Below are 72089 nucleotides of genomic sequence, written 5' to 3'. Positions count from 1 at the left end.
AAAACATTGTCTCAGGTGGTTTTGGGTACATGTCGTCAGGCCCCACTCCTTCCCTCCCTCTGTGAAAGCAACGGCAGACAATCATTTTGCACCTTTTTTCCTGGGTTACCCGTGCAGACTCCATACCACAGCAAGAATGGAGCCCGCTCAGCTCACCATCACCGTACATCTCCTGGGTGCTGCTGGCAAATGCAGTACTGCATTGCTACACAGCAGCAGCTCCTTGCCTTTGCGGCAGATAGTGCAGTAGGACTGATAGCCATCATACATCTCCTGGATGCTCCTGGCAGACCTCGGTTTCTGCCTCAGGCTGCTCTCCCAGCCGGCAGCACCACACAGTCGCACCTACCCCAGCCTACCCCTTGCTCCCATGGCTCATGAAGCCTGGACAGTAGTAAGGAGCAGTTCAACTATAGGCTGAGCAAGTGCAGAATGGTGGTAGAATGTGCCTTTGGACGTTTAAAAGCTCGCTGGTGCTGTTTGCTGACTAGGTCAGACCTCAGCGCAACCAACATTCCCATTGTTATTGCTGCTTGCTGTGTGCCCCATAATATCTGTGAGAGTAAGGGGGAGATGTTTATGGCAGGGTGGGAGGTTGAGGCAAATCGCCTGGCATCCGATTTTGATCAGCCAGACACCAGGAAGATTGGAAGAGCACAGCAAGGTGCGCTGCGCATCAGAGAGGCTTTGAAAACCAGTTTCATGACTGGCCAGGCTTCGGTGTGACAGCTGTGTGTTTTTCTGCTTTATGCAAACCTGCCCCCTTTGTTGATTTTAGTTCCCTGTAAGCCAACCACCCTCCCCACTTTGAAATAAAGTAACTATTGTTTTGAAACCATGCATTCTTTCTTTATTAATGAAAAAAATGAGATAACGGACAAGGTAGCCCAGGTTGGGTGGGGGAGGAGGGAAGGACAAGGCCACATTGCTTATTGTAGCCACACTAAAAATCAAACTGTTTGAATGACAGCCTTCTGTTGCTTGGGCCATCCTCTGGAGTGGAGTGGCTGGGTGCCTGGAGCCTCCCTGCCGTGTTCTTAGGATTCTGGGTGAGGAGGCTATGGAAAATGGGGAGGAGGGTAGGCGGTTATACAGTGGATGCAGCGGGGGTTTGTGCTTTTGTTGGCTTTTCTGCAGCTCCAACAGATGCTTCATCGTGTCCATTTGCTCCCCCAACAGATGCTTCATCATGTCTGTTTGCTCCCCGATTAGCCTCAGCATTGCGTCCTGCCTCCACTCTTCATGCTCACTTAATTCTTTCCTGGCCTCTGCCACTGAATGCCTACATGCATTAAGCTGTGCCCTATCAATGCGGGAGAACTGCATGAGCTCGGAAAACATGTCATCGCGAGTGTGTTTTTTTCGCCTTCTAATCTGCGGTAATCTTAAAGACGGAGATGACAGGAGGAGCGTAGAAACATTCTACGCTCTATGATTCTGGGCGGACTGCACGGTCACCTGTGTTGCTGAGTGCTGCTGAGTTCATCATGCTGACCAAACAGGAAATTAAATTCAAAAGTTCCCGGGGCTTTTCCTGTGTAACTGGCTAGTGCATCAGAGTTCAAAGTGCTGTCCAGAGCAGTCATAATGGAGCACTCTGGGATAGCTCCTGGAGGCCAATACCATCGATTTGCGTCCGCACTACCCCAAATTCAACCCAGCAAGGTCGATTTTAGCGCTACTCCCCTCGTCAGGGAGGAGTACAGAAATCGATTTTAAGAGCCCTTTAGGTTGACGGAACAGGGTTGGTTGTGTGTACACAGTCATTTTTAAATCGACCTAAAGCAGCTAAATTCGACCTAACCCCATAGTGTGGACGAGGCCAAAGAGTTCACCCGCTACTCTTTGTGTGTGGGTAACTTTTCCCTGATACTGAGGATTTGGCCACAGCACTGACAAATCCTACACACACGCACACACACACTCAGAGGCAGCCCTGGTTATATATGGTTTATCACAGAATAAAGAAGAAATCAAATTTGAGGAGCACCCCTTTGTGAAAGCACTGGCAGCACTTTATTGTACAGGAAAGTTTGCATCTTCTTGTGCCAGCCAGAAAGAATCTGTCCCATTGTGGTCTTGATCCCAAGGTCAGTAGGATTATGCACATGCTTAAAGTTAAGCATGTACTGAAATGCTCAGCACCATGCAGGAGTCCTAACTAATTGATCCTGTCAGTATTAAAGATAGGGTGATAGTAGCAAGAACAGGGTCATTTTCATTTTCAAACCTCAAATGTAAACTTCTCAATCATCCTATATATAAAGATAGTTACAGGTTATTAAAGAAAGAAAAGACACACAGAGAGACAACATTCTGGCTCCCCATCCATAGGGGCACAAGGGAAGGGAAAGGCTGAGTTATCCTCGGGCTTGTACTTTCTGATGAGCGCAATGACCCTATTCTCTTCATAGCCTTTGCCTTGTGCTTTGCCAGCTTGTGAAGTCAGCCCTGAAAACATTTGTGTGGGAGCAGATTAAAAAAAAAGTCAAATAACAGGCTTCCCACTCTGACAGCCCCTTTGCAGAACTCTTCCTTCTGAATGCAATGAGAAGGACACACATGGAGTTGTCATGTGGTGTAATTTCCACCCACTTCATGGCTGATTAATGGGAGTCACCATGTCTCTGTGCTCTCTGATACCAGGGTATCTGGGCAACAGGTGGCTTGTATTACATTCTTTTGAATTTTTAACATCATGTGTCCCAATTGCAGCTTAAACATCACAAAGTAATCTTTATGCTAGATACTAGAAGTGCATTTTATTTGCATAGCTCTGCTAGGATTAGAGAAGGCATTAGAATAATTAAGGTCAGAGGGGTCTGCCATTTACTAAATCCCTAAATTCATCTCTAGCTCCAATATTATGCAGTAATATTATGGGTGAAAGGGGTAACTGCTATCCAATATGGGTTTCTATCTATTCATAACACATAGATACACTGTATGCAGTGTAGTTGTAACCATGTCAGTCCCAGGATATTATAGAGACAAGGTGGGGGAAGTAATATCTAGAAAGGTCCCATAAATGATCCCTTACAATATGTGCGAACCACTTGTGCTAAACAATCTGTTCCACCTTGAAATTTGCTGTGATGCTGGGAGTAACTTTCCCAGACCTGAAGAAGAGCACTGTGTGGCTTGAAAGCTTGTCTCTCTCACGAGTAGAGGCCAGTCCAATTAAAGATATTACCTCCCCACATGGAAACACCGTTATTTGGACAATTCGAAATTGAATAGGGAGGATGCTTTGTATGCACAGTCATGCCAAATCAGCAACAGTGTGATGGGGGTATCCCCATGGATAAGTCTGTAGAAACAGCACATTGTGTGCCACAGAATTTAGTCATGCATAACTGTTCACTCGAATATGCTCACATTTTCAAATAATAAAAACACTGATGTTTTAAAAATTTGAGAGTTGGACAAAATGCAGTCCTTTTTGAGGGGGAGGGGGGGAAGCATACATCAGTTAGAATTGAAACCAAAGAAATTTTTAATTCCACAGCTTTTAATGTAAAAATGGCCATTTCACTGATTTTTTTTTTAAATAGAAAATGATTTCTTTTGGTCATAAGTGGCCCTATATGTGTGTTTTATATATGACATATACATTCTTTTGAGTGTGCCAGTACATCTATATCCCAAAACCTTTGCCTAAAACACAATCTGAATCCAAAACAAACCATGCATTATATCATATTTTCACATCTCTGTGTTTTCTGGCTCAAAATGGAAAGGAAAGTTATGATATTTTGCATACGCAAGAGTTTCTACTTCTTCAAATAAGCAGCCAAATCTTAAATATGCATTCCAATAAAATAACTTTATTTTGGTTTATAAGATAAAATATTGAATGGCTATGCTGTTTAAATGGTAATAAATGTACAAGCAACATGTTGGAAAGGATTCCATTTTCCAATATTATATGTCCCTCTGGACTACAGTTTTAATGCAGCTATTATTTGTAATTAAATTTACATGCATTTAAGACCAGTGAAGGTCTTAAGCCTATATAGGTGTGATGGGCATTCCTGAGGTGCAGTCTGGAACTGCAGTACAGCTGAGCCCTCTGTCTCACAAGCCTCGGCTCCCTCTCTCATTGTGATGCTGTGACAAGCTGCAGACCTCTCCCAGTCCTGCACTCACACAAACATTCACAGGCAAGGGACACACCCAGCTGAGTTACATGAATGTTTTTGCCAGCCACTCATGAATCAACAATAGAGAGGCTCCAGCCATAGCTCCCCAGCCTAGGACTCCAGAACTGTACTATCTTGCCCTGGTCGAAAGCCTGACCAGTATAAGTTTATTATCCAGTCCACCTCTCCCTCAATGAGGAAAGGACATACACAGGTTTTTGTTAACTGTGCTAAGATTTTTTCATGCACTTCACTCAAACTACACTGTTTTTAGGAAAAATATAAAACAGATTTATTATTTGCAGCAAGATAGATTTGACGTGATTATAAGTAATAAGTGTACAGATCAAAGTAGATTACCTAAGAAATAAAGCAAAATCACAAACCAAGATCTATAAACGAAACAGGATTTGAATCAAGCAGTATCTCACCAATCTTCCCTACACAGGCTGGGATTCCTCCTTTCTCACCTGGGACCACCTCCCCACTTGAAGTCTTTGTCCTCTAGACGTGTTTTCAGGTGTGGGGGGAATGAGGCCAAGTGATGATGTCACTTCCCCCTTTTATGGTTTCTTCTAGCTTTCTGGAAAGATCCTTTGCTGTGAGGTGAGTCAAACAGCCTCCATTGTGTACGTGCTGTCTCTGAGAGGTTTCCATTGTATAGTTCCTGGGGTAATCCTTGTGAGTGTGTGTATTCCCCTTAATGAGCCATCATCATTGTCTGGCTTCTTCACTGTTGTACCTGAAAGGCTGCTTGTGGGTGTTCCCAACCTCACAACATGTTTTAGTAACATATACATAGCAAACTTCATAAGTTCACATACAACGATAGCACATAAACATTAATATCCCATTGATTGTAACAGAGTAAGAGTTTTAAGATGATACCTCACAAGGCATACTTTGTACAAAACACATCATAATTATATCACCAGGGTAAATATGGGGGTGGTAGGCTGTTGCCCCGGCCCAGCCCCTATTCACCAGCCCATGAAGCAGGGCCAGCGCAACCAGGGGAGCAATCTGCTCCAATCCACTGTCTAATGTAATGAGTAGTGAGCAGGCCTGAGAGTCATTGCACTTCCTGATACCCAGTCTGTGCTGATGCTCCAATTCTCTGGCTTCTACACAACCTGAGACCAGGGAAACAGTACAATCTAAACAAGGAAACCATTGCACTGACATTTCCAGTTGGACATAGTGGATGGTTATCTAACTTGTTCTTACAACGGTTTCTTTCATGTTCACAAAAACTGTCAGAAATTGTTTCTGACGGACCCATTTTGGCATGCCCACACACAATAGGAATTATTCTGGGGAAGTTCTATGGCCTGTGTTATACAGGAAGTCAGACTAGATGATCACAATGGTCCCTTCTGGCCTTGGAATCTATGAATCTCTGAAACGGTGCACCTTATAACCAGAGTTGTACCAGTGCATTCTGGGATTCCTAATACAACTATGCCAAGGTGCCCAACACACTTATTGGGATCAGGGGTTTTGGAGTAATTTTCAAACACAATGCATTGCATCATGGGATGGGTTTAAGAGAAATGACTCAACAGTTGCAGCCACATATCTGTGGTTCCCTGTCCACACTGAAGCATAACTATGCTTCATAGTCAGTTCAGCCCCTGTTCCAAACATTGCCATCTTGTAGCATCACGAACTGTTAAAGGCTCAGCTGTTTTGTGTTGGCACAAAGTGATGTACAGTCATTGAAAGATCACAGTATTCCAAACGATAGTTTGTAGCAACACTTTCTCCATCTAGTGTAGACAAAGCCAAAAAGAGGTCTTTGTGGAAAAGTTTGTTTAAGAAAAAAAAGAAGAACTGAAGTATAAAGATATAGAAGAAAGGGAAAATGTCAGAAATTAAATCTGTTCACAAATACAAGTGGAAAGTAAAGAGACATAAGTTGCAAAGCTGAGAATTTCTAGATTCTTTTCTTAATTAAAGAGAGATCCATGTGACTTTGGATTCCCAGCTTCACTAAAGATTAGCTTGAAAATCTGTTTTAGGTAAACAGCATCTGCTCCTACCATGGCCTAACGAAGTCCTGACTAGTTGGTAAATAGATTATCACTCTCTGATTTCTACACTAATAACTGATTCATTACTCAGGCTTCCTGGTGCATTGTAATTGTCAGTAATAACTGCTGATGTTCTTGCATGTCATTCTTTAGGTGTAAGTAATATTTATTTGTGGGCTGGGCTGGAAACACTGGATAACTATTTTGAATGCCCTATGGTCACTTTCCACCAATCTCAGTTTGTAAAGGCACTTCATTTCAATGACTAAAACCATATTTTACAGAATGGTGTTTCTCTTTCTTCAAAATTAATATTAAATCCTGGTGTAAAACTTTAGAGAACTCCACCTCAGGGGGAGGGATAGCCCAGTGGTTTGAGCATTGGTCTGCTAAACCCAGGGTTGTGAGTTCAATCCTTGAGGGGGCCATTTAGGGATCAGGGCAAAAAAAATTGGGGATTGCTCCTGCTTTAAGCAGGGGGTTGGACTAGATGACCTCCTGAGGGCCCTTCCAACCCTGATATTCTATGAACTCCTTACCAGTGGCAGATTAATGATTTTGCCGCCCTTAGGTCCTGAAATAATTGCTGCCCCCCCCATATGAACTTGTTTTCATTTTTTTACAAATTCATTTGAACTAAAATGAATCTAAATATCATTAAAATAATTGAACATTTACAAGTTTTATTATAAATAAAATTACAAGTACAGCGGACCCTCGCTTGAACGTGCGTCTGTATAGAGCGATTTCGCTTATAGCGCAGCACTGCACATGGATCCAAAACCCCGCGTTCAAGCGGAGGTCCCATGTATATCAAATACTTTTATTTCTTTTATTGTATCGACATAATATAAAAAATAAATATGTGAGTAGTAAGTAATTACATTTGTTTACGGGTACACCTTTGAGCGGCAAATTTATTAATTAATTCTGTATAATCCAGAGAAGTTGTTAGATCCTTTTCAATTGTCAGGAGAGAAAGGGAGTTTACTTTTTCTTCACTGAGATTAGCCCTCAAATAGTCTTTCACCCTTTTAAATGCTGAAAATGATCGTTCCACTGAACGGTTTGTAGCAGGTGTGCAAACGAACATTCGGAAGGCAATATCAATATTTGGATATACTGAATGAATGTTTAGATTTTGAAGAAGGCGGCAATATCTTAAAATTGAGTTCTTTTCATTTTCAGGAATTTCGACACCTTCCAAATATGATTGAAAATGTAGACACCCATTAACGAAAGATTCCTTTAAATCTCCTTGGTAGCATAGCTGTAATTTTTTAGCGTGAACTGTTATTTCAGTGTGTCGATGTGGACACAAGAACAAATGGATATAAACTGGCCACCAGGAAGTTTAGACTTGAAATTAGATGAAGGTTTCTAACCATCAGAGGAGTGAAGTTTTGGAATAGCCTTCCAAGGGAAGCAGTGGGGGCAAAAGATCTATCTGGCTTTAAAATTAAACTTGATAAGATTATGGAGGAGATGGTATGATGGGATAACATGGTTTTGGTAATTAAATATTCATGGTAAATAGGCCCAATGGCCTGTGATGGGATATTAGATGGGGTGGGATCTGAGTTACCCAGGAAAGAATTTTCTGTAGTATCTGGCTGGTGAATCTTGCCCATATGCTCAGGGTTTAGTTGATCACCATATTTGGGGTCAGGAAGGAATTTTCCTCCAGGGCAGATTGGAAGAGGCCCTGGAGGTTTTTCGCCTTCCTCTGTAGCATGGGGCACGGGTCACTTGCTGGAGGATTCTCTGCTCCTTAAAGTCTTTAAAGCACAATTTGAGGACTTCAATAGCTCAGACATAGGTGAGAGGTTTTTCGCAGGAGTGGATGGGTGAAATTCTGTGGCCTGCATTGTGCAGGAGGTCAGACTAGATGATCATAATGGTCCCTTCTGACCTTAGTATCTATGAATCTATATCTGTTGTTGAAGTATTGGTAATGTTAGAGAGAAACTGAAATCTGCCATAAATTTCTCGATACGCATTACTTCTGTGTTTTAATTCGGAGCATACAAGGTCTAGTATTGTTAAAAAGGTATCTACTTTAAATTTATCTCTACCACACATTTCCACTTCAACTTCGCGTATCTCATCAGATTGAAGTTTACGCTTTCTTTTTCGCCTTGTGTCAAATTCGTAGTCTTCAATTTCAGATTTTTCTTTGGCTGTCTCTTCGTACATATCAAACAAGTCCCGTATACAGTTAATGTATCCTATTAGTGAGTTGTAGAGTTCTACAACTGTCTGTATATCAATATAAACATTTTGCAGTTTTTGGCTAGTTATATTAAATCGTTCCAAGAGTGAGCTCTGTCAGGGTTCCTTCCCCACGCTGAACTCTAGGGTACAGATGTGGGGACCTGCATGAAAGACCCCCTAAGCTTATTTCTACCAGTTTAGGTTAAAACTTCCTCAAGGCACAAAGTCTTTGCCCTTGGATTAGGCAAATGCTGCCACCACCAAGTGATTTAACAAACAATCAAGGAAAGGACCACTTGGAGTTCCTATTTCCCCAAAATATTTCCCCAAGACCTTACACCCCCTTTCCTGGAGACTCTTGAGAATAAACAAGATGAGCACAAACCAGCCTTGGATTTTTAAGACCCAAAAAACCCAATCAGATTCTTAAAAAACAGAACTTCATTAAAAGAACAAAAAAAGATAACAGAACAACTCTGTAAGATCAGAATGGAAGATAATCTTATAGGCAGTCAGATTCAAAACAGAGAGAATCCCTCTAGGCAAAACCTTAAGTTACAAAAAGACACAAAAACAGGAATACACTTCCTCCAGCACAGCGAATTTCACAAGCCAAAACAAAGAAAACCTAACGCATTTTCTAGATAGATTACTTACTAACTTTACAGAGTTGGAGGGCTTGCACCCTTGATCTGTTCCCAGCAAAGGTATCAAACAGAGAGACAAAAGTCTTTTCCCCACCTCCAGATTTGAAAATATCTTGTCCCCTCATTGGTCATTTTGGGTCAGGTGCCAGCCAGGTTACCTGAGCTTCTTAACCCTTTAGAGGTAAAAGGACTTTGCCTCTGGCTAGGAGGGATTTTATAGCACTGATTACAGAAAGGTGGTTACCCTTCCCTTTATATTTATGACAAGCTCCAAAATACAGCCATAAAAGCTGCCTCAAGTCGATGGAGTTTTCGCTGCAGGCCTGCAGCTTCATTTCGTGTAACAGGTTTCTCAGTAGCATCTTCTTTTATTGTATTTAAGGGTTTAATTATAGCATTCCAGTTTTCACTCAAATTATGACAAGCTTCCACTTGAGATGACCATTGAGTCTTAGAAAGTCTTTTTATTACTTTACTGCCTGGCTTCAAATTAGATAGTAAAATCTCCCACTCGTGAGTAGAGGCAGAAAAAAATAAATAAAGATATTGGGCAGTTGAGAAAAATGAATGTGCTTCTTAACAACTTTCTGCTGCACATACTCCAACCAGATTTAAAGAATGGGCAGAGCAAGGCACATACAAAGCATAAGGATTTATATTTGTTATTCTTGCTTGCAATCCGCTATATACACCAGACATGTTAGTGGCATTGTAGTACGACTGGCCACGGCACTTTGTGATATCTAATCCATAACAATTCAAAGTTGAAAGTACAGCATCAGCTAACTGTTCTGATTTATGGCCAGTATTTGGTAAAAAACAAAGAAACCTCTCTACTGATATGCCATCATCGTTTACATATCTCAGTATAAAAGCCAATTGATCAACATGAGATATATCGGGAGTTGAGTCAACGCTTATTAAGAAATATTTGGCTTCTTTTACTTCTTTAATAATATTTGAGATCACATTTGAAGCCATCAATTTTATAAATTCATTACATATTATAGGATGAAAGATAAAATATGTTACCTCGACCTTCATTTCCGTAACGTGCAATGTGATTTGCTAGAAATGGATCGAATTCTGTGACAAGCTCAAGGGCCATCATGTAATTGCCATTATAAGGCGATCCAAATTTTTCCACCTTACCTCTAAATGCAAGTCCTCTGCTTGAAAGTTTCTTTACCAACGCTACAATCTTCTTCAACATATTTCTCCAATAAATAATATCTTCTTCCATTTGAAATATTAAATTCGTATCAATTCTTCTGGATATCTCGCCTCTCTTCACCATTGTCAGTACACATGTTTTATGTTCAGTTGAATTTTCATGTTCACGTTGTCGAGCTGATATGTTTTTCCAGTCATGGTATCCATGCCAGACTAGAGATCCCTCCGAATAATTGACATGGGGCACAAAACACGGCTCCTTTGCTCTCCGAATATACAAGATATTGCCGTGGCTTTACTTCACCATTTAAAAGATGTCATTCAAACACATTTTTTGTTAGAACACGCATTTTATCAGTATATTGTCTTTTTGAGTTAGTAAAATCACTATCAATATTTTCTTTAATACCATACATTGATAAATACTCAATTGTAGCATCATTCAATATCCATTGGGCTGGGTCGTCACTTATGGTAGATATTTCAGTGTCAGATTGAATTTCTGATTGACATGATTCGCAAATCTCTGCAGTATTGTCAAAGAAATCCAGATCAACATGATTCCCGGTAGTCTCTGATATGCTAGTAATTGGAGCATTTTCTTCAACACTAACCGCAGCTGGAATTTCTTCATTAGTTTCAATATGTACTTTAATCACATCAATATTTTCAACATCAACACCAATATTTTCACTTTTTACTTCACTACTACTTTCAAGTATTTTTCTGTCTCATTGTTGGCACTAACTGATACAACAAAGGGATCAATTTTGCGCTTTTTTGCTATCATTTCATTTTCCCTTTCTTTCTTTTGTATAGCAGTTTTTAAACTGAGAATGGCTTAATTTCTTCCTTCCAGTCATATCGTTAATGCTTAGGATTGTCACAAGCATGTTCTTTACTAAATGGCGTCGCGCCGGCGTGGGTGATTTCAATACGTGCTATGATTGGTAGAATCGCAGCGCGCGTCACTGATGCTGCGATTACAAAAATGCTGCTGTCAAGGTTCCTCCCCCACTCTGAACTCTAGGGTACAGATGTGGGGACCTGCATGAAAAAACCTCCTAAGCTTATCTTTACCAGCTTAGGTCAAAACTTCCCCAAGGTACAAAATATTACACCTGTTATCCTTGGACTGGCTGCTACCACCACCAAACTAATACTGGTTACTGGGGAAGAGCTGTTTGGACGCGTCCTTCCCCCCAAAATACTTCCCAAAACCTTGCACCCCCACTTCCTGGACAAGGTTTGGTAAAAAGCCTCACCAATTTGCCTAGGTGACTACAGACCCAGACCCTTGGATCTTAAGAACAATGAACAATCCTCCCAACACTTGCACCCCCCCACTTTCCTGGGAAATGTTGGATAAAAAGCCTCACCAATTTGCATAGGTGACCACAGACCCAAACCCTTGGATCTGAGAACAATGAAAAAGCATTCAGTGTTTTACAAGAAGACTTTTAATAAAAAATAGAAGTAAATAGAAATAAAGAAATCCCCCCTGTAAAATCAGGATGGTAGATATCTTACAGGGTAATTAGATTCAAAAACATAGAGAACCCCTCTAGGCAAAACCTTAAGTTACAAAAAAGATACACAGACAGAAATAGTTATTCTATTCAGCACAATTCTTTTCTCAGCCATTTAAAGAAAGCATAATCTAACACATACCTAGCTAGATTACTTACTAAAGTTCTAAGACTCCATTCCTGTTCTGTCCCTGGCAAGAGCAGCATCCAGACAGACACAGACCCTTTGTTTCTCTCCCTCCTCCCAGCTTTTGAAAGTATCTTGTCTCCTCATTGGTCATTTTGGTCAGGTGCCAGCGAGGTTACCTTTAGCTTCTTAACCCTTTACAGGTGAGAGGAGCTTTCCCCTGGCCAGGAGGGATTTCAAAGGGGTTTACCCTTCCCTTTATATTTATGACAGCTGCTATTACAAATTTGCCGCCCCTGAAAATTTGCTGCCCTAGGCCTAGGCCCTGTTGGCCTAGGCGATCATACGCCGCTGCTCCTTACCAGTGATATTCAGGGAGGAGAAGGTTGTTCTTTGTCTGTGATATACTTATGCTTGGAAGGATTTGATTTTCCTCCATAAATGTCAGTAAACACAGATTTCACCATACTCACACAAACTGATGAAAAAAATATGAACATTTAAATAAATACAAATAGAAAAAATGCTAAAACCACAATTTTGCATAACTGAAAATGTAAACTGATCAAACAAAAGCTTAAAAATAATCATTATTATGTGTTGAAATTATTTTAAAAAATCAAATTTTTGTGCTTCTTTGGTTTGTGCACTTGGTCTGGGAAGGGTCTTTACGGAAATATTATTAATTCCAGTGCCTGTTCTGATACTCTGAGGAGACGTTCTCGGGGAAATTGCAGATATGGGATCCTTTGAATAAAAAGCAACCACAAGCTGGAGATGCATTTTTTATTCTGCTTTCCCCTCTTTTAATTTCTTTATGCATTTATAATGAATCTCTGGTGAACAGATGGCAGCTAGTTCCTCACAATGATACTTTACTAGTTGTGGCAAGATGATGATGATGATGATGATGATGATAAAGAAGCAGTTATCCATTAATCCTGTGGCAGCTGATGGTTACAAGCACCAGGGCAGGTCACCCCTGTTTATAAGGTTATTCAAAACTGGAGATTTTTTTTCTTTTCCACTAATTCTTTGGGGAAATTTTCTGAAATGTTAATTTCCTACTCTCATGCCTTGGAAATGTTATCAAGATGCTAATACCTTGGGAAAAACATGCATGTAGAATCATATTTTTTTGCATGTTCTTGCAGTGAAGACGCTTTTGGACAAGAAGGGACCCATTTTAACTCCTTTAAAAAAAAAAGGGACCAGTTTTGAATTGGCAATGATCAAATTTCCATCACTTAGAATTGCATTGCAAATAATCACCAAACTCCATGTTTACTCTTTTCAAGCCTCTACATTTTTCATCCGCAAAGTAAAAAATTTCTCTAATGAATAAAAAGCTTTTCAGTGTAAAACAGACATGAAAAAGTATTACTGACGTAACAAATTGGACATTCACACTCTTCTGGATGCCCAAATTATAGGCCTGCATTTTAGGACAACTCCTGCAAACACTGTATATTAGCCCAACTGTGTTATGTTCAAAAGATACACACCGAGAAGTTGGTTAAAAAACATAAATCCTCTTGCTGGAAGTTTGCAATGTGACTCTACTTTATTTCTTAGAAGTCAGAATGAATACACACAAAAAACCCCAGACAGAAAGAGGAAACAGGCTGCTTCCTAAAACGGAGCGGCACAGTTCACCCTACCTTGCGTTAAGCTGGCTGTGTCCAGATTGACTGCTGAATGCTCTTCTCCTTCCCCCCGCAAAACACACACACATGCACGGACCACCTCTAGCACAGTCCTCAATCCACCACAAAATGCCCTAGGGATTCCCATAGGGACTGAGCTGAAAGAAATCCCAGCACCCAATCCACAGCGCTAGCAGTAAGGATGCCATGGTGAGGCTACATTACTGACCCTTCAGGATTACAGTAGCTCCTGCAGCTGCTGTGCCAACTACTCTGCTAAAGAGAATGTCCAGCGGAGCTGCAAAATTGAGAGTCCCTCCACCCTGGCACTCACCTCTGTGCACTCTGGACTGCAGGGCACTGTGGCAGCAAAGCTGCCCAGGACACAGTCCCATGGGGTTCCATATTTGTGCTCTCTTTTTTTCCCCAGATAAAACGTGCTCCAATTCTGACTAAAACTGCATTTTGTATAACTGCCAAAACTGAAAACCAAACCTCAGGACTCAGTGAAAAAGGCTTCTTTCCTTCTCAGATAAGGTTCTGCAAGTCGAATTAGACTCCCAGTGACTCCTGTGCAATCCCACAGCCTTCAGTGGATGTATACTGGTGTGACTCTCTTAGACTTCATTAACACTTCTGTTGACAACGCACGTGTGGAAATGGAACCCAGCTCACGCTGCATTGATCATAAATACAATTTTAAAATGTCCTGGTTTTCCTAAGGTCTCCACTTAAAGCAATTCATTTGGAAAGCTAATAAGAGAAAAATGAAAATAGAGGAATCAATCCCTGATCGTTGTTACTATTTTGTCTCCTTTTTAAATCAGAAACACACTAAGCAATTGTAAGTACTTTGTTCCAACTACTCTCATGTTATCCCTTTCCCTCCGATCAGTGAACAACCTGTCTCACTAATGAATATAGACAGCAGTTGTAGATTAGAAGCTGTTTATTTACATATTTTGTGCTTGCATTTTGAAACGCATTACCAGATTATGTTACTCTGAAAGCCTCTTGGAAGATGTTCAGAACAATTGTAAACCAGAGCAGTCACATCCTGAGCTTCCTTATGAAAACTGCAATCCTGAAGTCGTTATTCAGTCCTTACTCTGGCAAAACTCCCATCACAGTCAATTTAGAGGAAAAAATATAAGGTTCATAGTTTGAGGCATTCAGCACTGCTAACCGTTCAACACACAATCATCTCTTCTCACAGAAGCAACCATTGTATGAACAACGGAATGTGAAATATCACATTTAAACAATGCCTGGCAGAATCAAGTCAGCAGAAATTCACACAAATGCAGGAACATTTCGGGTGGGGTTCTCAAAATGGCCTATTCCTAATGTTCCCATTCAGGTCAAAGTTCAAATTTCCCCATTAGTCAAGGCTAAGCTCTTTTGAACATCTCACTCTCAGAATGGAACTAAGAATGGTTCAAACAGAAGCTTACCAGTTCTCCAAGGCCTGTTCAGACACACTCATAGCAATTCTTTCAGTCAGGACCAATACCAAACATCTGCTAAAAAGTGGCCTGAGCTAAGAAACATTTGTCCATGGACAGACAGAAAATATTAACATCCCTGGATCCAAGCCACAATGGACAGCAGTGAAGAAAGGAAGGAACCAAAATCCAACAAGATGTTATGGATGAAAGTGTGTCTGCTGTAGTATTATGTTCCTTAGTTACCTTTTCATTAGAAGACTTATTTAGTGGAAAAACTGTTTCAAAAAAGCGTTTTCTGGAATAGATCCAAAAATGCACATTCACAGCAGACTCTAGCAGCTCCGGCCACTGAAGACAAATGTAGAGAATTTTTCAGTTGTGATTTTCTATTAACTGTTTGTCAATCAATTTTAGTCTGCATGACTTTAATTAGGCTCTGGATAATTCATGTAATTATTTTCCAAAAGCTATAATCTGACAAGTTGTCAAACCTGTTTTTAAATAAAAGACTTGTCTGTATATTTCTGCTCCCTGCAGGGTCACCACTGATGGAGGTTATGGTTTCCCATCTCATATAACAACAGAGATGTGCCAGAGCTGCAACTCAGCCATACAAAGATTGAAGAGAAAAACAGTCAGAAAGTGATTGAAATGTGTATGCTTATGGAAACAAGATTCAACCATCCCAACCTCAGCTGGAAGGTCCATCTTATTTGATCTGTTTATTAATAAACTTCTAGCTCCAATGAAGCCATTTCCTGTTAGTTTGTATCAAAGAGATGTATTGATCCACTGTCTTCCTGTGTTTGGAAGATGTGAATTCCGGTTGTCATTCATCAGTATCTAAAACTCTAACGTCAGTAATGTTCAATTTATGGCTACATGAGATAAATGTAAACAGGGGAAAATATGTTCACAGAAATAACCACAAGGAACTGTGTCCAGTGACTTTGTGATGCAGGAACAAGTCAAAACTGTAAAAACAATGATAAAACCTCTACAAAACCTAAATTTTAATGTCTGGAAGAAGAGGGGAGAAATATTGAGAATATTTTCCTTTCCTTTCCTTCACTTCAAAACGTCCGAACAGCTCGTCTCCCATGTCCTAATGCAGGACAATGAACTTAGTAAAATTTAATCCATTTGTTCTTCTAAACAGAACTATTTTTAACAAAATAGTTTTCATGGGTCTTTAATTGTAATGGGTTAACCATTCCATTGCTATTATCTTGTTCTTCTTGATAATTAAATATCCTGGATTCCCTTCATACTAATTGATCCTACAAAAATGTATGTATTTTGTAAACATTAAATGTGTGTATATACATATTTCTTCCCAGATATGTGTTGGTTTTCCCAGCTATGGAAAAAATAGTACAAAGACTTGACTACACTGTGAAAATGTGTGGCTTTGCAAACTTACCCAGAAAAATTAACACTTTTGAGATTTCACTCCCAAAAAAAATAATCAAAATTGAAGTATTATGAAATAGGTGAAATGGCATTGCAGAAAGTTGTTCAAAACGTTTTCTGATATTCTAGCAAAGTAAAATATCCATGAAGATTATGCAGACTTTGTATGAATACAGTTTATTGAATTGTAGCTTTAACTGCAGAATTTGAAATTCTTCATTTGCAGTTCATGCTGTGTTTCTTAGTTTAGTTAGTTCTAACTAGATCCTTGTCATGACTCATCGGGGGGTTGCATGACTCATCGGGGACTGCTTCAATGCCCATTGAAGTCTATGGGACACTTTGTCAGACAGGGCCAGGAAGTTCAGCATCTTGCAGGAATGGATCAATTAAATATATAATTCGCAGTTCACTCCTTGTTGATTAATTAGGAACATAGGAATGAAATGCTATACTGGATCAGATCCAAGGTGCAGCTAACATAGTATTCTGTCTCCAAAAGTGGTCAGTATTACATGGTTCAGAGGAAGGTGTAAGAAACCCATAATATATTACATATTTTAAGTTGGTACCAAGTTACTTGAATCATCCATTGAGATAAGAGAAAGAATACCATGTGACATATCTGACAAACAGGTTTTGTGAGTATACATAAATTATGTGCAGGCCAAGAATAATTCACCTAAGGAATTCATGACAAATTTGGAATAACTAGTAAATTCAAGGCTTTTGCAACATGTTCACAAGGCAATCCACAAACAGGGGGGAAAAGGCAAAAGTAGCCAGTGTGTTTGATTCATTCCGAATCATTCATTCACTGTTAATGTTTATGCGCTTAACAAACCTTTCAACTTTATTTCTTTAAACAAGTCACAGGCTCAAAGACTTGAATTTTCCTTCACTCAGCTTTCTAGGCAGTTAATTATGTTCTTCCTGACTGACTGTGACCAAATAAGTTTTTAAAAAAAGTACTTAGATGTGCTTCCAACAATTGCACAAAATATGCTTAAGTGGAAAAATAGGTCAAATTTGCCCTTCAGTTCAGTTATGTTTGTCAAACATATAAAGGGTGAAATCATGGCCTCGTTCAAGTCAATGGGAGTTTTGCCATTGACTTCAGTGGGGCCAGAATTTCACCCAAGATACTTATTGCTGAGAAGCTCAGACTACATACAGAAGACTGAATGCAGCCGTTAAATATTTGCACTACCAACTGCCATAATGAGCTCTGTCTTCTTTGTTTTGTTGAATGATATATTATGTACCCTGTGTCGTTTTGAATGCATTTGGTGTGTACTTATTTTGTTTAGACATTTAAAACAGATCAATAAAAAAATCTTGTAAGCAGAAGCAATATTAAAACTGTCCTTTACAAACCTAGGGATATCCAGACAATTTATTATTAAAGCGCAGGAAGGAGTTCGTGTGGGTGTGTGTTTGGAATACCATCCTGGGGGTTCACATAATATGCAGTGTACGTGTTTTTAAAAAGTGGAATGAAATGGAATTTGAATCTGCACAAGACCTGAAGGCATTTTCCACACTGGTTCAGCATGATCATTTCACCACTCCTCATACGAGTGCAGCCTTTTCTCAGGAGTGATAAAGTTCCATGCTGTGCAAACAAAACCAAGTAAGTTTGTCTCATGTCGCAGTTTGAAATTATCCAGCGTGCTCTGTGTTGGAAATACTTGGCTTGTTTAGCCTAACAAAAGGAAGGCTGAGGGGAGATATGATTGCACTCTATAAATACATGAAACACCAGGGAGGGAGTGGAGTTATTTAAGTTAAAAGCCAATGTTGGCACAAGAACAAATATATATAAACTGGTCATGAACATGTTTAGGCTTGAATTTAGACAAAGGTTTCTAACTATCAGAGGACTGAAGTTCTGGAACAGCCTTCCAAGAACGATAGAGGTGGCAAAAAACCTAACTTGTTTCAAGATGGAGCTTGATAAATGTATGGAGAAGATGGTAGGATGAGGTGGCCTAGAATGGCACATCCTCATCTGTTATCAGCAAATATCTCCAATGGCTGGAGATGGGATACTACAAGGGGAGGTTTCTGAGTTACCGCAGAGAATTGTTTCCCAGGTGCCTGGCTGGTGAATCTTGCCCAGATGCTCAAGGTCAAACTGATTGCCATATTTGGGGTCAGGAAGGAATCTTTCCCAGGTCATATTGGCAGAGACCCTGGGATTTTTTTGCTTCCTTATTTGGGGCACGAGTCACTAGCTGATCTTAACTAGAGTAAATGGTGGATTATCTGTAACTTGAAGTTACAAGATCAAGATTTAAATCAAGATTTGAGAATTTCTGTAACCTAGCCAGAGATTGTGGGCCTATTGCAGGAGCGAGTGGGTAAAGTTTTATGGCTTGTGATGGGCAAAAGATCAAACTAGATGATCATGATGATCCCTTCTGGCCTTAAAATCTGAGTCTGTACTTTAGTTTAATATTTCAATCCTTTTATTGCTGGGAATCCTCAGTAATGTTCCCGTTTTTCCTTGGTTCACATACTTTAAACATAGAATCCACTGCGTCCATGCACCAATACCATGCAAGAGGTGGAAAAAGAAGGTTGCCAGGCTCACACAGACCTGAGGGGCAACGTTCTAGCTCACTTATATTTTGCAACCCATATCACCTAATGTCAGGACAAGTCACATAGCACAATTTCCTATGTATACAGAAAATATAATCCACATTTCTGAATCTATAAGTAAACATTAACCTCTGACTTTCAATGAAAAACTATTTCCAAGATGAGCACATAAATAAATCTGATTTACCTAATTCTCTTATTTATACAATAAGTTTACATCCTATTCTGCAATCAAGAATAAAACTACATCTGCACTTATGAACAACCATTACAAATAATAAAGAAGTTTCAGGTAAAAGGTAAGTCTGATACTCAGTAGAACTTTCTCAGCACAATAACATGGGTACATTTTAAATTCCTAGATATTCTAACTACCACTGGAATTCATCCTTCACATTTATAATATAATGACCAGATTACAAAATTTCTCTCTTGTAGAAAACTATGGTTCTAGTTTTAAAACTACATCTTCCCATATAGACATTTCTAGCAGCTAATTAACTAGCAATTCCTTGACAGCTTGTGTAGTGAAGCGAGACTCACCGGTGCGGCGCCTCCTGCTGGTTGCCCTGGGAATTAGCTCGCTTCCAGCTCAGAGCACCCTCTGCTGGCCGGCGGCCACCTGCTAAATAATGTTGTTATGATTAGTTTGCCAGGTTTTGCAACTGAAATGTATGAAGTTCAATTTGGAGACAGTTTCTTTCCATTGCTGTTGCCTGATTTGATCTAGAAGGTGAAAAAAGGTCTTTACCTATGTCAAAACCATCCTATTTATTCTTGGCAGATTTAAATTCCTGATATAGTTTTGTTGCATCAGATGACCATAGATCATCACTGAGAGCCAACCCCCATAGGGTTGTAACACTAGCCCTAATAAGGCGCCACTGGATAATGACTCCTTTAGGCTGTATTTGTCTCTTGCTTTTTATGACAAGAACTTGAGCTCTGATTTTGAATTTTGTCTACTTTAGTTTTGCTTTGACTACTGATACAAGGGAGGAGGGGTGCAATGTGAAGGCAATAGACTTGTTCCCAGGACTGTAGCATCCCTGGGAGCTGAGCAGGTTGTAGCAGGAGCAGAGCAAAGGTTGTAGCTGTTCCAAGCCAGGAAAACCACTGATAACTCCAGAAAGCTACTGACCAGTTTCTCTGCTGTGTTTTACCTATAAGATCATGAAGAGATTAACTCTGATGCAGATCAATGAGGTAGTCTAGCCTCAGCTATGTCATGTTCAGGCTGGATTCAGGAGAGGACAATGCACCCAAGATCAGGTACTTTGTCTGACTCAATACACAGAAAACACATTTGAGTCAGGAAAGAAAGTTGGTGCAGTCCTGATTGACCTGATTGATTCCTGGGACACTGTGTGGCATGTCAGACTGACTGCCAAGCTGCTGCAAGTTATTTCTTGTAGGCTGTTGGTGCAGTTTGTCCAAAAAATGATTACTAATCAAAGCTTAATCCTGCAAGTTGGGGAGAAAATCATTTGCCTTAAATGTCTCAATGGGCTTCCACAAGGGTCAATTTTGTCTCCTTTGTTGGTCAATACACACACCTCTGACCTTCCTGAAATGCAGGCCAAGAAGCATGTGCACACTCATGACATCTGTATTGCTGACACTGGAAACGCTCTCTATAGGACTGAAGGGAATCTCAGCCAAGGCGTGGATATTCTGACTCCTGACTTCCAGCAATAGAGACTAATTCTTACCAAAACCAAGATGGTGGCATGTACTTACCATCTAAATAATCATCTTACCAATCAATTCATCTCAGTCTTTGTACCAGGATGGTTACTGCCTTTCCAACCAGTTGTTACATAGTTGGAAGTGAAATCTACCATAGCCTGAGATACTGGCCTCTCCTGCAACATCTGAAAACAAAGATCTCATCCTGTACCATTTTGATAAGAAAACAAATGGGAACATCAGGGAGAGTAGACCCTTTGGTCCTTTGTACGTCCATGTTGGGCCTGGTGTTTGGTCCAGCTGACTACTGCTCTGCAGTCTGGGGGCACACCCACCACATTCCATTTGTTGACACCAAGCTGAATTTGACCACTGGTATTATTTGAATAATGCACCGAATTCCAGTTTGCATGTGCGAGCCTGGAGTCTGCCTGGACAGCTGTGACACTGAAACCAACTTATTACAACTCCAGTTGACTGACACCCCTGTCAAGGTTACTTCCCCACTCTGAACTCTAGGGTACAGATGTGGGGACCTGCATGAAAACCTCCTAAGCTTACTTTTACCAGCTTAGGTTAAAACTTCCCCAAGGTACAAACTATTTTAGCCTTTGACCTTGGACTTTCGCTGCCACCACCAAACATCTAACCGGTTACTGGGAAAGAGTTGTTTGGAAACGCCTTTTCCCCAAAAATCCTCCCAACCCTTGCATCCCACTTCCTGGGGAAGGTTTGGTAAAAATCCTCACCAATTTGCATAGATGACCACAGACCCAAACCCTTGGATCTTAAGAATAATGAAAAAGCATTCAGTTTCTGAAAAGAAGAATTTTAATAGAAGTAAAAAGAATCACCTCTGTAAAATCAGGATGGTAAATACCTTACAGGGTAATTAGATTCAAAACATAGAGAATCCCTCTAGGCAAAACCTTAAGTTACAAAAAGACACAAAGACAGGAATATCCATTCCTTTCAGCACAGCTTATTTCCTCAGCCATTTAAAGAAATCATAATCTAACGCATATCTAGCTAGATTACTTACTAAGTTCTAAGACTCCATTCCTGTTCTGTCCCCGGCAAAAGCAACACACAGACAGACCCAGACCCTTTGTTTCCCCCACCCCCGAGCTTTGAAAGTATCTTGTCTCCTCATTGATCATTGTAGTCAGGTGCCAGCGAGGTTATCCTAGCTTCTTAACCCTTTACAGGTGAAAGAGTTTTTCCTCTGGCCAGGAGGGATTTTAAAGGTGTTTACCCTTCCCTTTATATTTATGACAGCCCCATTTTGAGACAGGAAACAACATGCAGTACCAACTCGAAGGTCTGCTCATATTTAGGGGGAGGAATCCCATTCCTGAGGTCCAAGGCGTAACACCAGAGCAGATCTCTCAACACCCCTTTCTGAAGGCAGCTCTCACAAACCTGGAAAAGAGTACAACTGGCCCTTTACCATGCACAGATAATCAGCACTGCCAGGGAGCTGAAAACTACATTCTTATAGAGTGATAGCATCGGTAGGAAAGAGAATCTATATAAATTCAGGAGTCCATTGCTGTACCTGCCTCCCTGTCCACTTGATCGTAGATCCTGGACCAGGCCCAACGGGCTACTCTCTAGCTCATCCAGAGTTGCCAGAGCAATGCACTGGATTGGGCTGGTTTCCTCTTGATGCTATGACTGGAGGCAGTGTTGCAGACAGTAACTCATGTGGTGGAACAGTGCCCAACTCAGTATCTGGCAGGCAATCTACAACACCTGGTCTCCCTTGATGCAGAAGCTGTCCTCTGGTTATGGAACCTGGATCAAGCTCTCATATCTGCCTCTACGAAGTAGTTACAGGTAAATGTCTGAGTGTTATAAAATGTGTCTACAATTATTTGTGCCCACAAAATTGTACATAATTATATCTAGGCACATAATATGAGTTTAAGCTCAGAGGCTGAGTTGAAGCCCTTTTAAATATGAATGAAAGTATCTAGGCCACAAACCTGGCTTCTGTGTTAATGGAAAAAAATAGAAAAACAGTTGCAGAGAATGGAAAGAACACAAGAGAAGGAAAAGATGGAGACACTTCTATGAAGCTGTAGGAAGATCTTCAAAAACATTCACTTGTTCACAAATTTATGTCATGTCACACATTTTGTGTATTACATTGAGATGATAAACAATGCCATTCACAGTCCCACAAAAACAGCTTCAGCAATTACATGGCTATTAAAATATTAGTCATGTACCTTTATGACAATTAGGGAATCAATCCTTTCCAAGAAATGTTTCTTTCTGGCTTAACATAAATTTTTAAAAGGAGACATATAAGCTATATCTAACTACAAGTATAAGATATTAGGGACCTCCCATTTTCCAGCTCTGACTTCTCAGTCTTGGGTTCTGTCAGGGTTCCTTCCCCACTCTGAACTCTAGGGTACAGATGTGGGGACCTGCATGAAAGACCCCCTAAGCTGATTCTTACCAGTTTAGGTTAAAAACTTCCCCAAGGTACAAACTTTGCCTTGTCCTTGAACAGTATGCTGCCACCACCAAGCATTTTAAACAAAGAACAGGGAAAGAGACCACTTGGAGACGTCTTCCCCCCAAAATATCCCCCCAAGCCTTACACACCCCCTTTCCTAGGAAGGCTTGAAAAGAAAATCCTAACCAATTGGTTACAAAATCATCAAAGACCCAAACCCCTGGATCTTGGAACAATGGAAAAATCAGTCAGGTTCTTAAAAGAAGGATTTTATTTAAAAAAAAGAAAGGTAAAAATCATCTGTGTAAAATCAGGATGGAAAATACTTTACAGGATATTCAGATTCAAAACACAGAGGATCCCCCTCTGGGGAAAACCTTAAAGTTACAGAAAACAGGAATAAACCTTCCTCTTAACACAGGGAAAATTCACATAAAACAAAAGATAAACTAATCCGCCTTGCTTGGCTTACCTATACTGGTTGCAATATTGGAGACTTGCATTAGGATGGGTTGGAGAAGATGGATTTCTGTCTGACCTCTCTCAGTCCCAAGAGAGAACAACCACATAAATAAAGAGCACGAAAAAAAGCCTTCCTTCCCCCCAAGATTTGAAAGTATCTTGTCCCCTTATTGGTCCTTTGGGTCAGGTGCCAGCCAGGTTAGCTGAGCTTCTTATCCCTTTACAGGTAACAGGATGTTGCCTCTGGCAAGGAGGGATTTTATAGCACTGTATACAGAAAGGTGGTTACCCTTCCCTTTATATTTATGACAGGTTCCCATATCAGAGCCACTAGCCTTTTTGTTTAAGCCTAAACAGGATTCCCTTGCAGAAATGTTCTTGTGCCCAGCAACAGTCTAGATGAAAAGTGTTTCTCCACTTCCAAGGTAGCCCCCAAGGCTACCTTTTTTCTCTGTCCTCTCTCTTTACTTGTGTTTGTTAAATAGAGGAAATAGATTTGATTTTAAAAAAACCCACAGTCTTCCTTCACATTTGTAACATTCTAGAGAAGGTTTCTATGCTTCTGTGGTATTAAACTATGGCAAACAATATTGCTAACACATAAATGCTCAATGTGAGCAGTAGCATGTCTGTCATATCTTTAAACAGAGGAACACATCAGATCTTTGTGTCGTGATGTAATAAAACAGAGAGAGTTTCTTTCTTGAAGCAACGTTTTAAAGGGGTATTTTCCTAGGGACCATATAATCATTTGGACTCATTACTAGTTCTGCCATTTTAAGAGGGGAGAAGTTCTCATCACCAGCAGCGGAGAAGTTCTCATCACCAGCAGCAGAGAAGTAGAATTGTATTAAACGTAGCTAGTCATGTGGAAGTTCTGACATGTATATAGGAAAACAGGCATCATGGGGAGGACCCTCTATCAGTATGTTGCATCTCAGGCAGGATATAATGCCAGCAACTCCTCTCTGGGAGCACTCAGTACCTGCTTAGGCAGTTGCAAGCAGAGGTATCAGCTTTCTCAAACTTGCTCTCACATGCCCACTGTTGCAGGCAGATAATAAGGACAACTTTCTGTTTCCTTTTCTGTAGATACTTTTCTAGTTCCACTGCCGTGTTGGATACTCTTTGTAAACCCTGCACAGAGAAATCCAAAAGCATGCAATTCTTTTAGCAGCCTACTATAGTCCAAGATCCAACACAAGCTTTCAACAAACAGCTCTGATAGACAGGAAATTGAAAGGAGGATTGAGACAACATACAGAGGAAGAAGTAAACCAGCTGAAAAAATGATAAATGAAGATACCCACTGTTGTTCCATTTGATATGTGAATGAGATAGAGCTCCACGTACAACATATAAAAGTGCATATGGACAACATGAAGATAGTAGAAGGTGACTATAGAATAACAACTTGATCACAGTGTTGTATTTCTATATGCACAACATCATTCTTTGAAGCACTAGTGGTGTCACCATAAGGTTTTTTCCATAATTGTCTCCAAAGGTTCTTGGTCAGATTCCACTGTACTTTTCCTTGCATAATGAAGACACAGAGAAACACAATTGCATACATCACTTTTTCAGTCTGTGCACAGTTTATTTCCATAGGAGGGAGAGCTTTGAATGCATACACCACTGGCTTACATTCTTGCAGTAATAGCCCCACAGTCTTGCTTAACCTGAAGCATTGCCTCTTTATTTATATTGCAATATTCCTATGTGCCTAAATTAGCAATTTGTTAATTAGTTCTGAAGGTATACTCTTACTCTGAATTTCTTAGGAGATTCCTTAGTGGTGCGAAAACATCTGCAATGTGTGATGTCAACTTGGCAAGATAACATCACCATTAGAAGATATTGTTTCTAGCTCAGTGCTTGTTGCTTCTTCTGTAGAATTGGGCTTAAGAACCTCAGCTGAGAAAACGTAAAGAAAATACTTTATTCTGGTAGCTCAAACAATGCATTTGTTTCAATGTAATTTGACCCAAACATTATGCTGCCCTGAATCATTCACGTCAGTCAATGTCAGTCAATACCATGTCAGTCAGTACCAACCACTTGTTCTATGGCTTCACTTGTTCCTTATATGCTGTTTTAAAGTGTATATCCTGCAAACACTCAGGTTCGCTCTGGGGAATGACATATTCCTTACACAGCCTATGCTTTTCCTTTCAGCTGATATATAAACCCAAACATCATATATTTCATTTCTTTTCTTGAAAACCCAGATTTTTCAGACAACATTTTTCATCCTCATTCTTGGATTTCAGGGGATCCTTGAAAGTTAATTCTGGACACTGCTTGAATATCTTCCACTCCCCAGGAAGATTCCTGCTTTTCCAAATCATTTTGGGTAGCTTGTTAGCTCAGTGGTTTGAGCATTGGCCTGCTAAACCCAGGGTTGTGAGTTCAATCCTTGAGGGGGACATTTAGGGATCTGGGGCAAAAATTGGGGATTGGTCCTGCTTTGAGCAGGGGGTTGGACTAGATGACCTCCTGAGGTCCCTTCCAACCCTGATATTCTATGAAAGAACTCCAGCAAATCCTATAATGTTGACCTGTTGTCCTTCCCTTTTGGTTGTTTCTTCCGGAAGCAGGACATTGCAACCCTCCTGTAGGTTAGCGTACAATGGAAAAGGCCGAAACTGTTGAACCGAGTAAAGTTTTTATTCATGTCAAACTACGGAGTGATATGATCTCCAAAGAATCTGTGTCTTTGACGCCACCATATCTTGGTTCCTTATTTATCACAATAAAACAATAGACAGACAATACCACCATTGATGGTGTCTCGATTATTTTACTGCTGAAATCACAAACCTTACCCAAATTAGGCCCCAAAAATTGGTTTGCAATTTATATTGTCATTAGATTTACAAAACCAAGATGACATGCTCTGAGTTTAGTCTTTAATGTTGCAAAGGACAGTCCTGTGTTCTTAGACTATAAGGTAGTCTGTTTGTAGATATGTGGTCTTCTGGTACTGCATGCTGGTTCGATCAGCGGATCCTGACTCCATCTCTGACAAACAACTGGAACCAGGACGGCTCCTAATATGGTCATAAAATAGAGTAAAGCCAGTTTTGACTAAAATTGAACCCTGCAGACTTCTAGAGCGGTCTGTACATGCAGCTTCTCACTCTGTGTGCCATCTGTACGAGATTGATCACTCACTAATTGCTGTAATCAAGTTAGCGGTGGTGTGGGAGTAACTTCCAGGCACAGGACCATGTGGAGATCGCCTGTAGGCACCTAAGAACGATTCTCATAGAAGTCCAGACAGCACAGTCTTTCTCAGCAATATGCACTATATCTAACTTTGCTTCATTTCTCTGAATTCCAACCCCGGGACCATTGAACAAGCAGAACTAGCAAGAGCATCTGCAATGTGATCCGTTGACTCTCAGTAATCAACCAGCATACAATAGGAATGCCTTACTCATAATAAGCAAAATGAAATAACCAATATCTCTCTCCTCTTTCTCTCACCCCACTGGAAGGAATTTTTGGTAGATTTGTCTGTAGTATGTTTGGTGTTTTCAAAATATAATTGCAAATAAAATGAATTTTGCATATCATCCTGCACGTGCAGTGTTAGCGGAATGTTCATTCCTATCCCTTGTGGCAATGAGCTCTCCAGTGCTTGCTCAGCTGTTGAAAAAGTCCTGTCTCCCACACTCATAAATCTTAGTTTTTGTGATTTGGAGCTCCATTGTTGCTGAGAAAGGCAACTGTCCTGGGAGCTGCTGATCAAAAAGGGAGAAGTGGTCTCCCATGTAATTTGGGCCACTATCTAAAAAAAGATTTCAATATGAAAACAGAATCCTTGAATTTGAATGTGTACCAAGTGAGGAGCCTCTACAGAGAGCAAAGCACTCAGGAGATGTGCTCATAGCAACATGCGTTTGCACATTAGGTGAAGTGCTGTGTTCTCTGCCAATAGGAGCTCTCTCAAAATGGGTGGCATCATTACTAATTAAAATGAATTGCAATAATCAAGCGTGAATCACTGTGGCCGACAGTATTGAGTGCAGTCTTCTGGCTAGCTGCAGATGAAAGAGGTCAGAACCACTGTAATTTGAGTAACAGTAAGAAATCTAGCTATGGACCAAGGCTGTGGACAAAATGAACAATGTGAGAGCAGAGGGCCTTGATAGAAAAGGAAGTTATGGAAAAGTTACATTTTTTTAAACATTTCCCTCTTCCCACCAGCATCACCCCCATCTTCCCTATATTCATTTTTACCCACCTGCTTTTCATCCAGATGCTAATTGTAGCCAGGCATTGAAAAATCTCAGACCTGGTTTACACTACAGAATAACGTCAATGTAAGGCAGCTTACATTGACCTAACTCTGTAAGTGTTTACACTAGAATGGTGCTCCCACAGATGTAAGTCGCCCACTACATAACTCAATAACTCCACTTCTGCTAGAAGTGTAGTGCTTAGGTTGATGTAGTTAGGACAATGCAGTGTCTCTGCAGACACTGCGTTACTTTGATTGCCTGATGGCTGTCAGCTCTGCACAGGCTCATAGATGGAGCCCCACCATCAGAACTGGCAGTCTGGAGCCCCATCACTGGGACCGACAGCCTGGATCCCTGCTGCTGGGACTGATGGCCAGGAGCCCCGCCACTGGGACTGACAGCCTGGAGTACTGCCAGGCTGACAGCTGGAGCTCCATTGCCACCTTCTGGTGAGGGATTTGGTGGGAAGGAGAGCCTGAGCTTGGGCTCTCCTTTCCCCCCACCCCAGGCAAGGGAAGTAGGGGTGTGGCGGGGTGCTGCAGCCAGGTTTTATGCAGGGCCGCTGGCCCCATGCCCAAGGCGCTACTCCCCAGCTCGGGTCCTGGGGGCCAGCCCCAAGTCCCGCTCCCCAGCCTCTGGCTCCATGCCTGGGGCTCAGGTCCTGGCTACCAGCCCCACTCCCCGGCCGCTGGCCCCATGCCTGGGGCCCCATGCCCGGCCCCCCGCCCCACTCTCAGGCCTCCAATCCCGGGGCCCTGTGCCTGGCCCCCTGCAGGGCTACACTCACAGGGCCCATGCCTGGCCCCATGGCCGGGACTCTGCTCCTGGCCCCACAAGTGGGGTCCCAGCTGCCAGCCCCTGCCCGGGGTTCCACTCCTGGCCCCACACCCGCCCCCAGCTGTGGCCATAGCCTCCCTCCTCCTGGAGACACAAGCCTGCTCCCAGCCTCAGCTCAGGGAGTGGGGGGGCATGGACAGGGGTAAGGGGCTGGCTTTCAGCACCCCTGCTACTAAAAATATTCCAACACCACAGCTCCCCGTATTCTTGTCAGTTTCATGGCTACTATTATTTCACATTTGGTCTCCAGCTCAGGCTGTCAGCCATGGAGCTGGGGCACTCCAGTTGTGAGCCTTACATGGGCCCTACAGCTTGAGCCCTCAGTCTCCTGCCTGAGAGGAAATGTGAAATAATAGCAGCTGTGAAACAGACAAAAATGTCAATTTCATTGTTGTTGGTCTCCCTGCTGTGAAATTGAGCCCAGCGCCTGGCTCACAGCTGGGGCTCTCAGCCCTAGGGCGGGGTTCCCTGCATGGCTGTCAGTGCCCCACGTTCCTGCTGTCAGTGCCCCACAATTCTCCGCTTCAGTCGGTGCAAGGCAAACGCTCCTGGTGAGGACAGGGCAGAAGGAGGGTAATGTGGACACCAACAGCTGATTTAACTACTGTGGTGGCTGTAGGTTGACCTAACTTAAGTCTACCTAATTTTATAGGGTAGACAAGAGATGATATTTGACAAAAGGAGACCTAGAGTTTGTTGTTCATGTAATGCTAGCACCTAAGTCTATATTATCTAATAATGTCTCCAAACAGCTTCATCTCAATGTTGGATAAGATGGAGGGCAGAGGACTGAATTTTGTGGAACTCCAGGAGTAAAGGCTGTTGAGCTGCACATGCCCATTGTGATACTCTGGGTTCTCTCCGAGAAGAAGGAATGGAGACACTTCTGGCCATTTGATCTTGCAACCTCTAAAAGACAGGAGAGCAGTATTTGAAGATAAAAGAGGAGGAGGAGTTTTATGTTTCATACGTGCATGCAAAAAAAATATGTATAGAAAATATGGGAGCAAGACACCTAATATGATGCTACTTTCATCCTTATTAACATAGTCAATATTGTAGATCATGATAATTGTTTGGAAGGGGGAAATACTTTCCATCCCATGAGCTATTGTTGTTGGCCTATAAAACACTAATTACCATAGTTACATGTAAGTTTATAACCGGGGCTACAAAGTTCAACCAGCAATGTCTGGCAAAATGTGCCAGCACTTTGTAAAGTGGGGATGCCAATTCCAGTGTTTTTATATTATATCCTAGGAGTCTTTACTACCAAAGAAATTGTAGAGTTTTTCCAGGTCCTTGTACTTGTCTCTATATTTCCTTGACAGCATGTGTCCTCTCAGTCCTCTGGGGACGAAATATTAGGGAAGCTCAGAATGGCTTCCTGGCTGAACACTGCACAATCAGGGCACTGAAAAAAGGTGCTCTGACATTACCTTTGGCCTCCTGGAACTTTCTCCTCCAGTTTACATATTTACTGCTTCTTAAGCCTTTACCACAATCTCTCACTTTAGTCACTGGTCATTTCTAAGAGCTTTACTTACCATTGGCCATCATGAAGTAGAAGTGACCGAACCTTTCCATACGTCCACAAATAACACCTGCAAAGTCTATGGAGATTTACATTTCTCCATCATGCCAGCAGTAGGTCACAATATTCTATACAGAGCAATTTGTCTTCGTATTTGATTCTGAGAGAAGAGGGGACTCTCTTGGCCTTCAAAATGCTCTTTTAATGGTGGGTATTTTAGTATTTCTTTAATAGATTCCTGTTGGAAGATAAAAATTAGAACGATGGAGAAGAGGGAAGTTGATGGGACCAGCAATACCAGACACGGTAAGAGCAGGACTCACAGCTCAACATCTCTGCTGCCTCTTCATCTGAAACAGTCTTTTTGCTTATCAGTGCTTAATTTAATCCTTGAATCATTTTCAATTCTACTTCAAAGCCCTTTTTTACTCTCAGGCCTATGATTTCTAACCTTAGACCACATGATACCTTCTGGAAGCCCAGTACCAAATGTGCATCAAAGCCCAAAACACAGAGTGAGGGGAAGGCGGTGATCATTCTCACTGAAACTGGCCATTCACTTTTGCCCGACCTTATTTACAGGTGCTGCTTGCAAGTTATTATACCTACATTGGTTTGGGTTTTGCATGCACATATTCAAATTCAGCCTTGGTGACAGCAGGCATAATTCCACTGAAGTAAATGGAGCTTATTGTAGGGCTGAACTTAGCAATTAGACTGTGATTGTCTTTGAAACATTTTGTGATGCTAAATGATTTGTATACAAAATACAGTGATACATTTTTACTGCCACCTAATGTGATGCTGAAACTGATAGGAAGCAGTAAAACAGGGGCCTGATTGTGTGCTCTTTTATACTGGTGTGATTCTGTTGCCTTCAATGGAGTTACCGGGGGGAGGGCCATGGATCAGAGTTCATGTCTCACCCCTGCATCAGTACCCGGCCCAGGCCAGGGAAGCTGATGATCCAACTAGCGGATCAAATTCGGTGATGAATCCTGGTTGCATGCCACCTGAGGCATGTTGCACATACGCTAAGAAGAATGGTGTTCTCCTTATTTATGTCAGTGTGAGAAGAGAAGACCAGGTGTTTCAGAACAGTACTGCTCCCAGAAATTAATTGATTTTAGGTGGCTGATTGGCGATGTAGAGTTTGTATGTGTTTTCTCGTGCTCTGAGTCCTTTTCAGCTTCCCTGTGAACTGACAATGGGGCATGGAATCAAAAAATTCACCCCAATGCTAGTAAACATTTTCATGAAATTGGATCAGTATAATGGTATTGATTTGAACAACTGGCAATAAAACAGGTACCCAGCTGCACCTGGATTCAAATAGATTGCAGCAAGGAGTAACAGATCAGAAGTGTTCACAAGCAGCAGGTGCCCCTATTCAGTTTGATCACCTAGTACAACTCTGTTCTTTGGATCACATTAGTGCTCATGTTTGCGAGCTAATCAATACACTCAGAAATGATTGCCATTGTAAATTTGTTAGTGGACGTTTCCAACTTTTTCCCAGCTCATAATATTATTTGCGTGAGGAGATGTTTCTATCTGTTTGACAACTAGCAACAAAAAGAGAACATGCTTGGCACAGAAAAAGCCATCCAGCCCAACTTCATGGTTTTTTATTCTGGGCATATCTTAATCCCACCTTCCTGCTTTTTCACTGTATTGCTTTGAAACCGTTGTGTGAATATATAACAGCTACTGCTGACATGTTTCTAATTATCTCCAGTACTTTGATCAAAGAGCCTTTTCTGCTCATTTCCTCTCTGAAATCATGGCAGGGGACAAGGACATCAAATCCATAGTAAGAATATCCTTCCTTACACTGCGGTTGTTAGTGACACAGTATTGCATTAGAATAATAAAGACTAGAAGGAATCAGATGGCACTTTATGGAAGGACCCCTACAAATCCCAGCAAGACATATCAACTACTTCACCACTCTTACAGCAAATACCAAAATATTTACCTTTTTTAAAATGAGGCCAAAAGAGGCCCCTCTGCCCTCAGCATTGAGTACTAAGACATGAGTTGCTATGCATGGAGCAGTATGACCTACTGCCGGCGTGCTGCAGAAATGTAAATCCCTGTAGACTTTGCAGGTGTTATTTGTGGAAGAAAGGAGAAGTTTGGTCCCTGTGTTCCCCCTCAGACCATTCCAGAATGTGAAATGCACCAATACTTAACTCTTTATTTCCTATTTTCCAGAGATTTAAGGTGCAACAAAGTTATACCTCTGAGAACATGGACACGGAGGCTATGGTAAGGTCTCCCAGCCCACACGCTCTTAATGCTGCTCCCCTGGTGTTGGCAATACATCAGGCACAGTGACCAAACCAAGCTTATCCTAATAAAATCTGCCATTTTCTGTGTTGTGCTGTTTATGTCCTACATGTGCTCTATGAACTTGCCTCTTCACCCACTCCTCCTGACCCTCCTGGAGTCAGCCGTAGGTGTACTGCTCCCGGCACAAGTTGCAGCAAATGGCCAGAGCTCACCCTGCCAGCTGAGGGGTCACTTTTTTCTAGGCTGTGCATGGGGTAAATGAGCGCAATGCCCCCTCTTGGGTCGAAGACACAGGTCCCCAAAGTGTGGCATGTACCCCCTTAGGGGAGCATGGAGGAATGTCCGGGGTGGGGGGGGGTGTCCCGGGCCAGTCCTCATGGGGTTGGGGTGGGAATGCCACTCCGCCCCTCCCCAGCCCCAGGTCTGCTCTGGTCCCACCTCCAGCCTGGCCCCGTCCCCAGCCTCTGCGCAACTCCGCTCCTGGCCTCATGCCAGCCCCCAGCCTCAGTCGCTGGCTGCAGCTCCATTCCCAGCCTGGGGCCAAGGCTGAGGGCAAGGCCGGGAGCAGAGCCACACCTGGCCGCAGCACCACTCCCGGCCCCAGACCCACCCCCAGCTGTGGCCCCAGCCTTATCCCCCCTTATCCCTGGCTGCACCACCCCCACCCCCCAAGCCACAATCTCACTCCTAGCTTTGGCTCCTCAGGGTGAGGGAGTGCAGACCAGGGTAAGTGGGGGAGGTATAGCCCTCAAATGTTTGGGGACCACTGGTCTAAGATCTAAGAATGTATGAACAATGTTTTTTTTAAATGTCTAAAGAGTTTTAGGGCTGTTTGAATGGCTGCTGCTGACTCCTCCAGGAGCTGCTGCTGTAATACTATGCCAAGAAGGTAGAGGAATATCAGAGTTCTTCAGCCCTTTCTAATACTCCACCGCATAGTCTGAACCACTGCCAGAACCCCACATCTGTATAGCCATTCACACAGTGCCCTGCACCCTCTCTGTTCTCAGTAGCCAAGGAGTTCTAGCACTCTGGTGGCACACATCACACTGCCCAAAAGGCTCAGTAAGGACTCACATAGGGAATCCCTAAGACAAGAATGAACAGATATTAACATCTGGCAGGTCTTTGGTGTTTTTTTTTCTGGAGCAAAAGAGGAGGTTGTGTGTATGTGGTGCCTGGTTCATTCATGTTTGCTATGCCTGACTTAACTTCAATCTTCATCCCAGTGAAAACAAGGCCTAATAGTTTTCCCCACACTATTCTTGGGCACTTCTCTTACTGTCCTCCACATACTTGGGAAGGGTACAGTCCTTGAGGTCTCTCTGGGGGACTTGTTGGAGCATTGCTCAAAGGGGACAGAGTTAAGATTGGAGCATGGGGAGGGTGTTGTAGAAGACATTACCGTAACTCAGTATTTCCCAGTTTTTGGAGATTTAAGTGCTTGTTTTTACCTTAACTGTTTAAGTACTGGTGCATTTCAAATTCTGGAAGGTACAAGGCACTGCTAGTCAACCTTAAGTTGGATGGAAAGCTTGCTAGATCGTCAGGCTCAAGGGGTAGTGATCAATGGCTCCATGTCTACTTGGCAACCGGTATCAAGCAGAGTTGGTCCTGGGGGCTGGTTTCAAGGGTTAGTCCTGAGGCTGGTTTTGTTCAATATCTTCATTAATGATCTGGAAATTGGCGTGGATTGCACCCTCAGCAAGTTTGCAGATGACACTAAACAGGGAGGAGTGGTAGATACACTGGAAGGTAGGGATAGGATACAGAGGGACCTAGACAAATTAGAGGATTGGGCAAAAAGAAATCTAATGAAGTTCAACAAGGACAAGTGCAGAGTCCTGCACTTAGGACGGAAGAATCCCATGCACTGTTACAGACTAGGGACCAAGTGGCTAGGCAGCAGTTCTGCAGAAAAGGACCTAGGGGTTACAGTGGATGAGATGCTGAATATGAGTCAACAGTGTGCCCTTGTTGCCAAGAAGGCCAATGGCATTTTGGGCTGTAGTAGTGGGAGCATTGCCAGCAGATTGAGGGACGTGATCGTTCCCCTCTATTCGGCATTGGTGAGGCCTCATCTGGAGTACTGTGTCCAGTTTTGGGCCCCACACTACAAGAAGGATGTGAAAAAATTGGAAAACGTCTAGCGGAGGGCAACAAAAATGATTAGGGAGCTGGAGCACATGATTTATAAGGAGAGGCTGAGGGAACTGGGATTATTTAGTCTGCAGAAGAGAAGAATGAGGGGGGATTTGATAGCTGCTTTCAGCTACCTGAAAGGGGGTTCCAAAGAGGATGGATCTAGACTGTTCTCAGTGGTAGCAGATGATAGAACGAGGAGTAATGGTCTCAAGTTGCAGTGGGGGAGGTTTAGGTTGGATATTAGGAAAAACTTTTTCACTAGGAGGGTGGTGAAGCACTGGAATGGGATACCTAGGGAGGTGGTGGAATCTCCTTCCATAGAGGTTTTTAAGGTCAGGCTTGACAAAGCCCTGGCTGGGATGATTTAATTGGGGTTTAGGTCCTGCTTTGATCAGGGGATTGGACTAGATGACCTTCTGAGGTCCCTTCCAACCCTGATATTCTAAGATTCTATTATTCTAACACTGTGCTAATGAAATTTCTGGCAGTGAGTTCCCCTTGTTTCCTTGAGGACATTATGGTACTGCCATTTCCAATGTGGCAGCTAGTCCCTCCCATATCATCCTGGGCCTACCCCAACATACCAGGTTTCTATCCCAGACACAGTACTGCCTGCCAAACTGTCCCAGGGAGGGACTTAGGCAGATGGATACAGGGCATTGGTGGGTGCATTCATGGGTTCTGAACTTCCTCAAAACTGCATGCACGAGTCACACTTCCAAAAAAAGCCCTATTGTGTCCTCCAATAGCTAGCAAACGGCAGGTTGACAGCATGAATGTGCACAGAACCAAAAACACAAGTGTGGAGGATTGAAATTCATCACTCTTGTGTGCTAGGAGCAGTACTTGTTCCTTTAAGATCCCAGGGTAGTACATTACTCCCTCAGTGCCACCTGCCAGGGAGTTTCTGAGGAAACAATACCTCACATAGGTGCAAACTGTCTGCAAGCAAAGGTGCTAAAGTTTTTAGAATGCAATAACTTTTGAAATATGTTTATACTGGAGCTTGGTACCATTCAGTGGCTGATCTCAGGGGCATTCGCTTCCCTATATTTAATGAAGATGACAAATGAGATTTTTCCTAGCCTCTGCACCAAAAGAGTTAAGAGTCTGAAAAATATTATAAGTAGCTCATTTTGAAGGGGCTGTACCTCACCAACCCCGTGACAAAAATGCCCCCTTTCAACACAAACTCTACCCCAGCCCCTGCTGTACTATACCAACTTTCAAAATAATAGCCCTGTGCACATGGGTTTTAGAGCAATTTGAATATTAATAAGCAGCTCCTTATCAGGGGTTGGGATCTCAGGAATCCATGTAGCACGTGACCCCGAACTTGTACCACTAATTTTACCTGTGGCCCTGACATGGCATAGCAATTTTCAGAACATCTGAGTATGTAGGTGGCTTTCAAAGTGTTCTGGGTTCAGAACACTTTGAAATATTAGCTCTTAAACCAGAAGCTTTGCTCATGGGGCACAATTTCCAAAAGCAGCCCTTGCAGAATGCATGTGGAGTGGAACTAAAACATGAAGCGTGCATTTCTCAGAAAGCAGCTGGGGGCTCGGGTTCAATAGCCATAGCATGCCACCTCGAGTTACCTGTTGTCAGGCTGCCTGCAAACTTTCTCAGTTGTAACAGACCCCCCTCCGGCTCCCCAGTCCTACTGCATGTACACAAATCATATTTTCTGGTTCGTCACCATGGCTCAAGTCACAGTGGAGATCCAACTTATACCCTGAGTAACCTTTAAAGCATCGCTGCCCCAAAGGGGCAGTGGGTGCCAGACACTAGCTGAGCACAAACAAGAGCAGGTGATATCTGTTTGGGGAGGATCAGAGTCATAGGTTGAGCCCCAGATGGGCATAAAAGATGTCATAAGAATCATTACATTAGGATGTCACATGATTTTGGGGTGGGGGAAGAAATGGCTGAATTTTCAGAATCCCTGGTTCAAATGACCCAGAATTTGGACACAAATCCTACCCCAGACCCACCTGAGACACAGCAATTCTTAAGACAGTGCCAGTAAGCATGCAGATGTTCGAATGCATAGAAACATGGGCTGTTTAACAATGAGCTAGTCACATCATTAACAATCGTACTTCTTCTACCAGCCCAGGATAATGGAAGATGTCTGAAAAAATCCCCTGTGCTGCTTTGAAAAATTTCACCCTACATATTTTTAAACTTTGCTGTCTTGCTAATGCTAAGTGCTTAAGATTATTAAAAGTGAAAGCCAACCTCTGATTTCGCTTTTCACCATTTGAGTCAGGATATGTTTTGCTTTTTTGCAAAAGATTGGATAGAGAAGTTAGGCTAGTAATAATGACTTTCTCATCATTAGAGTCAGTTTTATTTTCTGGTTCTCATGTAGAGAGTGTGAGGTAGTGTCTTGGGGCAGGTCCTTCAGGGGACATTAGAACTTATCTGGATTCTTCCTGTAAAATTAAGTATGGTCAGGAGCTCTGACTTTCCAACATCATGACTTTCACTACCTCCTACATAACAAACTTTCTCCTTTCCATGAAAGTACATGATCCTGGAATGTTCACAACAGATCTCTTCAGTATCTTCACTTCCTCTGCAGACAACTCTTCTCCTCCAATGTACATGTAAACACTAAAGTGAGGGCCCTCAGAGCCATGAACTGGTGCTATCTGGTTTTCTGCTTTCATCTGCCCTGAGGCTGCAAGATCTGTGCCTGAAGACATTCTACTTCCCCTTCCAGCTCACTGACTCTCCAGAGGAGACGATCCTTCTCTTGCAAAGTCTCTTGGTGTTCTTCTTCCACTTGCTCCCATTCATACTGACAAGGAGCTGCAGTAACTAGTGTGTTCCCTGTCTCCACACGGGACACTGTTCGAGTTTCTACTGAGCACCACTCATTTCCCTATTTGAGCTCCTTCCCCCTAACACCCATTTTGACACAGAGCACAGCCAGCTCCTGGTCACACAGTGCACGCTATTGTTTCCAGTGCTCCATTTCCAGCCATGCCCAGGCCAATTCCTGTTCCTGTTTAGTCACCTGAGCTATGATTTTCTGTGAGGAGGTCTTGAGTGTCTCCATTTCTTGTCCAGCCACCAGCAGCTGCTCTTGTAAGACCTCAGCTTGGCCTTTTGGTTCCTGATAACTCCTGTGAGCTGCTTTGCTATGGGCTTCTGAACCTTTCCAATCTTCCTCAGACCAATCACAAGTTTCTGGCTCTGGTTCTAGCCCCTCAGCTTCTTTCCTCAGTGTTGGGCCCTGCACAACATTCCTCTTTAGTAGGGCCACAAATCCCTGACAGTCTCTTCCCAAAATTATGGGCTCTGGGAGGTTCTCTACTACTCCAACCCATAATCTTCCCAGTTGTCCTTGTACTTGAATTTCTACATTGGTCACAGGATAGACCTACATCTCCTCATGCATGCAGCAGATGTGAACAGATAGGTTTGTGTCCATTCTCTTGGGGAGAAATTTACTCCCCCAAATAAGTCTGTCCACATCCTGAGTCAACTAGGGCCTCTACGTTTACCTCCCCCATACTCAGTGGTACAAGATATGGATTTTTCTGTCTTTGTTCAGGAAGCATCCCAGGCCACTGACCTTGTTTTAGTAACAACCCAGGTAATTGCATACCATAAGCATACAATCCCTCTGGAAGTGTCCGGATTGTCCACATGGGAAGCACACTAACTGGCCTCCTTGCCCATCCTCACGAGAATGGCCACCAGGCTGCAATATTGACCAAGGCACCAATGACCCTTCATGGATTCTAGATTTGGGGCAATCCAAGATCTTTCTGTTATATCTCTGAATCCAGCAGAGAAGGAGATAGGGACCTGATAGAAACACAGCTGACTGCTGTGCTCCCTTTATTGTTCAGGCAACAAAACTGAAAGCAACATGAAAGTGAGGCTTTGCACTGGGGAACGGGAGTGCTCAAACATTTAAAGAGATAGGACATCACACTTTCCTTTTTGGGTGTCCTCCCCACATTCCCCCAATTGGGTCTCATCCTTCTTTTCCCTTCCTTGAGGGAACATCCATGGTCAGCTTTCCTGAATCATCCATCATTTTCTCTACTGAGCTTGTCTCCAGTGATAATCATCAAGTGGCATGACCCTGGGCCACAACTTGCCAGCAGGATCCCTAGGGAAATGGCTCTGTCTGGAACCTATGTGTATATCATTCAGGGGTCAAACCCAGTTTGTCCAGGATAGCTGCTTTGACCTCCACATACAAGCCAGCCTATTCATTGCTCAGGGGTCTGCTTGGACCTCCCTGGTCAAATATGGGACCACTTGGCCACCCAGGATGATTAAATCCACTAGCCACCCATTCAGATGTGTGGAGGAAGGTTTCTGGGTCATCCTCCAGACCCTGCTTTGACAAGCCAGGAACAGGTTTGCCAGAGTACCCTCTCCTGTGCGAGATGACTTCCAGAAGCCCATCGCTCCAGCTGTTGTAAGAACTGTTTATGCTGTTGGTGTTGGGCCTCCTGCCAGCACTGCTGCACGGCAAAGTGCACATCCTGCTGGCTTTGATGGGTTTCCAGGACCTGTAATAGAAGGTTATGAATTTGCTTCTGTTGCTCCTGCTGTTGTTGTAGGCCTGCAGCCATCTGGATCTTCCATTCTGACTGTAAAACTAGATCTCCCTTGCAACAAGCCATGGCAATACAGCAGCTCTGCCTTGCCACTCAGTCAACATTTGTTGTTCTTAGTATATGTGCAACATGCCTCAGGTGGCATGTGACCAAGATTCATCACTGAATTTGGTCCACTGGTTAGCTTCCCCGGCCCAGGCCGGGTACTGATGGGCAGTGCAATGTGAATGCTGATCCATACCACGCAACCCTCATTAATGCGGGGGGGAGTTGTCTCAAGGTCCCATTGCTTGAACTGAGTTGTAAGTGGATCCACACACCGCTGTTGTGTCCTCTTGTGTTGGGGCATGGCATTTCAGGCACTCCTGCCTCCATTTAGAAGGTGTGGCCACTGGTCTGGAGCACAACAGTCTGAGCAATAAGCTCAGTATACAGCCTTTGCATGATTAAATAATAACCAACTTGTAATCTGGCCATCCGTGCTGGTTAGCCCTGAGGAGCTTCTCCTCTATACTCAGTCTCACCCAGCACTATTCTCAGAGGAAGCAGGCAAGCTTTCTTAACTGGCCTATTGTTTCCCTATTGGTTCTTGTCAACTCCTGGCCTTTCTAGGCCTCTGGAGGACTAAATCTTACTGGTAACCTAGCCCAAATGGGGTTTCCTTAAACAAGGGTCCTCAGGGCACTGGTGTTTCCAGCAGGGAGCCAAGATGGCCTAATAGACCCTGTCACAGTTGGGTTTAAAGTACTTGGCATCATCTCTACATTTTTTTAAAGCATTAAAGATATTTTACCTTATTTTTTTCTTATAGAAAAGATTTTCTGTACCAGAAAAGGAAATAAAGGAACATCACTGGCCTCAGCTTTGGAAAAGGTCACGGACACATTCTTACCAGCTGCTTTTGACCGTAGCCAGCAAAGGTAAGGACCAGAGACATCAGGAAAAGGCAATCACTAGGCCATGTGCCACACTGACATTAAGCGAGAGGTCCAAGGACAGACATCTTCTTGATGAAGAATGCCTGTCCTTGATTAACTAAAGTACCAGAACAAAGATAGGGTGAGTGAAAATTTGATTCACTCCACATCATCTGATCTCCCCAAATCACCACAAGAGTTCAAATTTGCCACAGCTTTACTAAGTGATTAATAAGTATTACATTCATTTTGGTCTAATGGATGTAGTTTCCAGTGGTTGTGAATCCTTGGTGAGATAGGCACTGACTTTTGTTTTTGCTGTTGGGTGCTTTTGAAGATGTGTGTGTGTTTAGGGGGGAGGGCTCTACCAGTTTTTGGGGGGAGGCTATTTTCAGCATATTTATACACTTCCTTCTAGGGCTGTTGATTAATCGCAGTTAACTCACGCAATTAACTCAAAAAAATTAATTGCAATTAAAAAAATTAATCGCGATTAATCGCAGTTTTAATTGCACTGTTAAACAATAGAATACCAATTGAAATTTATTAAATATTTTGGATGTTTTTCTACATTTTCAAATATATTGATTTCAATTACAACACAGAATACAAAGTGTACAGTGCTCACTTTATATTATTATTTTTATTACAAATATTCGCACTGTAAAAATAATAAAAGAAATAGTATTTTTCAATTCACCTCATACAAGTACTGTAGTGCAAGCTCTTTATCATGAAAGTGCAACTTACAAGTATAGATTTTTTTTCATAACATAACTGCACTCAAAAACAAAACATTTTAAAACTAGACCCTACCAGTCCACTCAGTACTACTTCTTGTTCAGCCAATCACTAAGACAAACAAGTTTGTTTACATTTACAGGAGATAATGCTGCCTGCTTTTTATTTACGTCACCATAAAGTGAGACCAGGCGTTCGAATGGGAGTTTTGTAGCCGTTTTGCTAGGTATTTACGCTCCAGATATGCTAAACGTCCGTATGTCCCTTCGTGCTCTAGCCACCATTCTAGAGGACATGCTTCCATGCTGATGACACTTGTTCAAAAAATAATGCATTAATTAAATTTGTGATTGAACTTCTATTGTTTAACAGTATGATTAATCACATGATTAATAGCCATTAATTTTTTAAATTGCGATTAATTTTTTTGATCACTTAACAGCCCTGCTTCTTTCATATTCTTGTTATTGAATATGTGTCTATTATTGGTATCTTTTCTATTTTAATAATGATTAAATTTTTATGAACTACACAATTACATTATCATGAATTACAGTATACTAAAACCATTACAATCACCTACAAGCTGTCTTCACTAACGTCCCAGTTTAAAGACATTACCTCTCACTGTAGCCTTCTGGATAATTGTCAGTAATCTTATTTACATCTAGTTCCCTGGTATGCTCTTGATGCTCGTTAAGAACATCTACATTATTCAATTGTGTCTGTCCCTTTGATGACTGGAGATAATTTTTAAGTCTTCTGAAGATGGAGAATGAGTGTTTTGCATTGCAGGATGATATAGGCACAGTGAAAAGGATTCTTATAAATGTGCAGTAGTCTGGAAGCATAGTTACTCCAAGCTCTTTCCTGATGGGTAACAGCAAATGAAGACACCATCATTTTGTATGTGTAATTGGGATTATATTTTGCCATGTGCACTACTTTGCATATAACATTGAATTTCATCTGCCATTTTGTTGCCAAGTCACACAGTTTTGTGAGATCCCTTTGTAATATTTTGCAGTCAGCTTTGGACTTAACTGTCTTGAGTAATTTTGTATCATCTGCAAATTTTGCCCCCTCACTGTTTACCCCCTTATGCAGATCATTTATGAATATGTTGAACAGCACTTGTCCCAATACAGGCCACTGGGGGACAACACTGTTTACTTCTTTCCATTCTGAAAATGGACCATTTATTCCTACACTTTGTTTCCTATCTTTTAACTGGAGTGCCTGGCAATGGTTTCAGGATCATCTAATTTAATTTCATGACAAGCCTTTTGTTATCTTAATCATCCTGCCTCCGTTTATAAACAAACTCCCTGCCTCAAGGGCAGAAGCTGTTAGCAGCACAGAACTCATCACATGCCACACTCAAGCTTTGTCTGGGGCTAGGGTGTGTGCCGTGAGCAAACCTCAGGTGCGAAACTATGGCTTGTGGGTGCTGAGCGCCCCCTATTCTTTTCCTGTGGGTGCTTGAGCCTCGGCACACCTAAGGAGTCAGCAGCTATGCTTGGTGACAATAATACAGTTGTTCATCATTTCAAAGTGAAACTAATCAAGTTAATAAGCTGATAAGGAAAAAGCAACAATAAATGAATTGGCAATAACAAATGAAAACCACTAAAGGATTGGTGTCAGCCCCTAGTTTTTTCCATGTCAAAACTGCCTTAAGCATCAAATGTTCCCATCTAGAATAGCTAATTATGTAAATAGTGTTCTCATCAGAGAACATAGATGATCCGGTGCAAGATGCACATACGCACAACTCCCATTGACTCGCAGGCTCCTTGGATGATACGGATACAACAGCTTTCGCTAAAAGGAAAAGCAGGTTCAAAGACAAGGCCAGATTCTCTGCTGCACCCAGTTTCCACCAGCTTCAGGAGAAAGAGATTCTGTTGGAAGCCGGTTAAAGTTCCCTGATGCTCTGCCTCTTCTCAGGTACAGTTTAGAGTAGACTCAGGGCCACTTTAAAAAATGCCAGCTGCAGTGGATCCATAAGACTACCACACTGACTGGACATCTGCTCCCATGTACTGCTGGTAAGTCCCTTCTCTGCCCCAAGATACCCCCAGGATTGTCAGTATGAAGCAATCAGAGCCAGGGCTGAAAATCTGGTCCATTAATTTTAACATTTTACTGCTGGAAAGAATTTAAGAGGCTAATTTAAGAAGTAGTAATGGTAAAATAACTAAATAGAAAACAATATACCTGCTGGAGCAATAAGCATTAGTAGAGAAACAAAGTGAACACTGGTTTTAAGTTATTTTTGGAGAGTAATCTTTTTCAGGGATTGGTTTTGTCTCATTTTGCTCTCATTTAGCGTGGTGTAAAACAGGACTGACTTGACTCAATTCAGTAGAATTACACAGGTTTAAAAATGAGGTGAGAACATGGTCTGTAGAATGTCTAGTTCTGTGGTGTCTGTTATAAACCTGGGAATACAAACAGAGCTCTTCTTGTATATAAAATGAAATTCTTTTACCTTCTTAAGGAATATTCTCAGCCATAAAGAGTGATAGGCTGATAAATACACGGAATGCCAAACAGGCAGTTTCATTATTGATTTTTTGTAGTAAAAAGCCTAACATTAGCAGAGCATGAAAGATGCCGTAGTGTGAATATAGTGCTTGGGAAAGGTTCCGGAGAACGCTGGGGATGACACTTATCTATTTGTTCAATAAACAGGTACTGCACAAGGACATATCACCCCACCAATGTGACTTGTAGTCATTAAGTGTCCTGTGACCACTCAGTCCTTGGTCTGTCTCTTGTGACAGGCTGCTGACCAAGGCACTTTGTGAATAAAAAGGGCATTCACTGTGAACTCAGCTGAGACTACTTCATTTCACATAATCCACCCAACAGCCATCAAATGCAAATAACTCAGTCACAAGTGACCTGGGCTGGATTCAAGCAAGTGATCCCTGAACATACGGTTCCTTCTCTTGTAGATTCCACATACTAAATGTGAACATGTACGTAATATAGGGGACATTCCTCCATTGGTAGGATGATGGACATAATGGCCTAATTAGGTCTTCTTGTCTTTAACGTCTTTCATTCTCTGACACCCAGAAGGTTACTTTAAAAACTCCCATTCTTATTGACAAAATAGAGTTCTGTAGAGATAAATCAATGGCTATATAACTTTAAGTGCCAAAATAGATAACCTAGGACTTCCTTGGCTTGTGCATGGTCTCTCTATGTTGCATGTTTATAACCCTTCCCCTTCTCTCTCTGAAAAGTTTACATCCTATAACATTTAGACCTCAATCCAGCAAAACACTAATCATGTGAGTAGTTCCATGGAACAAAGTCAAACAAGGGAAACAAAATCAAATAATATTGTATGTGGTTTGTTTCCCATCAGGGTCAGGTTGTCAGTGGGTAAGGTGAGTTGGAGTGAGAGCAACAATGAAAGGCTCCATAACATGACATTGTGTATATCTTTATTCTTTTATAGTAGCAATATTCATAGCCCTACAGTTAGATTGTGTCATCATTTCTGTCAAAAAACCCTACTCCACTCCTGGGCTTGTATCTGCAGCACATTTCTTTAAAAAACAAAAACAAAACAAAACAACAGCAAAGCAATTTCCATAAGGTATTATTTTTCACTTCCTGTCATAACCTATTGCGCAGTATTGCTGTGCACAGTTAGGCAGCCCAGAAGTGACTGCTTTTCCCTGGTGGGTGAATTAAGTGTTTTGAGATGAAAGGCTTTATATAACTGTACCTTATATTACTATTTTAAAATCGCACAAGCACAACATATTCTTAAATAACCACAAATCTGCAGCCAGGAGGATTTCTTTGCAATTTTGTAGAAATAATGATGTGCTTCCAAGATGAGCCCTTGTATGCCAATTTCCAGCCTGGAGCAAAATTCTGAAGCCAAGTTATAACTTCCTGAACATGAAGACTCATTATGAAACACCAATGAACCTTTCACCATGGCATTGGGAATGGTACCAATAGGTGAAATGGTTCTGAACAAAATCTGAATCATTGATCTAAATTGAACCCTTAATCCCACATGTCCTGTCTTAGATATTCAGCCCTTATTCTTATTTACACTAAGATAATTTTATATTGCCATGAGTTTAAAGGAAATGTATGGCTACTTTAAGGCCCCTTTACACATGTCTTAGTGTAAATGAGAAACTGCTCCCCGACCCCAGTGTTGGATCCAGCAGCTCTGGCAAACACTCAGCTGTCTCCATACATAACTATGGTGTGCAGTGCAATCTGGGACATCCCAGACAGAGGAACCCCACCCAGAGGGCGGAGGGTGGCTGTCAAAGTAAATAGATTTGGATTTCATCCTGCAAGGTTCTAAACAACTCGCATAACGTGCTTGCAAGGCCATGCCCTTATTAAACCCTGGTAAGGAGTCTCGGACTGCAGGATCCGGAAAACTGGAATGTAGGTGGGATAGCCATAGATGATTGTGCCTAGGAATTGGGAGGCTTGTGGTATACTGAAGTGTGTAAGGCACATTGCTGGGAACCAGAAGCCAGGCAGGCAGGCAGAGTCACAGACGAGGAAGTACACAGAAGCCAGTTCATATCCAGGGGAATGATATAATGGGTTGTGTCTTGTTTAAAAGCACACAATAGAAGTACAAAATTTGTAAATGTCACCATTTCATTCTAACTGTTTTCTTCTAACTACTTTGTAGCACTGCTCATAATTCACAGCATGTTTCACTAGTGGAGAGTACTGTGAACAAGTCAACAGGATTAATACACTATAGAACTGGTTCACAAGAAATATCAACAGCATCATAGTAGCTGAAAGGAGACTTCGCAGAAGATGAGGGTGGGCTATGAAATGCTGGAAGTCTGTCTGGATGGCTGAGGGAAGAAGGAGGAGCCAAAGTACTCTAAATGAGGTCATGGGGAGTGAAGAATTCTTGCAGTCCTGGGTTTGCATGAGTGGCTAAATTATTCCCCTCCTATCTGAAGTGAGTCTACTGATCATTTCAACATCACTCTTACTACTAAATAGGGTAAAGCACAAATCGGGCTCCCAAGTCATTAATGCAATGGATTCTCTATTTTTAACTTTCATAATGTGTGTACATTTCTGAAATGCAAATCTGATGAGCCTTTACATCTTATTCTTTGATATTCAGCACATTTAGGGCATGACTTAAATCACAGCCTCCCTTCCTTCATCTGCCGGTAACTATAGACACAATTACTTGTAGGTTCAAATGAGGATGTGTCTTGCAGATGACTAAGTACTTGATTGCTCCCCCAAATCAGACAGTTAGAACTCTGCATAGCCTAACTCGCATTCACAAAGAGTTGCAGGTACAGATATTTGCACGCATAACATTTGAAGTGAAAACATGAAGACAAGGATGCTTTAATAATTAGGCCAGTCTTCTGTAGTCAGTGAAATTATATAGAGATATTTTCCCTTTATGTATAGGAAATTATTTTAACTAGGTCATTGAGATACTGGATGTTATCCACATTATGTTCCCTTTGCCACTTTTCTCAGCTCTAAATTTACAAACCGAAGATGTTACTTTTTATAAAAATGAGTGACTCTGTATTTTCATTCTGTTTAATGTGCTATGGCTATTATCTTTACAGAAACTTATTAATGATTTTTAAAGCATAGGGATTCTCTTTCAACCTTAGTCATGCCTCATGTACACACTCAAGTGACATAACTCCTTATACAAGTCAACTGTTAAGGGCAAAAAAGTTCATATTACAACCTATTTGTACCCACATAGTATACCAGAGCTGAGCCAATAATTAAAAAAAAATACATTCAACCAATTTCACATTTTTCTGTTCACAGCTCCATCAGCACTTTCAAATGTATTCATTATTACAATCATTCATGTATTCCTTCAGCAAATAATTTTTGGTCTGCAGGTGATTTAAATTATGAATATGGCAATGTGCAAGTTTTAAAATAGGATCTACAATTCACAATTTGCCCTTTGTTTGTTATATAAGTCATGGGGTCTTGTATCTGTTTCTTGACAGGATGACTTAGGTAAATAGCAAACACTTAGCAAATTTTAAACTGTATACTGGCTTGTATAGATGCAATTCACATTTGTGCTGTATGGATTACTGCTAATTATGGATTGCAAATTTTACTATTAAATTTACCACAGAAATTTGCTTTAGGTGAGCATTCAAGCATTTGAGGTTAAAAAAAAAGTTTTTGCAAGGATTTGTGGTAGTGAAGCTTTCGAATTCTTGTCGAAAGCAAACAACGTTCACACTGAAATTCACTTTGGAGTTTAAAAGAATGTTTGCAGCTAATTTTTTTTTGCACTATTTGCTCCACTGACCTGTATAATGACTATACATCTCTTTGTTCTCTATTTGTGTTTAGTCCTGACCGATGATGGGGGTTCCTAGATGCTACGGTAATATGAAATGAAAAATGGAAGGGAGAACCCAAACTTCAAAATAATGGGCCAATACAAAGCTTCAGGCTGATTTTTCAAATAGATTTCCAGTTCCCATTCATTTTCATTCTCATTGGAATGGAAACTGAGCATCCTACTCCTGAAGATGGAATTGAACTTCTCAACCTTAAATTACATGTGAATGAGACTTCCTAGCTGTGGTTATTGTAGAAGAGCCTTTCCTAAAAACATTCCCCTGTCTTAATGTTACTCCTCCTGGTTTGTTTTCGTTCTAGTTTGTTGGCTGAATTATGACTTTCCAATTTCTCTTTAAAACCACAGTAGCTCGCAAGAGAACCAGATCCTTGGAGTGAAGAGTGACCAGTGAAAGGGTAGTAATTATTTCTTTTCCAGAACATTTTTTAGGGAGAAAAATCCCACAGGGTCAGAAGTTTACCCCTGGGTACGGTATTTTGGCCAAACAGTGTCTGATCCAACCCATAGTGATTATCACATTATGTAGAGTCTGTATGCCAAACCCCAGAACAATGCCACAGCAATTCTATTCATACCCTCAATGAAGCAGGCAGATCTGAGTCTTAGCAGTACATTGGCATTCCAAAAGACCATATTCTTCCAATGACCTTAGAATAACATGAAGTGCATTGAGACATTAGCGGTTCTTTGACATCATCTTTGAGGAGATATTTACATAAGTGTGGCTCGAGTGTATCACTGAGGCTTATGCTCAGGTAGCAGTTCTTAGTTGATTACAAGAGCCACTTGTGATGTTCTGGCCATAGAGTGCAATACAAAAGCCCAAAGCTTGAATACAGAAATGTTTATTGTTTACTGATTAAAACAACATGATCAAGCAGTCATTTTGAATTTCCCTTCTTGAGTACACCACCATTTTCATGACTCAGGCTGACTATAGTTTAAAGCTGAAGTGCGCATCCAGTTACATGTGCATTCCTTTTCAGTTATTCAGTATCAAATTAGGAATGGACTTGAGCAATATCACAGTAAACGTATTACTTCCATTCCAGCAAACTGTCTTCATAAAACCCACTTAATTTATTGTCCCAGGTTAACATGCACCAATGTCCTCTAGAATTTCCTACAATGATTCCTGCTTCAAAGAATTTATAATCTAAAGAAAACGACAAGATACAACAAGTGGGTGTAACATAATTTGAAGGATATTTTTTTCCTCTCCAAGACCTTGCATCCAACTGCACAGGCAACAAAGGATCCTGGCCCTCTCTACAACTTTTTCTAAAATATCATTCCAAATTCATGTAACTAGCTATACAGAGTACACAAAGGAGTGGTTTGGTGCACTGGGTTTATTGGCACTAGTTTGGAATGTCCGGAATAAACCCCATGGTTTTGCCACTCCTGAGTATTGCAGCCATCCCAGTTCACACAGCTAGAACCTTTATTCCACATCACATCATCACATTCTCTCTCTCTCTCTCCCCTCCCCCCATATGTATACTATATGTACACTTATTTGTTTGGTTCATACCTACATTCTAGTACAGCCCCCTTTTTTGGCCCCCAAAGTAACATTCCAGATGACTCTGTGATCAGAGGACAGAAGGAAGTTCCTGAAGACAATTTTATCTACTCTTAACCCTGCGCTTCCCAACCTGCATGCTCACATGTTAGCTAAACAGAAAAATAATCAGCAGGTTAGCTGGACAGGAGCGATTTCTGTCAAGTGAAACGCCCTCTTCTGAGCGATGTGTTCTTGACACAACATACTCTGTAAGGCTATGGCTTCACTGCAAAAAAAAAATACGGTTTTACAGCAATATAGCTTTCTTCTCATAAAATCCTAGGGGAGAGAAGGCACTGTATTCTTTACTTCAATGTAACTAATTGAGGTAAGCCCCAGGTGGGGACAGAGGGTTGACCACGACTAGCTACATCAAGGTAAAAACTACCTATGCCTTCTCCCCACTAGGATTTTATGTGAAGAATGTTATATTGCTGTAAAAACATATATTTTTACAGTGAAGACAAAGCTTAAGCTAAAATGATCAGAGCTGGATTAGAAGAGAGTGGTGGAAGCAGCTGCTCTATTAACATAGTAAGATGGCGAATGACGAATGGGACTGTCTTTATAATCGGATTCCAGCCATGGAGATATTTTATTACTTTTTTAATGACTTTTTAATCAGCTTACCTGAAATAAATTGTAAGGAGGAACCCTTGATAGGAACTGCAGCAATAAAGCAGGAAGGAACGCGTGGCCGCATTTTAGATTTGCAAAGGAATTTAACTTGATTTATTGGGCCTGATTTTCCATTGCCTTTCACCTTGTGTAGTCATCTACAATGTGCAACGTAAATGCAAAAGGCTACTGTGCTGATTTGGCAGCATTTCACAACCATTTAGGAAGTGACAACACAAGGCTGTGGAGAAAAGGCCCTCAGAACAGAAAAAATGGTCGGGAACCACCCAATTCAAAAGTGGTAACCATCTCAGGCTAGTGAGGCACTGAAGGTCTGGGTTCTGGTAAATAATAATGGGCAGTCCTCTATACTATACTGTGTGTTTTCATTTGAAGACTAGGTGCCCAGAACATAGAATGTATGCTTATGCATGTATGTATGCATTTGAATACATAAATCAACTATTAAGCAGCTATCGGTGTGGCAGATTCCCACATTTGGGAGGTGGCCTGTTTGGAGAAGAGAGTTGCACGTTCATCTCTACAGAAAGATTCTTCAAAAGCAGAATTTGTCAACCCAGAGTGAGTTACAGAAATGTCAATACTTGTTCCACTAATACACAGCCCAAAGGGTAAGCCTGACTTTCTGTCTGCCTGAAGGGAATGGTATAACTGAAAAAAGCTTTCTGCTGCTCAGAAAAAGTAATAGGTCTGCAGTGAATTTGTTTTTCCTAACTCCACCTTTAAGAACAGCATTTATAATAAAATATGTACAAAGAAATGACCTATACATATAATTAGAAGCTAATGACAATAGTCAGTTATTAAGAAATGAGCAAATAATTTTCCACACATTTGACTGTAGTTGACAATGCTTTACACTATAATTCTCGCAAAAGATTTATATGGTGCTGTAAATTTGTACAGCACTTTACAAACATAGATAAGCTGTGTTCCCTGTCAAATATGACAAGGCAGACAAAGGCTAGACAAAACACAGGACAACAGCGTGAGAAAGGGGGATTCTTGGCAAGCATAAGGGAGCAGAGTTCCTTGAAGTGTACATTCATTTTTATAATACTTCAGCAAATATAGAGGCTGATTCTCCAGTCACTTGCAGTACTTGTACATCAGAGTCACTCCATTTCTTCAATGGAATGAGTTCTGATGTACACCAGAGTGAGAGGAGAATGAGGTCCAACATATTCTTTAGAGATTACTGATGGTCGGAAATCAGAACACTGGACATTGAACTTTGGGGACACTCAGATCCAAACTTCATGACAATGACCAATCTCTACAATGGGCTCAACTAGAACTACAAATCCAAATACCCATAAACAAAGGAGAAGTTCAGATTCAGATCCAGTTGTGGACCCAGCTTCTTAACCTGGACACGTCTCCACTGGACATAAGGATCTCCTAGGCAGAGGGAATCCTGTGGTGGATCAGTCTGCTGGTTTCAGGACTACTCTACGTTGCTGCAGTGGCACAAAGAAGCTGGAGTATTCTGGAGAATAGGGACCATGATATTGCTATTGGACAATTCTGTTCCAAGCATGCATTTTATCACTTCCAATTACTGTAGCAGCTTCCCTTTGATGCATTCTCCTTTATCTCAGTCAAGTGATCAATGTAACAAACTTGTAAAACTCCATCCCAGGAGTTTGTTAACTGGCTCAGCTTTTAAACCTCTCAAATGCTTTCTTGCTCCTGCAAAGCACTCAGAGTTGTTAGTCACACAGCCTGTACTTTTTGCCTGGGAAACTTTCTCTGTGTTACTTTAAACACAAAACTCCACTTGTGCAATAACAGTATCATGTAACGACAGGAAAGGAAGTGAAAACTGCTTCAAACCAAGCAAAAAAGGATAAAAGGAACATTAATGCAGGGGTTCCCCTTAACTTGTCGTTCTGTGTCCACATCATGACTTGCAAACCACACTTCAGTTTAAAGACACCTTTGCATAACTCCCATTTGCTTCCAAATTAGCACCAGCAGTTTGTGGCGATGCTCACCTCCCTTTTTCAGCACATTAATAATTCCTGAAAGCAGAAAGTTTAAAAAACAGACTTGCTCAGTGGGCAGTCTGTTAAAAAGATGTTCCCCCAGTTTGACAGACTCCTCCCCTGCTTACTTCCTTTATCAACCTTTGTGTCAGCAGGATCCCTGGTGACCAGATTTCACAGGAGGAAAATATTTGAAATTTCTCCTGGAAATTTTTTTTTAGTTTTCTGGCCAGCTTTAATAAATATTAAATACAATGTAATAATGTGGATCTCTTGGCCTTAATGTTTTACAGATACCACCGTTCTGCTTGTAAGATGTAAACGCCTATGGCTTTTTTAGGGTGCACAGTTGAAAGCTTTCCAAGTTTCAGGGGCACAGTCTCACATCTCACCTTTGTTCTCATTTCACATGTTTCTCTCATGTGTGTTTGGCTTTTAGTTTGTCGAGTATGATGACTTATTTTGTCCTCCTTTGGGTTTTTCCATTGAAGTGAGCAGCAATGCCTCACACTTAGCCAAGGAGACAATTTGACAATAATAATCTATTTGATCTTTCATCTGTGCACCACATTGAACTTCTCTTTTAAAAACCTTGGCTGAGGAGCCCATTCCCCAACCCTTTTCACTCCCCCAACAAAATTGGTTCTGTACTTACTTGACCCACAAAATCTTTATTTGATATTTTATTTGCAAGTTGTAGTCCAGAAGGACAATGTATTATGATGTGGCTTTGCTTGAGAAAAGTAAGCATGATATAGCAATACAGATTTTTTCTGCCCCCTTCCTTCTAATCCTCCAGATGGTCTTCATTATAGAATCCAAAAGGATTTAATGTCATTGGTAAATAAGAAAAATAACTAGAGGATGGTGGGGAATGGAATTCTTGGGAGATTTCCTTCCACAATGATTCCTGAGGGTAGGTCTACACTGCAATTAAAAACCTGTGGCTAGCCCATGCCAGCTGTCTCAGGCTTGCGGCGCTCAGACTAAGGGGCTGTTTCATGGCAGTGTAGACATTTGGGCTTGGGCTGGCGACTGGGCTCTAGGACCTGCAAGATGGGAGCGTCCCAGAGCTCAGGCTCCAGCCCGAGCCCAGACAACTGCCCCGCAATTAAACAGCCCCTTAACCCAAGTCCCAGTCAGCTGGCATGAGCAAGCCCCGGGTGTCTAATTTCATTATAGACATACCCTTAGAGTACCACGTAATTATTTTCCAGAAATTGCTACTGATTCGTTTTTTTGTTTGATCATTCCATATGTCTGAAAACGATGACGCTTGAACAAAATAGGCTAAATTTTGCCCACTGGCCATAAATGGATGCAACTTCAGTGAAATTATACCCTCGTCCAGCAGGGCTCACTTAGGTTTGGTGAGTTGGGATTCAAGCTCTTTATGAATGGGTGAAATCTAAAACCACTTTCAACACCTTTTGCTGTGTCACATTTAATAAATAATAATTGAGTGCAATGCAAATATTTATTGGGCACCTGTACCCATGTAGTTGCTCTTTAATCATAGTGCATAGACAATGTATACATACTAACATATTATGATAGGGAAAGGGATTGGGTCAAGTCTGGATTTGCTGAGTGATTTGGCATTTGCTCTGGGAGCAGGGGGATTGGGAAGTGCCAAGTGGTACTTAGATGCACTGAGGGAGTGGTATATTAGTTGTGAGGTGGCACTCAGGGCAGGCGGATGATAGGAATGGGGCTGAAACTGGATTGGGCACAGGAGGTGTGGGTGCTTATGACTTGCAGACAAGGGGGGGAAGTCTTGGGGTAGAGCATAAGGATAGAGATCAGGCAAGTGTGCAAGGCATTTGGGAATTTCTAAACTGTGATTGCTTAGCAGAGTGTTGGTCCCTCTCCGTGTGTATCTCTACAATTAATGCATGGCAACAAGGCAGTATCTGGGTTTCTAGTAATAAGTGAAGTTATTGCCATTTACAGAGGGATGGGCTGAACAACCCCTTTGAAGTTGCGCTGCTGTACCTGCTTTATTATTTCATAATAACAGTTCGTAACAGTCACATTTCTGAAGACAAACATCTGCTATCCTCAAATAAGGCAATTATATAGCATTTTGGGAAGCACATCCTGGTTGCATTTACGCCAGCATAAATGCAGGTACTGGACTGGGTTTCACTGGTGTTATTCACCATACACACTAGTGTAACTGTCAGCAGAATTTAGCTCTTGATGTTAAAAGCACTTGAGATTGAGCAGGTCTTGGGATCTGAAGAACATACTCAGCTTTTGGGCCAGGTCCCAGACTGCACTAGGGCAGCTTAGTGCCACTCGACTGACACAAAACTTCCCTCAATCTGCTTAATTGGCTACAGGAGGATCCCTGCCCCTGTGCAGGAATAGAATCATAGAATCATAGAATATCAGGGTTGGAAGGGACCTCAGGAGGTCATCTAGTCCAACCCCCTGCTCAAAAGCAGGACCAATCCCCAATTAAATCATCCCAGCCAGGGCTTTGTCAAGCCTGACCTTAAAAACTTCTAAGGAAGGAGATTCCACCACCTCCCTAGGCAACGCATTCCAGTGTTTCACCACCCTCTTAGTGAAAAAGTTTTTCCTAATATCCAACCTAAACCTCCCCCACTGCAACTTGAGACCATTACTCCTTGTCCTGTCCTCTTCTACCACTAAGAATAGTCTAGAACCATCCTCTCTGGAACCACCTCTCAGGTAGTTGAAAGCAGCTATCAAATCCCCCCTCATTCCTCTCTTCTGCAGACTAAACAATCCCAGTTCCCTCAGCCACTCCTCATAAGTCATGTGTTCCAGACCCCTAATCATTTTTGTTGCCCTTCGCTGGACTCTTTCCAATTTATCCACATCCTTCTTGTAGTGTGGGGCCCAAAACTGGACACAGTACTCCAGATGAGGCCTCACCAATGTCGAATAGAGGGGGACGATCACGTCCCTCGATCTGCTCGCTATGCCCCTACTTATACATCCCAATATGCCATTGGCCTTCTTGGCAACAAGGGCACACTGCTGACTCATATCCAGCTTCTCGTCCACTGTCACCCCTACGTCCTTTTCTGCAGAACTGCTGCCTAGCCATTTGGTCCCTAGTCCGTAGCTGTGCATTGGGTTCTTCCATCCTAAGTGCAGGACCCTGCACTTATCCTTATTGAACCTCATCAGATTTCTTTTGTCCCAATCCTCCAATTTGTCTAGGTCCCTCTGTATCCTATCCCTGCCCTCCAGCATATCTACCACTCCTCCCAGTTTAGTATCATCCGCAAATTTGCTGAGAGTGCAATCCACACCACCTCCAGATCATTTATGAAGATATTGAACAAAACCGGCCCCAGGACTGACCCCTGGGGCACTCCACTTGACACCGGCTGCCAACTAGACATGGAGCCATTGATCACTACTCGTTGAGCCCGACAATCTAGCCAACTTTCTACCCCCCTTATAGTGCATTCATCCAGCCTGTACTTCTTTAACTTGCTGACAAGAATACTGTGGGAGACAGTGTCAAAAGCTTTGCTAAAGTCAAGAAACAATACATCCACTGCTTTCCCTTCATCCACAGAACCAGTAATCTCATCATAAAAGGCTATTAGATTAGTCAGGCATGACCTTCCCTTGGTGAATCCATGCTGACTGTTCCTGATCACTTTCCTCTCATGTAAGTGCTTCAGGATTGATTCTTTGAGGACCTGCTCCATGATTTTTCCAGGGACTGAAGTGAGGCTGACTGGCCTGTAGTTCCCAGGATCCTCCTTCTTCCCTTTTTTAAAGATGGGCACTACATTAGCCTTTTTCCAGTCATCCGGGACTTTCCCCGTTCACCACGAGTTTTCAAAGATAATGGCCAATGGCTCTGCAATCACAGCCGCCAGTTCCTTTAGCACTCTCGGATGCAACTCGTCCGGCCCCATGGACTTGTGCACGTCCAGCTTTTCGAAATAGTCCCTAACCACCTCTTTCTCCACAGAGGGCTGGCCATCTATTCCCCATGTTGTGATGCCCAGCGCAGCAGTCTGGGAGCTGACCTTATTCGTGAAGACAGAGGCAAAAAAAGCATTGAGTACATTAGCTTTTTCCACATCCTCTGTCACTAGGTTGCCTCCCTCATTCATTAAGGGGCCCACACTTTCCTTGGCTTTCTTCTTGTTGCCAACATACCTGAAGAAACCTTTCTTGTTACTCTTAACATCTCTCGCTAGCTGCAGCTCCAGGTGCAATTTGGCCCTCCTGATTTCATTCCTACATGCCCGAGCAATATTTTTATACTCTTCCCTGGTCATATATCCAACCTTCCACTTCTTGTAAGCTTCTTTTTTATGTTTAAGATCCGCTAGGATTTTACCGTGAAGCCAAGCTGGTCGCCTGCCATATTTACTATTCTTTCGACACATCGGGATGGTTTGTCCCTGTAACCTCAACAGGGATTCCTTGAAATACAGCCAGCTCCCCTGGACTCCTTTCCCTTCATGTTAGTCCCCCAGGGGATCCTACCCATCCGTTCCCTGAGGGAGTCGAAGTCTGCTTTCCTGAAGTCCAGGGCCCGTATCCTGCTGCTTACCTTTCTTCCCTGGAGGAAAGGAGGATCGATAAGTGGTACAGAGTAGCTGTAGTGGCTCCTTTGCCATCTCCCCATCTTGCCTGTGGCCCATGCAGGGAGTGTGACCAAAGAAACAGGGGAATGGCCAGGGCATCCCTGTGCTTCTGCAATTTCTGTCTACTGTAATGAGAGGCCATAGGGCAACCACCTATAATAATTTGCATCAGGGAAGCAGCCCAGTGGAGAATGACCCCAGAAACTAGGGCGCAAAGGAGGCTTAAAGTTACCTTTACTTCTGCTTCCCAGCTGCCGCTGAGGTACTAGCCTGTTCTATGGACCGTATTTGTACATGGATTTAATTATTGTGTAGGAGTCACATGCTTAGCGTCAAATGTATATGGAAACATGTTACTACTTCTAACTGCTCCCCCTGTGCACTACGAAGCAGAGAACGGTAGTGCTCCTCCTCAAGCCCAAATGAATAAAGTGAAGTTTGTGTTTCTCAGAAAAGCTGGTTTGGAGATACTAGGAACCAAAAGCATGTAGGTAAAATCTTCAAAAATGACACCCATTTCAGCTTTTCCATGACAGATTTCACCTAAGCCTCTGCTCAGATTCTCTCCAGGCTTTTATGAAAAATAAACTAACTTTAAGGAAGAACTTGGAATGTCAAGCAGATTGGTTCTATTTAGTTCTATTTAGAGGCAATTAGTTAGGATATCAATAGGCATTTAATGGGAAGCTTAAACCTTAACATCAGAGAGACGAGAGTTTCTCCATGACAATATTAAAGCTGACAGAGTCCCTTTCAGGATTCCCAAAATTGGTCTGTGCTCAAAAACTGTCTTGAAGTCTGATGAAAGGGGACTGATGTGCCCTTCAGGAAATATGTCTTATAAAACACCAGAGAACCTTCAAAGGGAAAACGTTCAGCATTAATTATCTAGGATAGTGTATGCGACTGATCTTGTTATGACTTCAAACTGTTAACGGTAATAAACTTTATTTCTACATAGGGCTACACGACAGATATACTTATTACTCATTTCCGATATGCCAGGCTGTGCTAAGCACTGTGGCAACAGTGTCATTAAACGGTCATCATTGTTCAAGCCAAAAGCCAAGAGGCTGTAAATTCAAAAGCAAGTGCCATTTTATTGAAAAATATGGAAAAATTTTGCTTCCTTTCTGTCAGTTATTGCTTGTTCATGAGTTCATTTACAATTATTTATGCCTTCTCTTTTAAAACTACCCATATCCATCATAATGCCATGAGAGATGTTATGTTTAAATAACCCTAAATCACCAGCAATCCTCTTTGCACACTGTCAGACCTCTAATTACTCTACTGGGCATTGCTGAGTTAGTGATTTCTATCAAGCCATAGCTGTGTCATATCATTCACTCTGGAGGCACCCTTTTGATAGGAATCATTGCCTTGTACAGCGGTTCTCAAACTGTGGTCCATGAACCACCATTACCCCATGGAGTGCTGGCTGGTCACATCTTACTGGCTCAGCTCCTGGTGTCCAGCTGCCAGATCACATGACAAGGTAGCTACAGTACATGAAATGCTTTCCTTACATTATTTTACCACATCAGCAACTGATGTAGCTGCCAGAGAGCTGTTAGCGGAGCTCAGAGGAGAGACAAGGAGACTCATGGCACAATCCCTCTGTGAGCATGAAAAAGTTTGGGACCCTTCAAACTAGTGATTAAAGAGAGTCATGAGATTTGAGGTGAGATCCTGGCCACAGTGAAATCAATGGGAGTTTCACTACTGCCTTCAGTGGAGCCAGATGTTCATCCCTTGGTTCTATTTCTGAAATGTGCTGTAGATCTAATGTATAACTTTGGTCAAGTCACTCACCCTCTCTGTGTCTCAATTTCTTTACCAATCGCACTATAAAAATGTGTTACAGTAAGGGCGCAAAGCAATCCATCTTACAATGGATTACTATTGCTGTATCTGCTGTATTTTGGCTGATTAATTTCGAATGCTTCATTAAATACACAGAGGATATACTCACATACATTTAAAGGCAGGGAGGTTGTGAGGCTTAACTTTATAAAGCACTTTGAGACCCCCCAACGAGTGCAAAATATTTCCCAGTCACATGATGCAATGACTCTTACCAATAGTTAGGAAAAAAAATCAAACTGTGAATTTATGAAACAGCTTGTACAGATAGAAGTGTCCGGTGTTCAGCTGCTGTAAACTGGCATCACCACTACCTGTGTGTCTGGTCAAAATAGTTAAAGTAGTTGGTATATCTTTTTGAGAGTAAGTTTTAATGATCAATGGATAATTATTTTCTATATTTACCACTTCAAATATCTTCCTGATAATAAATGACCATGGATCATTAGAAGACATACAGCAGCTTCCTCACCCCCACCACATCTGCTTTCATTATCTTCTTATTTTTTTATTTCCATTCTTCTGCACTCTGTGACCTGTTGTCTTGGCGATTCATCTTCCAAAGTCCAATTGCTATAGCATATCTGATAGTCACAGCTGGGCAGTTTTTTTATTATTATTTGTATTTATTTTTAATGTAAATACTAAGCATTTGAATATTCTACAAGAGTAGGTTTTCAGCAAATGAAGAGGAGATGGTAAAAATGAATCAACAGACATTCAAGCAACACAGAAGGTAAAATAACGTTACTATTATTTCTGGTTTCAGAGGAACAGCCGTGTTAGTCTGTATTCGCAAAAAGAAAAGGAGTACTTGTGGCACCTTAGAGACTAACCAATTTATTTGAGCATGAGCTTTCGTGAGCTACAGCTCACTTCATCAGATGTTTACCGTGGAAACTGCAGCAGACTTTATATACACACAGAAATCATGAAACAATACCTCCTCCCACCCCACTGTCCTGCTGGTAATAGCTTATCTAAAGTGATCAACAGGTGGGCCATTTCCAGCACAAATCCAGGTTTTCTCACCCTCCACCCCCCCACACAAATTCACTCTCCTGCTGGTGCTAGCCCATCCAAAGTGACAACTCTTTACATAATCAAGTCGGGCTATTTCCTGCATAGATCAAGGTTTTCTCACATCCCCCCCACCCCCATACACACACAAACTCACTCTCCTGCTGGTAATAGCTCATCTAAACTGACCATTCTCCAGGTTTAAATCCAAGTTAAACCAGAACATCTGGGGGGGGGGGGGTAGGAAAAAACAAGAGGAAACAGGCTACCTTGCATAATGACTTAGCCACTCCCAGTCTCTATTTAAGCCTAAATTAATAGTATCCAATTTGCAAATGAATTCCAATTCAGCAGTTTCTCGCTGGAGTCTGGATTTGAAGTTTTTTTGTTTTAAGATAGCGACCTTCATGTCTGTGATTGCGTGACCAGAGAGATTGAAGTGTTCTCCGACTGGTTTATGAATGTTATAATTCTTGACATCTGATTTGTGTCCATTTATTCTTTTACGTAGAGACTGTCCAGTTTGACCAATGTACATGGCAGAGGGGCATTGCTGGCACATGATGGCATAGATCACATTGGTGGATGTGATCTATGCCACGAAAGCTCATGCTCAAATAAATTGGTTAGTCTCTAAGGTGCCACAAGTACTCCTTTACTATTATTTCTGAGACTTGTACTGTAAATTATACTGCTATCATTGAAAACTGTGGAAGTTTAGCCACTGACTTCAAATATATTCAGAATTGGGCCTTAGTTTTCATAGAGTTATCTTTATGTTATAGGCCCAATCATCAGCTGGTGCAAATCAACATAGCTCCATTTGATCTGGCCCTGTATTTCTACTTTGCAAAGGGTTTTCTTTCCTGTTCTGTTGGATGATCTGTAACTTTAGCTACAATTTCCACAGAGTTGCATGCTAATTCCCTTCCTTTTCTTACCATGTACAAAATCCACAAGGATAAAAGCCTTCACCTTGTCTTGCTATATTTATTTTTTGGTTTGATTGCCACTTCAGTCTAAAACACTTTGCTTCAACCTTAGATATGTGCAGAAGCCACCTTGATCCACCTTACTAATGGTTACCAATTAAGCGAGCTGCATTTTCAAAACACTTGTTATGCTGTGAATCTTTTATGAGAGTAACATGGCTTTGGTTGGATAATTAAATCATCACAGACCTGAAGCTTTTCATACAATCTTTATTTTTCTTGGGCTGTAAAAAAAGCCCTAAACAAGTTATGATCACTATAAAATGGAAAAATTGGAACACTGTGTACTCTGCAACTTGTTTTTATGTCTCAAAGATGAAGCCAAGGCCCCAATTATAACCTGAAAGGAACACATAATTTGCACATATGGGAAGGAACTCCTGCCCCAAGACTTTGCACACTACCATAAATAAATGTAGCATCACTTGACATAAAAAATGAAGCCTTTACTTCTGAGGCTACCACTAAAGAACCAAAATGGCAAAAAGTCAGTTAATGCCCCTGAAGACAGGGTCTGTCAATTGCTCTAACTCCCTCTTTTCAAGCTAAGTCTAAATTTTCTTAGACAGCAACACATTTATATGTAGATAGATAATATTAGCCATCCTGGTTGGTTTTTATATCCTGTTTCATTACTGGGAAATGTGATGAACAGTGAATAAAAAATATTTTCTTTGTTACTAGCTGATGCTGAGGATTTCACTGGCATCAGAGTAATTAGAAATGGAAATGAATTACTGGCCATTGAGTTCATCTTCTGCCTGTGAAGGATTATAGCCTCTGTATGACGTAGTTCTTTACCATTAGAAAGTTGGAACAGTCTATAATTCTGCACAGATGGTGGGTGACGAATCCCATAAAAAATGTTATATGTGGAAACTTTACATAGGTTGTCCTTGTGTCAGCTTGTAAACAAGGTAATAACAGTAAGGAAGGGGACTCAAACCCACAGCCTTCTTTTTATAATAATTAAGAAAGTATTTCTGCCTAATGAACAAACATCCTGCCTCATTAACTGTTGTCTAGTATGGCATCTGAGACACATCTCCTACCACCAGAAACAGGACATTGCAACCGTCATAGTGCTGGAAATCAGGCACTAGCAGCAACAGAAGTCAGAATCTTGGTAGTAAACCAGTTTAATCCTGCAGGAGTATAATTACAAGGGAAGAAGCTCTTAACTTTTTTTTATAGCGATCAGGGTTTACTCAGTCAAAAGAAACCGTGACCTATTTTTTCTCTTCCTGTTCTTCCAGCCACTCAGCTGCTTAGCACCCTTATTCTGTTTCTACTGTTTAATTTCAGAAAATTGTCCTGCATGTTTCTGATTAATTAAAAATAAAATAGGAATGAATATGTATGTGACCTGCCTGTATAACTGGATGGTATCAGCTAGGATGATACCTAGATTCCAGTGGAACTCGTTAGGTTTTTGCTCCCTGATTTTCCTCTCAAGTGCAGTGGTATAAATCAGAATTCCATCAAAACCAATGGCCTTACACCAGTGTAAGAGAGATGAGAGTCAGGCTGTATAACCACAGAAGTCAGAGGTGAAAAAAACTTAGGGTGAAGTTCTGGCCCCACTAACTTACAGAGGGCCACAAGTTCTCCCATTAGATAACGTAGTAAATGCAGCATTGTTCCTTATGGCAGTGGTTCCCAAACTTGTTCCACCACTTATGCAGAGAAAGCCCCTGGCGGGCGGGCCGGTTTGTTTACCTGCCGCATCCGCAGGTCCAGCCGGCTCCCTGTGGCTGCGGTTCCCTGCTCCAGGCCTGCGCCATCCCTCAGCCCGTGTTGCTTCCAGCAGCTCCTATTGGCCTGGAGCAGCAAACGCGGCCACTGGGAGCCACGATCGGCCGAACCTGAGGACGCGGCAGGTAAACAAACCGGCCCGGCCCGCCAGGGGCTTTCCTTGCACAAGCAGCGGAACAAGTTTGGGAACCACTGCCTTATGGCATTAGTTTATAGAGTTTTATCCAGTCTAATTTTAAATATCGCAAGCAATAGACTTCCTTATTCCGTAGCCAAGGAATCAAATTATGCCCTCACTTGCAGCTCATGTAACTCTATTACCGACAATGGAGTTGCACAGGGTTTAAGCTCTAAATGAAGTCAATAGCCAAACTCCCATTGCCTTCAACAAGTGCAATATTACAGCTTAACAGACTTCACTGTTACTGTTTCCTCAGAATTCCACAGAACGCAGGGGTTCTGAAGTGGTCCATGAAGGGCAGGTTGGGATTCACGGTCTTAATATTACTTCACTGCTCTCAGTTGTACACCTTTTTGTAAGGCAAATGCTTCCTCTCTCTCTTGAGTATACAGCTTTAAGGTACAATATTGGAGACAGCTATCACACACCCCTCTTTAGTCATCTTTTAGCATTCCTTTCAAGTTTCCTCAGAAATCAGCCCTACCAGCATTTTAATAGTTTCGTGACTCTTCTAATAGTGTGACAGAGATAAATAAACAAAATAGACATTTAGACTAAGGATAGGCTAACTTCAAAAAGTCCACAAGTTTGGAAAGACATCCAAAAGTCTAGATCCAAATCACTTTTTCGTCGAAAATTCAGCCTGGAAATATCATGATGCTAAATAGTTAAAATATTTTTTGGTAGTTTCTGGTTGATCACTATTGGAAATATGCCAAAAACAGCCCTTGACATTTCCATTTATAGTCCCACATAAACCGGGGAAGTGGAAAGGCACACAAAACAGGGAAAGACAAATGTTACCATTTGGTGTGGGTTTTTATGGAGGTTTGGACATAGAGTCAGGTCAATTTATACCCAAACTCATTTGCCTTTCCCTAATTTAGAAAGAGGACTCTTGCCTAACCAAAATCTCAGCCTGTCTCTCTTACATCCCCTCATGGATGACTAGCCATAACTATAAACTTAAGCTCAAGATTACTAAAACAGGGTTCTTAATCTTTCATGCCAAACTCTTCCCTCAACCTTCTTTCTTGATCATTGTGGATAAAACCATCATCCCGCCTGTCACAAGGGCGTCAGACCAATCTCTAGGGCCTTGACTCCAAGTTATGTCTAAAGCTTGCAAATCCCTTTGTCATAATATCTCTAAGCCACTGCCTTTCTTGTCTATTCACAAAGCCAAAACTCTTGGCTGATGTGCTGACACCACTGCCGATCATACTGACCAATATTATCTTCTTGTTTCCTTGTACTACTCCACCTGTCTGTCCATATCCATCTATTGTCGCTTGACTTATATTTAGTTGGTAAATTCTCTGGGGTACGAGCCATACTTCCGTACTGTGTTTGTACAGTGTCTAGCACAATGGAGTTCTGGTACATGAGTGGGGCTCCTAGGTGCTTTGGTAAAGGAAATGATAAGAGGAGGGGAGAATAGGATAAAAAGAATGTAGAACATTCCCGATACATCTTTGGACTGAAATGACACATGAGAAACTTCAACCTGGCAGGAAATTTTTTGAAGAAGTGAAAAGCAGGGTTTAGAGTGGAATGACACTTTCAGCCTCTGTCTAAGGTCATCATGTCAGAGATATGCTTTGCAAAATTAAAAACTATTCAGAATTAATTTTGCACTTTATTACAAGCTTAGCAACAAGTCCATTTCCATGGAAAGTTTCTCTGAGATACCTGATAATTTAAGCAAAAATTACCCATGTAGAGCTCCCTTCTTTTCATCTAGAGTAAAGGGAGGCTTATAGTAAAATGCTAAAGACCAGGTGAGGCTATTTCTACACTACAAGCACTACTGTAGCCACACTGCTGTACTGCAGTAGTGTAGACATTTACTACAGTGACAGGAGGATTTCTTCCATGGCTGTAGGAAATCCACCTCCTCAAAAGGTGGTAGCTAGAGTGATGAAAGAATCTACGGTGGGGATTAGGTCAACCTAACTACACTGCACGGGGTATGACATTTTACACAGCCCTGAGCAACGTAGCTAGTTTTACCTAAGTTTTAAGTGTAGACCAGGCATTAGGATGAACCTGGTCCTCGGGCTGTTTCTGGATGGACAGTCATACTGCGAGACTGACAAAGCGGGTGAGCTAATATCTTTTATTGACCCAACTTCTGTTGGTGAGAGAGACAAGCTTTCACGCTACACAGAGCTCTTCTTCAGGTCTGGGAAAGGTACTGAGTGTCACAGCTGCTAAATACAAGGGGAAACAGATTGTTTAGCATAAGTAGTTAATACATATCCTAAGGAACCATTCAAGGTGAAGTGGCCAGTCAACACACAAACAAAAGAACAAAAAAAGGGGAGGCCTAGTGAGTTAGAGATTGTTGTATTAAACCATAAATCCAGTTTCTTTATTAAGACCATGATTTTTAGTGTCTACCATAGTTATGAATCTAAGCTCCCAGGCTCATCTTTTGAAGGTGCTGTGCAGGTTTCCTATGAGGCCAAGGACTGAGAGGTTTGATTGAGTGATTGTTTTGTGGAAAGTGTTTGCTCATGGGTGATATGGTGTTCTTGTCTTTTATCATTTTCCTCTGTGCGAGAGCATAGTGATTGTCTGGTTTCACCCACATAATCATTATTAGGGCATTTAGTGCACTAGATGAAGCATGCCACATGTCGTGATATCCATGTGTCGGATCTGTGGATGCTGAATGGTGTGTTGTGGGGGGTATTGATCATTGTAGCAGTGGAGATACAGCTGCAGGATTTGCATCTGTTGTTCTGGCAGGGTTTATGCCGCTTTGAGTTGGTGGGTCCTGGTCAGTGGGGAGCTTGCTTCTGACGATGGGCTGGGAGAAGGTGGAAGGTGATTTGAAAGCCAGAAGAGGGGGTTCAGGAATGATTTCTTTCAGGATGTGTTGCCCATCAAGTATGGGTGTAATTGTTTGATGATATCCCAAATGGTTTGCAGTGTGAGTGGTAAGTGACAAGTGGCGGGGTGGGGGTGCGATCGGGGGGGGGTGTTATTTCTGTATTTAAGCTGGTGGACTGAAATCTTTAAATTGAGTCTGGCTGTCTTTCTAAAAGACCTTCTACAGCTCAAACAGAAGTTAGGGGCTTGTCTGAGATTGCACACAAACTGTTTATTGCAAGTATACAGTATTAACCTTTTGAAATTTGAGCTTTTTTGATTGGACACATAGGTCACGTTATGATTCTACTCTTTGTTTGGATGCGCATAACTCTTATAATCAAGTTTCTGGTGCCAAAATGAATTCTTATAGATTCAGATACTACTGTTGTACAGTTTTCCCTAAATGACCTCAGAATTTGCCCCTAAATTCCTTCTTCAGACTGCTACCTGGGATTTATTTTCTTTATTTTTGAGGCAGACGTTTGCTCTCAGATTCTTGAACCCCATACTCAGGCAAACATCCTACCAGGAGATCTTACTGAGTAAAGAATGCAGACTTTGATCCTCTGAGACCAACATGGGAGTGTAGAAACAATTATACATTTCTCCCCTCTGCATTAATAAATTCTAAACTGCAGGCTTAAAAAAAAACCACAAGCATCTGCTAAAGCTATTTATTTGTGTGTGTGAGCGTGTGTAATTTTTCATGTGGCTCCAATGCAGACAGCAATAATCCATCCTGAATCATTAGCATCTAACTGAAGAATAGATGATACTTGGGACACTCTTGGCTGAGGCTATTTCCCTCAACAGCCACAACTGATGCTCATATAGTTGAATATCCCTAGGCTGCCTTCACTCATGCAGAGACAAGGTGGGTGTAGTAATATTTTTTTATTAGGCCTAGGGGTCCCGGAAGAGCGGGACCTGGGGGCCATGGCCCCATCAAATTTTTGCCAGCCATCAGGACAAGTAATGGGGGACAGGGTTAAGAGGAGCGAGCTGAGGGATGGAGTCTTTGGGGAAAGAGGCAGTGTGAGGGTGGGGCCTCGGAGGGAAGGGGCAGCATGAGGCAAGGGGTGCAGGGATGGGGCGTCTGAGAAAGGGGCAGCTTGGGGGCAGGACTACAAGGGAAGGAGTGGTGTAGGGGGCAGGCCCACGATTCAGGTACCAGTCCCCACCTCCCCTTTTAGAGAGCTTCCATCGCTCCTGATTGGGCCAACATCTGTTAGTGGGAGAGACCAGCTTTTGAGCTTATACAGAGTTCTTCCTCAGCTCTGTGTAAGCTCAAAAGCTTCCCTCTTTCACCAACAGAAGTTGATCCAATAAAAGATATTACCTCACCCATCATGTCTCTCTAATATCATGGGACCAACAAGGCTACAACAACATGGCATTCACTCATGCAGCTCATCTGTTATGACCTCCTGCTTAAAAGCTATTTGGCCTGCTTAGTGGGACAGCCTACAAATTCCAGCCTTCTTACAGAAATGCCTTTCTCCTTTAGTACACTTCTTTACATTTGCAGACACATGAGCAATTCAAGAACACTTAGACAAGACAGTGTTTTGTATTGACCAATGGGTAGATTCCGGCTGCATGAGGGGATGGTGTCTGGGAAATCCATGAAACACTTGAATTTAATGTATTTACCAGGAGGGTAGAGGCTACAGGTGCCCTGTAATTACAATAGTGCTGTTAATGGTATCTCATCACTCACACAAACTGCATCCCAATATACTTTACAGAGGCCAAAAATATAGCTACAGACAAGATAAAGAATCAACATTAACAAATAAGAGGAAGAGAAAAAGGAGATATACAGGTGAGGAATAAGAGAACCCCTTTGAGAGAGAGGAAGGATGGCCTTGTGGTTCAGACACTGAACTGACATCTGGATTCAATTCATCCCTCTGTCACATCCTGTGCAACCTTGGGTTAGTCACATATTTTCTCTGGGCCCTAGTTCTCCAGCTGTAAAATTAGGATAACATTTCAATTCTCCCACCCTTTGTCTGTCTCATCCATTTAGAGTGTAAACTCTTCAGAGGAGGGACAGTCTCTTACTATATGCTTGTACTGTGCCTAGCACAGTGGGGTCCTGATTATAGTCAAGGCCTCCAGGCACTACTGTAATAAAAATAAAATTAACAACAACAACTCCGATTTGAAATGAGATGAAAAGGCAATGATGCGGAGAGACACACAGGAAGGCAGTTACAGATGGCAGGAGCTACAGAGAATACAGTTCTCACACTAACAGTGGCCAGAAGAGACAAAGAGGAAGTCAATGCTAGTGGGAGGCAGTAAAGAAAGATAGAAAATCAAATATCAAATTATATTACAGTGGTATTATATATATTTCTAGAGAGAGATTGGTGTCAGTGTTTAGAGCTGGTCAATGTTTTCTGAATTTTAATTTTTGGCTAATTTTTTAAAAATTGTGACACAAACACACAAAAATTGAAAGAATGGTCACAATATTGTTTTCAGTTCTTTAATGAGCTCCAGCTGGATTTAAAGGAGTACTTGTGGCACCTTAGAGACTAACAAATTTATTTGAGCATAAGCTTTCGTGAGCTTCAGCTCACTTCACTGGATGCATTGTAGCTCATGAAAGCTTATGCTCTAATAAATTTGTTAGTCTCTAAGGTGCCACAAGTACTCCTTTTCTTTTTGCGAATACAGACTAACACGGCTGCTACTCTGAAAACTGGATTTAACTTACACATCAGGGATTCCTGAGGGTGGGTGATAGCAAGAAAAGCAAGGAACAGGAGAGTTAAGAAGGTGTCAGATAGAAGGTGTGGAGGGCTGTTTTACCCTACCCGTTTGTACCTCCTGCTGTCAGTTGTTTTTCCAGATGCAATCTAGACACCATAATAATCTCTCCTGTGCTCATGTGTTTGGAAAATTGAAGTTTCTATTTATTATGTAAACACTAAGCTAATATTTATATATTCCATGCCATTCAAAGGTGAAATGCCTGTCTGTAGTTCTAAGGGGGTTGCATATTGGACAGATGTTTTCAGCTTTGGTCTCTATTTTTTTATAGATATAGGGGAGATATGAAAACTAATGAACCACTTCCACTGGAATTCTCTAAATTCTCAGCACTGTGATGAGGTTGTGCCATTGCTCTGATACCCCCTTTTTTTCCTACCGGTCTTTGAGTTGAGGAGGAGATATTTTTGGTGTTTATTTTGATTTAGGGCTAGACAGAGAGGAAATTATGTTTCATTGAAAATCCCTTTTGTAATAGTACTATTTCAGGACTGATTTCCTTTTTGGTAGGGAGATGATCTATTTAGTAGGGAAACTTTTATGTTGAGGGTAACTGAAAAGGTGTGTGGAATGGAGTTTGCATTCATTATCTTTGGCTATTAGTGAACAAAATGGAGTTTCGCAATAAGACAAACAGGATTACTAGACTGTCCTGGGGAAATTTCCTTTGCTGTGACCTCTGTAATAATTTTATATCAATATAATCCTGCAGAAAGTGATAAATCCTTTCAGAGTCCCAAAATACTGAATAAATAGTGAATAAAATTATTCATTTTCCTCCCAGCTCCAATTAACACAAACTATCACATCCAACTGCCTACTCTCTAGGACTTGAGTTTGTCATTGAATTCACATCAATGGATGCTTGCATGCACAAAAAGCCCTTCACATGCATGTGAGGCCTGCCTGTATGAATCAGACTGCAGGCAGAAGGTAAGCACAAGCTAAGCATTTATTCCAGTAGGGTAGCAATCATCCAAGCACACATGAAATTTGATGAATCAGTTACAGTTCCTAAGCAAAAAAGTGGCATCCAATGCATCCCCTTTGTATATTTAGTTCTGTGTTCTACATACACTGAAACATTATAAAAAGGATTTAACAGATGTAGCACTGAAGAAATGAATAAGTTCCAGAGGTTCAGGTAATATAAATCCATAATGTGATAATCAAGATGGCATTCAAAAACATACTCAGTTCATACCAGTAGATTCATGAGTCTCACTTACATGCTAAATAACTATTTTTAATCTTAGTTACAGATTAATCAATCACTGGTGAGTCGATATTTTGGCCAGCTAAAACATGTACAATTGTGACAGCATACATGATATCTTGGCCCTGGAAAAAGGGGACTTTGCAACCCTTCCTTCTTCATGAGACAAACCTATGACTGTGGCAGACATAGGCAAAAGGTGAGCACAGAAAAAGGATCAGGAGGCTGTTAACCGTAAGTGACACGTTCACAGAAGTCTAGCAACATATTTTAGTTGTGCGCATCCATCAGGATCTAGACCATAGAAATAAAAGTTAGCAGAATCCAGGCAGCCTTCATGCTGATCAATATTGTTTCATTTCTTCCTTGTGCTCCCGTCTCTGTCTGTCTACATCCGCCTGTTGTCTCATGTTATATTCAAATGGTAAGTTCTTTGGGGCATTGTAATAGGGATCCCTGCAGGGCCCTCCTGGCTTCTGCCCCCACTGGGTTGAGAAAGTCACACAGAGACCTTGGTGCAGTGCTCACCTGATGCTTTTATTTACAGGTTGTGTTCCCACCACCTTTCCACCATACACATAGTCCCTTTCTTACAGTCCACCAGCAGGAGAGGAGGCAAGTGATCTCTCTCTGCTCCCCACACTGCCTTTCCTCTACTGTAGCTTACAGCTTGTCCAGCTCCTCCCCTGGCTTCCTTCCCCTGGGGCTTTTATCCAGCCCCAGCCTGATAAGGCAGCAGCTGTTCCAGCTTTCCCAATGAGGGCCAGGTGATCTACCCAGCTCCAATTCACCTCCCTTAATTGGAGCTGGAGTGACAGAGGGTTGGCTAAGCAGTTTTCTGCTTAGCACCCTGTCACAGGCACACACCCTCTTTTTGTTCTGTGTATGTACAGCACCTAGCACAATGAGGTCCTGGTCCATGCCCAGTGCTTCTCGGCACTATTGCAATACAAAAGGATAATAATATTAAGCAGGGAAACAGTTGTAGCAGCAACAGCATTCCATAACTCTCCTTTGTATCAATGTGTGCAGGCAAAGCTTCTGAGTGCAGATCTTATCTATTGTTGAACTAAGCCTCACAATAGCAAGACCTGCATGGTACAGTAAAAGCTGTGTTATCTGGCCCTGTACCAACCGGAAAGCTCTATAAACTGGCATTGCTAATCTTTATTGAAAGTCTGGTTTATAGTCTTGTCAGAGTGGGGCCGGCAGGCTCCCTACGTGGCTCTGCGTGGTTCCCCTGAAGCGGCGACATGAGGTGGAGGAACGGACATGAGGAGTTTGGAATGTGGGAGGGACTGTGGGGTTGGGGCATGGGAGGGGTGCGGGCTCTGAGAGGGAGTTTGGGTGCAGGAGGGGGCTCGGGGCGGGAGCATGGGAGGGGTTTTGAGGTGCCTGATCCAGGGGGCACTTGCCTCAATGTCTCCCCATAAGCGGCAACCTGTCCCTGTCACTCCTAGGTGGCGGTGTGGCTAGGCGGCTCTGCATGCTGACTCTGTCCACAGGCGCCGCCCCCCAGAGCTCCCATTGGGTGCGGTTCCCGGCCAATTGTAGCTGTGGAGCCAGCGCTCAGGGCGGGGTGGGGGCAGCGTGCAGATCCGCTACCGCACCTCTGCCTAGGAGTGGCAAGGACAGGTCACCGCTTATGGGGAGCCACCCAAGGTGAGTGCCCCCCAGATCCAAGCACCCCGAAACCCCTCCCATGCCCCAATCCCCATCTCTGAGCCCCCTCCCACACTCAAACTTCCTCCCTCTTAGTTAACCAGAATTTTTCACTTACCAGCACCCTCCATTCTCCGAACATGCCGGATAAAGCAGCTTTTACTGTAAATGGTTGTGAGGGAAGGCACTGCTGAAAATTTTACTATTTTTTCTAGTTCAGACAAATTGACATTGTGAATACGCATTTGATTCCCTCACAGCCATTATGAATTGTCATGTTAATCCACAGTATGGAAATGTTATCAAATGGATCCTTGACAAGATGGCTCACAACTGCGCAGTAGTGTCTCCGTCCAAAGTGTTGCACTGCTAAACTGTTAATATTAAATACGTATTAATTAAAGCTAGTAGAGGTACGACGTGCGGGCTAGTCGCAGTGGTTCCCAACCTTTTTCTTCATTTGCGAACACTGAACAAATTTCAAATGGAGGTGCAGACCCCTTTGGAAATCTTAAACATTGTCGACAGCAGGGGTCGGCAACCTTTGAGAAGTGGTGTGCCAAGTCTTCATTTATTTACTGTAATTTAAGGTTTCGCATGCCAGAGGCTGGCGGCCGGAACCCCAGACTGGAGGCGGGCTGAGTGGGGCCGGCGGACGGGACCCTGGCTGGCAGGGGCCGGCAGATGGGACCCCAGACCGGCAGAGGACTGAGCCGCTCAGCCCGCTGCAGGTCTGGGCTTCTGTCCGCCAGCCCCTGCCAGCTGAGGTCCCGGTCGCTGGCCCCACTCAGCCCGCTGCCAGCCGTGGGTTCCGTTCATCCAGGCCGACAGCGGGCTGAGCGGGGCTGGCAGCCAGGACCCCAGGCCGGCAGCAGGCTGAGCCATTCAGCCCGCTGGCGGTGTGGGGTTCCATCTGCCAGCCCCTGCCAGCCGGAGTCCCGGCCGCCGGCCCCGCTCAGCCCGGGGTTCCATCCATCCAGGCAGGCAGTGGGCTGAGTGGGGTCAGCAGCCGGGACCCCAGCTGGCAGCAGAGTGACACTGAAAATCAGCTCATGTGCCGCCTTTGGCATGCATGCCGCAAGTTGCCGACCCCTGGTCTACAGACTATGCAACCAGGGGTCCATGGACCACAGGTTGAGAATCTGTGAACTGGACGAGAGACTCACGAGATCTCCTCAATTAATCCACCCTTGTGCCACAGTTCACTATTTGTAAAATGGGGATAATCCTTCCTTACCTCACAGAGGTGTTGTGAGAATAATATTCCCTCAGTAACTGTGAGGCAAATGCCTCACAATTCAGACAGAATAGTAGGAAAAATGTATTGCACATGAGAAATGTTACTGAGATTTAATACTAAGATGGAAACAAAATACGAGAAGTCCAGTTACGAGCAGGCAATAGAAATCTGAGAAATCCAATAACACACCAAATAAATTATGTTGAGGGTGGGAGACCTATATTTTCTTTATTGAGAAAGAAATTTGGTATATACTAGGCAGAGAACAGAGGACTAATATAATCCTCTATTCTATAAACTGTAATTATATTATGTACAGAAAATGTAAATATTAATACCGCAGAATCCTCTTTAATGTCATGTTTGCAGGTTGAAGGAATGCAGGAAATGTTTAAAAAATAG

This window comes from Lepidochelys kempii, chromosome 5, assembly GCF_965140265.1.
Source record: "Lepidochelys kempii isolate rLepKem1 chromosome 5, rLepKem1.hap2, whole genome shotgun sequence".
Classification (NCBI taxonomy): domain Eukaryota; kingdom Metazoa; phylum Chordata; order Testudines; family Cheloniidae; genus Lepidochelys; species Lepidochelys kempii.
The sequence above is the reverse complement of the archived record's forward strand: the minus strand, read 5'-3'. Positions refer to the sequence as shown.